This window comes from Anolis carolinensis, chromosome 5 (genome assembly GCF_035594765.1).
Source record: "Anolis carolinensis isolate JA03-04 chromosome 5, rAnoCar3.1.pri, whole genome shotgun sequence".
NCBI classification, from domain to species: Eukaryota; Metazoa; Chordata; class Lepidosauria; order Squamata; family Dactyloidae; genus Anolis; species Anolis carolinensis.
This window is the reverse complement of record NC_085845.1, coordinates 69,312,063-69,384,151: the sequence shown is the minus strand read 5'-3', so window position 1 is coordinate 69,384,151 and position 72,089 is coordinate 69,312,063. Positions and strand designations below refer to the sequence as shown.

The following is a 72,089-nucleotide window of genomic DNA, read 5'->3' as shown; positions in this document are numbered from 1 at the left end:
TCAGAGGTACAGCTTTTCGGATAATGGCACATTGGTCATAACTATTCAAATATTAAAAACTCAGTTGTGAAGTTAAATGATTGGAAAGATCAGATAGTTGTCAGACACACAACTCTACAAAGAAAAAAAAACTATAGACATATGTTGTTCCATAGTATAGGTAAAAGGATTTCCCCATAAAAAGGATTGTGTTGGATCAAAGCAAAGGCCCATTTACTGCAGCATTAGAAATGTGAGCAATTGTCTCAACATATTCACAAGAAATGACCAGTGAATGGAGAGACAGCAAAGGTATTATTGCTGTTAAGGTAAAGGTTTTCCTCTGACACTAAGTCTAGTCATGCCCAACTCTGGGAGTAGGTGCTCATTTCCATTTCCAAGCTGAAGAGCCAGTGTGTCCCTAGACACCTCCAAGATCATGTGGACAGTATGACTGAATGGAGCACCGTTACCTTCACTCCATATTCCAATAGCAGTACTTATTGATCTACTCACATTTGCATGTTTTTGAACTGCGAGGTTGGCAGAAACTGGTGATAGCAGTGGGAGCTCACCCCGCTCTACGGATTTGAACCGCCAACCTTTCAGTCAACAAGTTCAGCAGCTCGGTGGTTTAACCTGCTGTGCCACCGTGGGCTACTGCTATTGCTGTTATTTAACTGCAATTTTTAATTGGAATGGTAACTTCATGTGATAAAGTCCTGAATGGCCTACAGTTTCGGAAAGGCTATAGCAATGAAAGTTGGGATTTGGAAGATGGGACTGTCACCAGCCTCTGATTCTCAGGCAAGATAGCTCTTCTGGCAGCTCTTCTCTCTCTTAGGGCACATCCAGATAGGACCAAAAACCAGGACCTGTCTAGGTTTTTTACTGGAGGTGTCCAAACAATGCTTCTGGTAAAAACAAATTAATTTGATGCCCCATTAGATCTGGGCCTTTTTGAAAGGCCCAAGTCTAATGGGGCATGGGTCCTGGGTAGTCTTGGGATTTTCTGGATGTGAGTCTCCATTGCCATCCCAAACCTTTTGGGTTCCTGGAGCCCAAAGGTATGGGATGGTACCCACACCCCTGCCTCCCAAGCTCCCAATTTCACCCTAAAACGTAAAGAAAATGTACCAGGCTACCATAACTTTCCTCCTCGTGTCATGACATGAGGAGACAAGGGGAGGGGGGGGGGGTAAGAAAGGATTTTTCTCCTTGCCCCTCCCATCTCCTCAGGGATCATTTCCTAATGCCAAGAGGACATAAGGAAGAAAGTTATGGCAGTAAAGTACCTTTTATTTAACTTTTAGGATGAAATTGGGGGCCTTCGGGGGGAGGAAATAACAAATGAGGAGACGGGATGATGGGAGATTTTCATCCTCATCCCTCCCATCTTCTCTAGCATAATTTCCTCGCACCAGGAGCATGCAAAGAGCAAAGTTATGGTGGCCAGGTATCTTTTATTTAACTTTTAGGACAAAATTGGGGGCTTTGGGATGGCTTCATGCCATTCCGATTTTAATCAGGATGGTATGTAGCCACACACCCCCAAGAAAGCCTGGGTTTTTTAGTGGGGGGGGGTGTGTGTGGACAGAAATCTATGCCAAAGCGGATTATTTTAACCCTCTTTGAAGCAGATTTTGGTGCTGTCTGGAAGCGCCCTCTGATGCCAGAGCTCAATGTCTTTACAAAGACAGAGTATGAAAACAGGCAAACTGAATTAGTTGCAAGTACAGAATGGCTGGAAGGAAAATCAGCAGCACAGCAACATAGAAAGACCCAAGGAGTTGCACTTTTGATTATTTAAATGAGCTGTTGGTGGAACCCATATATAGATGAGAAAAGAACAACTCATCAGGACTAATTCCAATGGCTCATATCATGACTGTCACAGATTGTATTTTTGTCTCTGAAGATGCTTAGAAAAACAAAGCACTTATTTGGGTTCTCAGTCTGAAATTCCATTGCCATTTTTGATGGCATGATAAAAGAGTAACTCCATTAGACGTGGCACATTTCATTGCCACTCCACTGTCAATACCACAGCTAAGCTTTCTCCCCTCTTTCAACTCTTGATAATTACAGCTTTGTATGTATTCACAGATATCAAAACAGAGTTTTTAGACAATATGTGCCTGTGACTGTTCTTCTCTGGGAATAGTGGGCACATAATCAAAATGGACAGATACCACATGAAAAATACAGTAAATGTTAAACAACACCTTTTGGAGTCTTTCAAAGACCAGCAATGCATTTTTCACCTCAACTCACTCAATTAGCAAATTACCTCAGAGAAGCTCTGTTCATGCCAAGAATTAAACACAGGAAAAGAGATATAAAGATAGGTCTGGTTCACAGAAATTGCTATTTTGCTATTTGATAGTACTGTGACATTCTGCAAAGCTATAATTGCATGCAGAATAAAATGTGTCTCCTTGTACATTGACCATGGAATAATATTTGAAAATATATGAGAAATAATCAAAATCACAATTCTCAAATGTTAGGAAATCTTGATGAAGAAAACTCTGGGCTGATGGAAATCTTTGCACATGAGAACGTATTCTGTTAAAAATGTATATCATTTTTTAAATGTGAAAAGCAGATTTTTGTGTGTACAAAACAGCATTTTCTGCACAGAAAAAATAGTTTTCTGCCCAAAAATCCTGTGTGATTTTTTTTACAAAACAAATCCTGAATTGGGAATAGACCTTGAAAACTGGGAATCATTAAAATTATTCATTGCTTCCTTTGATAATGAAATTAGTGAAAATGATTATGTCATTATCATTTGGCTCTATCTTCTGACTATAAGAAATAGTGTGTGGAGATGGCCATTTTAAAAGCAGATTTCTATGCATCTTGATTTGAACATTATTCTTTAAGAAAGATTGCAGTCATTTGTCCATGGCTGGGATGCTTGCCTTTCAAGAGACCAAGCTTTGAAAGCACTTCAGACGTTTGAGAGTATTTATTACTATTATTATTATTATTATTATTATTATTATTATTATTATTATTATTATTATTCCACCTTTCCCCGGGAATGGGACTCATGAACCACTTCCACCTTTCCTTTCTTCTGTTTTAAAGTCTATCATGTAACAGGGGAACATGTTGATAGGGACAACAAGGAAGCAAACTTGTTAGTAGTACACTATGCTTAGCAAAATTCTTCAGCACAATAGCTTTGTGTGTCTCTTTCCACACAAAGAGCCAGCAGTAATCATAGGAAGAAGGAAGCTACACACTATAAAATGACTATTTCCAAGGATGTGTGCATGTGTCCAGAAATGTGCCAAAGCATTCTAAAGAAATTATGGATAGAAGTCTCTCACAATTAGTTGAGGGGTACTTTTTAACTGATGCATAATTCATATTGTAACAGAAAATGGAAGAAAATAAAAGCCACGATAAACTGTGAAGGAATCAACTTTGGATTTAATGGTAGAGAGCCTCTTTATTAAACTGGAAAGGAAGAGGAATGGAGCATGTGACAGAATGGACCAAAAAGAAATGAAAGTTGATAACTCATTTACCCTATGTCTATCACAGAGAGTAGAAACCTCTTCTTCTTCTTCTTTTTTTTAAAAAAGGATATTTTCAGGAGTTTATCTGCAGTTAGTGAATATGCAGGCAATGTGGCTTTTTAATGCCTCTCTACACATATTTGAACTAGACACGTAGCTCTGCCAAAGTCTGCCATAAACACCTGTGGCAAAGTGAAGTCATGCAAAACACATTCAAAGGGTATTGTATTAATGAAAAGTAAAATGAAGCAGTGGATTTCCTCCTGCTGGTAAGGCAATCAATTGAAAGTGAAAGAAATATTGATTTTCAGTTTAAAACCATTAAACCATTGGGTTATATATGCAGAATGACAGCATTTATCTGTTCAGTTCATTGCAAGCAAAAATGACTTGTGCATTTCCACTTATTTAAGCAATGCTGGTTTCCACTGTCAGGCTTGGCACTGACAGCGTGGCTCTATCATAACTTAAATCCTGTGCCAAATCCTCTACATTTATTGTCTAGTAGTCACTGTGTAACAATTATATTCTGCTTTATTTTGGGCTGTGGCAATGATTCTGGAGAGTAAAAAAAAATTCTCTCAGAAAATGATTTTTATTAATCTTTGCAAGCAGTGATAGTTCATAGAGAAATATTTAAGCACTATTGAATCATTTGTACAATATGTTTTAAAATGTTTTAATCCATTTTTTTCAATGTTAACTGAAAAACAAACTGTTAACAATGATCTAGAGGCAACAATTGAATGTCTATTTGATTCATCGTCTTCAAAATATTTTTTTCAAAAGTTAATGTGACTTGTTGACAGACCGAGTATCCTGGAGTCTTTATTTGTTAGTATGATAAATAGAAGTCAGATTTATGAGAAAATGCATCCTTTAATGTTCTTTTTACCTTCTCTCAGCTTATGATGTGTCAGTTTCTTTTTCAGTAGCCTTAATGACCAAGTTCTGTTCTACCAAACTGTCTCAATTAGGCTTTCTGGATTTTTTCAACGATCTCATCAGAGGGGGGTGAATTCAGTGACATGCGCCACTTCTCCTTCCCTTTGAACACAGAGCCTGCCAGTTCACATTCCATGATGCACAGCTAGTCCTGGTAGGATTCTGTGCTGAAAAGGAAGGTGAAGTGGAGCATATCACCATGGCGGCAACATGGGAGGCTTTCCTTGGGTGAGCCAGGTGATGTGGGGTGTGGGGTGACGGCTTCCTTATAGCCCCCGACAGACACCACCAGAATTGCTATGATGTGTGGCAATTCCGGTGGCCTTCGTGATGAGTGACGGCTTATCTTCAGATGTGCTGGTACAAGCACTCAGTCAATTAGTTCTTGATTCTTTAGTGTTTGTCTTTATGTAGCTGTACAGACACTGATTTGAAAAAGAAGAGACAAAAGTTAACTCCACTAGGAACCTGAAAAGGATGTGTTAAGTTCCATTTCCTGTGCTGATCACAAGCTGTTGTTTACTATATGCACGTGATTTCCTTGCTTGAATCTATCCATCTGTCATACAACTTTCTCTTTTCCTACTTTCTTTTACTTTTTACTGAGCATTATTGCCTTTTTTTAGTGAATCATGTCTTCTCATGATGTATTCAAAGTACAGTAGTATCAGCTTGGCTTCTACAGAGCATCCAGGTATAATTGGCTCAATATTGCATTTATCTGAGTTTTTTTTTTAGCAGTCCATGACATCTGTAGAACTTTTCTCCAGCACCACATTTCAAGATCACTTTCAGTTTTCAGAACCATACATAAAAACTGTGTGCACTTTGAGAATCCTAACTTTAGGGTTTTGCAATATTTCTTGAAATGTCTAGTTGCTTTCTAACTGCCCTTCCAAATCATAGTCTTCTTCCTATGTCTACAGACTCCATTCTGATCAATGACTGAGCCAAGATTTGGACAATCTTGTACTATTTCAGTGTCTTCATCGTCTACTTCAAAGTTGTGTAAATCATCTGTACTCAATATGTTTTGCTTTCCTAATTGTCCAACTTTAAACCTGGCTTTGCAATTTCGTCTGAACAATCAGTTTCAGTCAAGAGAGCCTGGATACACTGAATACACAAGGGAACATGCTTAGTTTTGTATAGTAAATGCAGAATAATATTGTAAAAGAAAAGTGGTCTAGCCCAGCAGCCACTTGTCCTCTAGTACAGTGGATCTCAATCTGGGGTCCCCAGGTGTTTTGGCCTACAACTTCCAGAAATCCCAACCAGTTTACCAGCTGTTAGGATTTCTAGGGGTTGAAGGCCAAAACATCTGGGGACCCACAGGTTGAGACCACTGCTCTAGTAGGAATTCCAGGAGCATTAAAATGTTAAACTGACCATTTTTAGAAATCCATAATAGATAAAACATTTGAATAGTTTTGCACTTCTCACTCTAAAACTTACATTAAAAGAGTAGAAACTGGCTGTTAGTTATCTTGCATAGTATGATCCACTGAAAAAATCATAAATTTGCTTTTAGACTCTTTGAAATAAGAATTTACAACCTTCAACACTTATATGTGTTTTGACCCAAGCAGGGTGAAGAAGGAATCTTTAGCTTTTCATCAGCTCTTTTTCATATATGACCTCTGAACACGTATTAATCTACTGATTTATTACCCCGTACTAATCTTAATGTCCATCACAGAATGAATTAATCAGAAAGATGAATTAAATAATTTAATAGCATATGTCTAGTACTAGTAATATAATTTTGTCTTTTAATTATAATATTTAATTTTGTTCCTGGTTAATGAATAGTCTATTGTTCTAAACATTTGTAGTATTGCTTTTAAATTTTAATGTTATGTATCTTTTATCTGTAACCTCCTTATCTTAAAGTTATCTTTTATCTTTCGGGAAGAAAAAAGCTGACAACACTATTTTTTAACTAAGAACTTTTCCATAATTTTGGCCTTGAAAGAAAAATGTAGAAATCATCAAATTGTTCAAGTTTTTTCCTTCTAAAAGATACCAGTAAAATTACATGACTCACACTTGTAGATAGTTTGGTTCTGATTTCTGATGTGTGATCATGCGGATGTTTGTATGCATTTCTTTATTTTTATATGTAATTTTAAAGTTTAAGGTAACTAGTAGGCATGTGTGATCCATAAAAATGGTTCTAAACTGTGTTAAAAGTAGGGGGCACTGGTGCTTTATTTCTAAAGTTCTCTCCAAATGTTGGGGGTAAATGTTTCAGAACTCTAATACTTTTACTGCTTTAAGGGACTTTTAAAAAGTTTTCAGAGAAATGAACTCTTTAGGAAGAAGATGGATAATTTTCTCTCTCTTCTCCTGATTCACATTCCAAGGCATACTAGTAAATGTAGTTTATGGCAGGATCTTTTGCTATAGCACTACTGCATATTGAACTACTTTTTCTGTCAAATTTATTGTTAAACATGCTGTTTTGGTGCTTAATTTGTAAAATCATAACCTAATTTGATGTTTAATAGGCTTTTCCTTAATCCCTCCTCATTATCCAACATATTTGCTTATCCAATGTTCTGCCGGCCCGTTTACGTTGGATAAGTGAGACTCTACTGTATTTTGTACTACAGCTATTGCTATCAGGTATATAGTTAGTTTGTAGGAGCCACGGATGGTGCAGCGGGTTAAACCAATGAGCTGCTGAACTTGCTGACCAAAAGTTCACGGTTTTTAAACAGGGGCAAAAAATCCCAGGACTTCAGAAGAGGTTCACATACAGACCTGTTAGTCCTGGGATTTCTGCCTCCGTTGTTCAGACTTGCTGCTTTGTTCTGAGATTTAGAGGCTCCCAAGATGGTCACTGCAGGACTTCCTTCAGAAACCTCAGCGGGGTTTTTAAAAAATAAATATAGCCCTGGGATGTAGATATGCGGATCTACGGATCTACGGATCTCTGCAAAAGTTCTGTTCTTTGTCTTGGTCAGAAAAACTGTGCCTTCCAGACGTTTCATGAAGTATCTGCCACACAAACAAAACTCATGGGGTAGGACCACTCCTGACCAAGTCAGCACTGCACAATGAAACAGAAACACTTCCAAACCAGGAACAGAACTTTGTCATTATTGACACTTTTTGGAGCCTGGCTGCCTGGCCATCTGTCCAGACAGATTTGGTTGTGTACCTGTGGCATAGAACAATGGTGTGCTGTTCCTGGGTTATACATGGCTGTTCCTATTGGCCACCTGCATGTCCTTGGCTCTCTGTAATTACATTCCTCTCCAGCACATCCATGTTCCAACAGCCAGTAATAAGTTTTTGCCATTTACTAAACGGCACCCATGTTGTCAGCATACACCCAATGAGGAACTGACATGTATAACACAGCAACGTCATCCTTTTGTTCCCTGGCACAAGTACTTCACGAAACCTGTCTGCACAGATGGCCATACAACAAGGTCTGCCTAACTACAGTAATGGTGACATTCTGTTCCTGGTTTGAAAGTGTCGGTTCCTGTTTCATTGTGTACTACTTAGTGTGAAAGTACTTGTTGCATCCCAGAAACTTCATTTTTCTGCCACAAACTTCATTAAACAAGTGAAGGACAAAGTTCCTCTTCCCAGGACAAAGTTTCTGCCTTCTATTCAAGTGTCACCTTCCTTTTAGGAACCGACCAGTCAGGACAAACATCTAAACCCTGGAACAAACCCAGATGAAAAAATCCCATGATTTCTGACTGCAGCCTTCCTTATGGTCCAGCTTTCGTATCCATAGGTTACTAAGGGAAATACCATTGCTTTAACTATGCGGGCCTTCGTTGCCAGTGTGATGTCTTTGCTCTTCACTATTTTATCAAGGTTGGCCATTGCTCTCCTCCCAGGAAGCAAACGTCTTCCAATTTCCTGGCTGCAGTCTGCGTCTGAAGTAATCTTTGCGCCTAGAAATACAAAGTCTGACACTGCCTCTATTTGCCAGTTATCAATCAGTCTGATTGGCAACACCTTGGTTTTCTTTATGTTTAACTGCAACCCAGCTTTTGCACTTTCTTCTTTCACCTTGTTTATAAAACTCCTCAGCTTCTCGCTTTCAGCCATCAAAAAGATATCATCTGCATCTATGAGGTTGTTAATGTTTCTTCCAGCCATTTTAACTCCAACCTTGGATTCATCAAGCCCCGCACGTTGCGTGATGTGTTCTGCATACAAGTTGAATAGGTCGGGTGAGAGTGTACAGCCCTGCCATACTCCTTTCCCAATTATAAACAAGTCTGTTGTACTGTGGTCTGTTCTTACAGTAGCTACTTGGTCATTATACAGATTCCTCAGGACACAGACAAGGTGACTTGGTATCCCCATACTACCAAGAACTTTCCACAATTTATTATGATCCACAAAGTCAAATGCTTTAGAATAGTCAAAAAAACAGAAATAGATACTTTTCCGCAACTCCCAACCTTCCTCCATTAGGGATACTGGAATATTATTAATAAAATATCAAGAGTAAAATTTATTCCCATACTAGATGTTATATAGGAAATTGGGAAACGTATTTGAATTCCTGTGAAATGGTGCAGAATATATACTTTGATTACACAAATTAGGGATAGAGTTAGAGCTCCTTGGAAAATAAATGTCTTCTGAAGGATTCATTACCAAAATGTTTAGGAACTGCTGACTTAAGGGACTATCCCAACTACAGAATTTTAGCAGGTTGACGTCACTTTAACTGCCATGGAACCTTAGGATTTGCAGTTTATTGTGGCATGAAAGTTTTTTGAGCAGAGAAGAGTAAATATATGACAAAATGACATATCCCGGAATTCTATAGCATTGAGTAGTGGCAGTTCATGTTGTCAGAGGGCTTAAACTAATGGTTCTCAACCTGTGGGCTGCAAACAAAAATATTGTCCATGAACCTCCTTCCTATTTATTTATCTTATTTTATTTATTTTGTTTCTACTCCTTTCTGCAGAGCTGACCATTGCATTACATAGACCACATCAGGTCTAGATTATTAAATATGGCTTTCTGCGGGCGAGCAGGTGAAGACTACTGTATGGCATATGCTCTGCATCAGAAAGTAGAGCTAATGTGGTCTATCCCATGCAATTTTCTGAATCAGCACCGCAAATAGCCAAACCAAATCTAAAGTTGACCAAAAACTGATTTGTAACCCTTTTGCTACTAATGTTGTTGAGTGGGCCCTGGTCAAGTAGGCGTTGGTCAAAGTGTTCCCTGGTCATAGAGGGCCCTGGTCAATGTGGATCCTGGTTAAAGTGGTCCCTGGTTAAAAAAAAAAAGCTTGGGAATCACTGGTTTAAACTCTGCAACGTGAACATAGCCATAGACCTTTTAGTCTGGACTAGTGTTTCCCAAACTTTGTTCTGCCAGCTTTTTTGGACTTCCAACTTCCAGAAGTTCTCTTGCCAGCTCAGAGAGCTGAAGTCCAAATGAAATAGAAGACCAAGGCTGGGGAAAAACAGGTCCAGATGATCCCTGGTCTATATTTGGGTGCTACTTCTTCAACCACCCACGTGGACATTTTGGAAATGTGTAGTATTTTGTATGTGCTGTATAAAGGATGTTCAGCTTGTATTATGTGAGCCAGGATACACAAGGTGCATATTTGTATGCACTGAGCACTATGGCCAGGGACTATTTTTTGTCCCTTTGTGATGCGCAATGGCTGGCGGAAGGATCCGGCCCCTGCAAGTAAGTGAGGCTGTCCCTTTGTATACAAACTTTTTTTTCCTACTCCCTATGACCAGAGCTGTAGGCAGGATGAGGGAGAGAGATTGGGGAACAGGCAGGTGAAGGAACCTTAAATATATCACCCCAAAAGTGAAGAGAGGAACCATTGGGTAATCTGGTGAAACCACAGTGAGTCATAGCTCAGATTTTTCAAAGGAAATTTGTTGAAATCTTCACTTATAAAAACAAGTCCCACATTAGAGAAAAGTTAACGACATGTGGGAAGGAGAGACAGTTAATAAGGAAAGACATGGGACGGCTCCATTCAAGGGGAGGGAGAGAGGAGAAATAGCAGTCAAGAGGCTTGTGGTCATGCATTTCGTGGGTGGGTGGTCGGCCTCTTCCCTCTAGACATCCCCATTCCCTTGCCACTATAAGAGGGTTTTGCGAGACCGGTCACTCTCGTTGCAATGGAGTAGTAATGGTGAGACCTTATCTTAGTTCTTGGCAACCACTGGTGGTCGATGGAGCACAGTTTGGGAACCATTGCTTTAACAACACAGGTAAGGATGGTAAGAGATGACATGATTTTGATCCAATGACAACTGGATTTTTAATATCAAAGGGTATTTTACTTTGGCGTAATATTGACCATAGATTATAATGCACAAATGTAGGTATGCAGTGGAAGCGTCCTTCTTGTGGATGTTTCTGCAAAACTGGTAAGCTGTCCTGAGCCAACTCTCCTTTGGTCTTTGAAGATCTGCGCAGTGAGTTATTTTGAGACATGGCACAGCAATTTATTATTCTTATTGTTCCATTTATTATTATATTCTATTATTATTATTATTGTTATTGTTAGTATTATTATATTTTACTCTATTCATTATTATTACAATTATTATTTTACTTTATTATTTTTATTACATTTATTATTTTACTTTAGATATTATTTTTATTACATTTATTATTTACTCTATTATTATTACATTTATTATTTTATTTCATTTATTATTTTTATTCCATCTATTATTTTACTCTATTTATTATTAATATATAGTCTATGCATTCTGAAGCTGGAGCTCTAACCTGAATTGCTTTTAAAAAGCTTTTTTAATTCATTTTTTAAAATTGTCTTTGAACTGCTTTACTGTAATATTTATACATGTTAAATTCAATTTCAACAATGATCTTTTATACGTTTCTAATGTTATTGCTTTTTAACTGTCAGTTGTTTCTGATGTGGAGCATAATAATAATATGTTTTCCATTGTGTCCATGCTTTGGAGAGGTAGTCTGCTAAATCTCTCTCAGGTCACAAGAAATGACTTGGTCCAAAAGGTTTTCTTTTCCGGAGACAACACTTCTTGGTAACCACTGGTGGTCCATGGAGCAAATGTTAGGAACCACTACTATAATGACATAGGTAAGCATGGTAAGATATGACATGATTTTGATCAAATGACAACTGGATTTTTAAATTGAAAGGTTGTTTTACTTTGGCGTAATATTGACTATAGATTATAATTCTCAAATGTAGGTACACAGCGGAAGCATCCTTCTTGTGGATGTCTCTGCAAAACTGGTAAGCTGTCCTGAGCCAACTCTCCTTTGGTCTTTGAAGAACTGCGCAGTGAGTTATTTTGACACATGGCACAGCAATTTATTATTATTATTATTATTATTATTATTATTATTATTATTATTATTATTATTCATTTATTATTATACTCTTTATTATTTTATTATTACCTTTATTATTTTACTTTAGATATTATTTTTATTACATTTATTATTGTACTCTAGTTATTATTATTGTACTTATTATTTTACTTTATTTATTTTATTGAATTTATTATTTTACTCTATTTATTATTATAAATCCATTTATTAGTTTACTCTATTATTTTTATTATTACATTGATTATTTTACTTTATTTATTATTTGTATTCCATTTATTATTTTACTGTTTGTTATTATTATTATTATTATTATATAGTCTTTGCATTCTGAATCTGCAGCTCTAACCTGAATTGCTTTTAAAAAGCATTTTTATTCATTTGTTTTAATTGTCTTTGAACTGTTTTACTGTAATATTTATACATTTTAAATTCCATTTCAATATTGATCTTTTGAATATTTTTAATGCTATTGCTTTTTAACTGTCAGTTGTTTCTGATGTGGAGTATAAGAATAATAATACGTTCTGCATTGTGTCCATGCTTGGAGAGGTAGTCTGCTAAACCTCTCCCAGGTCACAAGAAGTGACTTGGTCCAAAAGGTTTTCTTTTCCTGAGAGAACACGCTTGTGTTCTCTCAGGTTTTGCTTTTCCCCTTGTCGCATTGCCAGAAAAAAGCAAAAGACGCTGGCGGTTGGCGCTCCTGGCTTCCAGGACGGGGTTCAAGTCCCTGCGGCGTCCTCGCTGACCTCTCAATGCGACTAAGACTTCTTTTTCCAGGGGACCCGATATCCAGGTGGTGGAGAATCCACTCCAGCATTTAGTCTAAACTTGGAATGAGCTCTCTTAGGGGATGGAGCTCGTTTTAGGACAGGCTTCAGCATCTTGGGTCTCAAATGGTGTTTGCCGGACTATGAAGGAGATTGCAGTTTATTTTCCATTCTCATCCTGGATTCTATTAGATTCTCTCTGTACATATCCAAACTTTTGTAGATTCAAAGCAGCAGTGGGAGAAGTAAGACACCTCACCAAAGACATACGACACTGGGTGAGAGACGTCCTTAAATGAATACAATAGAATACATTTTATTGATGAGCCCTTAGGCCGTATCACAGTACCAAAACCAAAGGCTTGATAGGACTTGATTACACTCTATGTAGTAAGTTACGATATATGTAAGAAATCAGTTAATGTGTGTGTGTGTGTCAAATGTAAAATAAGATGATTGTTTGAGCCATGTCTGGAGAGTTGTTAAGCCTTGGAGTTTCTGATACTGTTGCAATTTTGTTCAGGCTTGAGCTAAGCAGGTGCAGAGACGGTTGGAAGAGAGAAGCAGAGATAGAGATGCAGAGTTTGAAGTGTGCTCTTGCTTCATGGACTGCAGAAGGAATTTATCCACATGGACAAAGCAACGAGTAGTTCAAATCTCTCATGAAAGGACATTATATGAGTTGGTGCAACTGAGCACATCGTACATATGTTGTTCTGGATTTAAGAAGAATAAACCACTTGTTCCTTATTGTTCACCTGTGTGGCACATCTATTCTTTCTCTGGCAAAGCAGTGTGTGGACTATACATTTTGATTTTTCATTACGTCACAGTTCTGATGTGAAATTCCTAGTACATTGTCCATTTGATATATGGACCATGTGCTGGCACAGCTGTACCAGAAACTTCAGCTTTATTTTCTTTCTGCAAAAGTTTGCAATCATAGGACAGGCCGCCTGTCAATCACCATTAAGTTTGGTTCCGCCCCTTGTTCAGGGCTCTGGGAGGGAAGGAGCCATTTTTAGGTTAGTCTCACTTAGGAAGCTCATCTATAGGACGTAGACCAGCTCGTCCATTTATTATAGGGGATGTTATTAAATCTCCTGTATCTGACCATTGTCTCAAGATGATCAAATCTAGCTTGAGTGACTATCTCCCTAAACTGTTTTGGCATTTGCATTTTAGATAGTTGGCAATTTGGAAGGTACTTTGATATTGACTCAGCCATTTTATGCAACGTTACTGAGACCAGCTATATCTTTTTGTGTTCCATGTCCAAAATTTTTTGTATAGCTCTCTTTTTTACTTGGTCACTTAAGGCGCAGGAGACAGGAAGACCACAACTTTTTATATCATTTGTCAGTTGCATAATCCAAATTGGGATTTCATCTGTTCTAATAGGCACAATTTTGGGAGTCCTTAAATGAGGGATCCAAGTGTGAATCAAATCTGAACTCTCCCTAGAAGACAACATGACTCAGCGGAGACATGTGAAAAGACAGGAGACATTAGAAAAGGCAAGGAAAGGGAGAGGCAGCAAGAAAAAAGGGGAGTGTATTACATGTGAATTGGTTCAATCATGGATGCCACGGCTGATGTCCTAAGTCTGTAAGACTCTCGCAATAATACTAGGGATAAGGGGCTTGGAAGTCTCTCATTTCCAGAATGGACATATAGGTCTAAGTCCATTCGATCACCATTAAGAACAACCAAATCTTTGTACCTGTTCCTATGTGTCTTTAAATCAGTGGTTGCCAAACTTTTTTTTCACCAGGGACCACTTGACCAGAAACCACTTTGGCCAGGGACCACTTTTACCAGGAACTACTTGACCAGGGACCACTTTTACCAGGGACTACTTGACCAGGGACCATTTTGACCAGGGACCACTCTCCAACATTAGTACCAAAAAGGTTGCAAATCCGTTTTTGGTCAAATATTAATTTGGTTTGGTTATTTGGGGAGCTGATTCAGAAAATTACATTGCAGAAAATTGCCACTATGTGAGAGCCTTCTCTGCTCAGGCCTGGGAACCCTCTCAAGACCAAGAAAGTGCTGGTGCGGTGTACGAGCTAGCATGTCCTTCTTTCCTCCCTTCTCTCCCTCTTCTTGTCTTGCTCTCCTCCAGTTGCAGCACGCATTCCTGGTGCCAATTTTCCCTGCATGTCTCACGGCCCTTATTTTAGGTCTCATGGCTCACCAGTGGGCCGCAGCCCACAGGTTCAGAACCATTGCTTTAAGTTATTTCTGATCTATGATGACACTATATTGTTTCTGATGTATGACAACACTATGGCCACACTTCTGATCTATGACGACACTTCTGATCTATGACGACATTATCACAGGGTTTTCTGGGATTGAGACTGCGTTACTTGCTCAAGGTCACCAAGAGAGTTTCCATGCCAAACAAGAATTCAAACTCTAGTCTCCAGAGTTTTGATCAATTGCTTAAACCACTACATGAATAGAGATCAAAGATTTAAGGCAACAGCAGTTGAATGTATGTTCAAATAAAACCACATAAGGCCAACTATTTGATTGATAGCTACAGCAGAGTCTCACTTATCCAATATTCGCTTATCCAATGTTCTGGATTATCCAATACAGTCTGCCTTTTAGTAGTCAATGTTTTTGTAGTCAATGTTTTCAATACATTGTGATGTTTTGGTACTAAATTCGTAAATACAGTAATTACTACGTAGCATTACTGCATATTGAACTACTTTTTCTGTCAAATTTGTTGTTAAACATTATGTTTTGGTGCTTAATTTGTAAAATCATAACCTATTTTGATGTTTAATAGGCTTTTTCTTAATCTCTCCTTATTATCCAACATATTCACTTATCCAACGTTCTGCCGGCTCATTTATGTTGGATAAGTGAGACTCTACTGTATTTTGGAGAAAAATCTTTTGGTGCCCACATGCTGGTAGTCAAGGAAATAAAGAAAGGTGAGGCTAGACAAAACAGATACAGAACCACATGCTTTTCTTCCCTTCTGCCATGCTTTTTTCTCTGTTTCTACTTTTTGCATACTGTTTGCAACATCTTTTCTTTAATCTATATTCCCAGTGGTCTGATTGCTCCCTTTTGGACAGGCCTGTAGCTGGGTGTTTCAGATTGTTTTAAAAACCTGGTTTACTCATGAATTTAACTAGTTAACCAATCTGTGAGTAAACTAGTTTTTTAAAACCTAAAACATTAGGGGATTGAACCCTTAAAACACACCCCTCTGGCTACAGGCCTGCTTACAGATATTCTTATACTAAGCCCTGTGTCAGACTAAGAATTTAATGTGCTCTTAGGTCTTCAGAATGCATACTCCTGAGAAAAATCATATAGCCTAAAGTTGACTGGAGATTCAAATGCCTCCTTTGTGAACTATCCTGATTGCAATATATGTCTACTTAGACTGGAAAAGCGGGAACAACCCATCCAGCTATGCTGAGTGAAATGTACAATTTTATCTCTACCAGCTGACTGCTTCTGAATGATGAAAATTAAGCACTTAGAAAAATGGACATGCAAAGAATATGGTGATATCTGAACCATGGGGAAGTCACTGATTTAACACCTTGGAAAGTACACCAAATCTACATTTTGTTCCCTGCTATGCTTCTGTGACCTCATTAACTTCAATGGATTTTCAGACTTGTAGTGGCAAATAGGGATTTTTCTCTTGTAAATTGCAATATAAATGCTAATTAGTATTCTAGACCTGTTATATAGAGAAGGCATATGGAAATAGCTAAAGAAAAGAGAACAACTCCAGAAATTTGTGGACTTATTTTAGCCTCTTGGAAGTTAATGAAAGACATTCTTAAGAAGCATGTGAAACAGTAAAATAGAAGATTGTGTTATCATCACTTGCTGCTTTCTGTTAATATCAAAGAAGACCAAATAGATGATAGGAAGGTAGGTAGGTACGTAGATAATAGATAACCTGAGATTTCTTTTAGCTTGTTCCAACTCACAATACATTTTGTACACCAAGATATGATGTTCACAATGTGTATTCTATAAGAGGGAGTGTTTTGACACTATACATCACTTCATGGAGAAGGGAAAGGGGCTTTAGCTTTCACCGGTTAATAGCTTTTTTGTGCGTGTGCGAAATAGTATTGCTTCACCTTTTTATAACAGACTATGAGCAAAAGGATTTATGTCAATCATATAGAGACCAGGATCCTTTGAGCCCCTTGTATACTGAAAGATTGCGTGAATGCCTTGGAGTTTCCCCATATCTTGCACTGCATTGGGTATGCTCTTATGTGGGTCAGCAGCAACTGTTTGAAAAAGGAGGGCAAAAGCTGTATGGCAATACATAAATGGTTCTTTCCTCTTTTTTTGGCAATCCAGAATACAGCTGGTATAGGCATATGTATGAATGAATGTAATCATAGGCCAGAATTCTGTTGGTGTTTGTGATTTATGCTAATGTAGCCCCAAGAATGCAAGTGTAGCTATTAGGGCTGTGTGACTGATAAAAAAAAATTTCAAAACTCATTACAAAATTAGGGGGCATTGGCGTTTCATTTCTAAAATGTTTCTAAAGTATTGTTAGTGAAAATTTCATTACTATAACAAGAGTAACAAAATTTTGTTACTATTTGTGTTATAAAAATTGTGCAAGTGAGGAAATTTCAGGAGCTTTAGGTGTGGCTATAGGAGTGAAATTTGCAAAAATGGTAGAACACAGTTACCACAGTTAGCCCATCAAGTTTCAGAATGTTTCACTTATCCATGGATTTTTGAGGGGGAATTTCCAAAATTTTTATGGACAACATTTATTAAAATTTTTTTACAAGAGCTATCTCTTTGAATTTTTTATACACTGACCCAAGATACTTTCAGAAATATTCATACATCTACTGAGTTTAGGGAATTTTTTTAAGTTTTGAAAAAAATGTTTTTGTAAAGCCATAGCAGCTTTCTCATTGAATGTCTCTCATATCAACTAATAGAACTTCCATTTAAGGATTTCTTCCCAGCCCAGCACAGAGATTTACTTATTAGAAGTATCAGTCAGCCCTCTTAGAAGATTCTTCAATTTATTGGAATTTATTAGAGGGACAAATATCTCTCCCTATCCCTTTCTGATGCTGAACAAAATTCAGGGAAATGTAGTTTAGGACAGGGCCTTTTGAATTCTCTGGCATAGGGTTTCTCACCTTCACAAACTACCTTTTCCAGAGTTCTGTGCTTTTTCAGCCTCTTTCCAAGCAAATTCTGCTTTCTTCTTGCTGCTTCCCTCTCCTAATGGTGAAGGGCCATTAATTTAAAGAGGCGTGACAGCCTTTTTGCCTTTGCCTTATTTGCTTGTGCTTAAAATAAAACTTACTTTCGGAAGTTTCCGAGAGTTACAAAATTCAAACGAAAAAGTATTGGCTAAGTTTTGATTCTTAAGTTTTTGGTGCAGTCCATGCCCACATGTCAGATATCACATTGTAAATATGAATTTAAATAATATGATACAACTTACAGTGTGTAATGAAAGAATTGAACACCCCTAGTAGCTACATTTTAGGGCATTGCTCAAGAAAGTATCTAATACCATTTTTAACAATCCTTTCCCCAAGTGTGAATGTTAATGTATTTGCTCAGGTATGAAAGTCAGACAACTTCTAAATTTAGCTTTGTCTACTAAATATTGATTGGATGTCAGGACCTCATTTCACAAATTGGGGAGGGGGAGTTCACAATCACCTTCTTTGAGTCACTTTCCATGGTAACGTCTATTCCATCTGTAAAGGAACCTGCTAATTTATTCATCCCCATCATACTAAATCACCTCCTCCCATTTCAAAAAAGGAATAGAAGGCAGAGAAATACAGCCCTTTAATCCCACATTACATTATCAGCTTTTCACCATTTCTATGTGCAAGAAAACATTGGAGTCGATTCCTGACCATTTTTAAATCCTCCCATTTCTATACACTTCAAAATGGGAACTACACAGGGAACTCATGGAATGATCTTCCATCATCTAATGGGCTCGTGGGACTTAATTTTTAAGTCTATGAAAATGGAGGGTATACAGTGTTTGATGAAATCCTAAGAGGTCACACAACTGTCCTCTGACTGTTGGTCAGTTTTTACTATATGAAAGTTCTTCCTGATGTTTAATTGAAAGCTCCTTGTATTTTGAACCCAGTAGTTTGAGAACTCTCTTCTGTAACAGCAGCAAATAAATGTGTCCTGCTTTCTGCTTTAGTTGCATAGAGATGGCAATCACATCACCTTTTAATAGCATCATCTCTAGACTAAACATGCCCTGGCTAGTCCTTTTCATCTGCCAACTTGATGTCAACACCAGGATTGGTTGTAACGCACACACACACCAATATTCAAGCAGGCAACCATAATAAAGTATTTCATGTACATACCATGTTTGTATGCCAGACCTTTCCAAAGAAAGAGAAATTATTTAGTTTAGGATTATTATTTGTGAATTATATATGTTTGATTAATAGTCAAGCAAACCACATGAAGAAAACTCTGTGTATGTTTGTGGGGCTTGGTGTAGGGCTGGGGACATTGTAGGGAGGATGGTCCCCCAAGTCTTTTAAGGGGGCAACAGAGTATTTCAACTCCTTGCGGTTCTTCATACCTAATATAGATGAAAATGAAATCAAGACATATTCTCAGGACTTTGGGATATATACACACATATACATATGCCATAGTATGTCTGTCTGTACCACTGAGGTCTAGCCCCCTGGGACTTCCTACATTCAAACTAATTTGACCTGCAGCAGGGAGTTCCGCAGATCCAAAAAGCCCCGTTGGGCCAGACACTCATGAAATGTGTGCCCCACCAGCAGCCTCAATGAGCCGGGACCATCCTTTTCTCTACTTCTTTCCCCAACCCTAACATTGTAACAAATCCCAAATAAAAGTATCATTGCATTTTAACTTTTTCCCCTTCATAGTGATACTGTGTGTCTCTTCACTGACTTTTTTCCCTCTCATAGCAATACTGTTTCTCTTCACTGATACTAGCCCTCTAACACATGAACCTTCCCTTCCCGAGTTGCGGGAAGCCGCCAGCAAGCCAAAGCTGCATCTCTTTGAACCGTGGATACTGAGAACCATTGGGCCCCGGTATCCATGTATCAACGGATCGGCACCATTTTGGCATCATACTTTCCTAGACTAATTCTAAGACTAACTGCTATCTCACTTCTTGCACTTTGGACTCCTATGCTCCAGGAAATAACCTTTATTCCAAGGAATCAAATTTAAAAGGAAGGAACAGCTGATTGTCATCTGCGGCTCTCCGCCACTGTGCTGCCCTTGCCATCCGCTCACTGCCACATAAGGAATTTGGACTCCTTAAAGACCTCAATGGAGTCATCCAGATGCTTCCCCTATGCCCCAAGCCATGGTCCGAACTCTCCTTGACCTCCATCAGGACTCTGGTCAACCTGGCCAAGTTATCTAGAAACTTGCTGGGACCTTTTTGCCACCCCCGGGTCTTATGTTTTCCTATGTGATGTATGAATTTATCCTGGACTTTCTGGTGGGTGGGATGGGTTGGTATGATTTCCCCTTTCATGAATGTATCCCTAATATGTCTCCCTTTCCCCATGTCCCCTATATGAATTACAAAATATGAAATGCCACCCTTGTCTGACCCCAGCACTCCAGCCCTCAGAGAAACCTTCTCATTTCTGAGGGTGTATAATCTCTAAACAAAAGGACTCAACCAAAAGACTTCTTCCATGGACAAGAACAATGGACATCCTCTCCAGGCTTCGGAGCAAGGCCACCTGGAAAAGGATGCCCCCTGGTAATCCTGTCATATTCCAATGAGGGACAATCCACCTTCGGAAAGCTGAGATTGTCCCCAACCGCCTCTTCCTTTGGTTCTGCACCCTGGCCAAAACTGCTGTCAAAATCTCACCCATTTGTTTTTGTATTCAGTCCCCAGAAAATCCGGATCCTGGTGGCCATGTCAGACTCAGATGTATATTCACACTACTGGAAATAATACCTAGCTGGCTGGAGGACCCCTGGGGGTTATCGCCAGCTGCCGGACACCCACTAAGCCATTTTAATCCACTCAAAATTCATCCATGGTCCTTTGTTTCCTGCTCAAACTGCCTCCTCACTCATGATTGGCCGAGAGGCCGAAGCAGCACTGGCTCTCTGATTGGCTGAGGCATCCATGCCTCCTCTCCAGCTGATGACAACAACCAATCTGCGCGGAGCTGGCAGAGGGGGGTGAGAGTGGGAAATTCAATGTTGACCACCATGTTCTGTTGCTATAAAATGCACTGTAGTGTTTTGTGTGGTATGTCTGCTTGATGAATTATCGCGGTATGACATCCTTTCCAGCTGGATCGCAATAAACAACTCGGTGGCATTTTCTTCAGCTCTGGTGAGATTTATTTGGGAAATTCAAGGGGAATCCTTCATCTAGAGGCTCTCTTTTTCTCGCCAGGGTATCAGACCCTTATTTGGTGGGTCTGCGAGCTCTCTCTCATTGGGCGAGACCCTCCAAATTCTAGCTTGACTTCACCACAAAGACTGTTGCTAGGTGACAATCCAGTGGCTTTTTGTGATGTCACTGGATTGGCTGTTGCTAAGTAAAGGATTGGCTAAGTCTAGGCATGATGTCTGACATATATATGAGGAGAAGTAAGGAAGTAGGAAAAGAGCCACAAAGCCAGCTTGCCATGGAGACATTGTGAGGCTCTCTTGGAGCTGGAGAAGGGGAAAGGGGAGAGAGAGGAAAGGAAGGAAAGTCAGAGAAAAAAGAAGGGAAAGAAGAAGGAAAGGGGGAAAGGAAAAAGGAGGGAAGGAAGGAAGAAAAAGGAAAAGAGAAAAGGTATGAAGGGAGGGAAAGAGAAAAGGATGAAAGTAGGGGGGGGCAGTGGCCCTTTTGACACCTGGGTAGATATGCTCAAGTTTTGTTTCAATAAGCTTAAGGAAATATGGAGTGGTAGTCAATAGAAATATAAAGTCTAAGATCATGTTTACACCATAAGCTTAATCCAGGGCCACTCTGGAACATAATGCTACTGATCAATAGTGACAGTGGTGAGATGCAACAAGCTGAACCCTCTATGGTTCTATGTTGGTGTAGGCTGAAATTCTATTAGCTCCATTGAGGCATCTCCATGCTGCCACCACTGCTCACACAAAGCTCGCTATAAGCATCATGCCGTTCCCTGTCACATCTGCAGAGGTCATAATGGGGTGTTTGTGTGATTAGCAAGAATATGGGAGTAGAGAAGACATGGCTGTGATGGTCAAGTGCTCACCAGATACTTACTGAAAGCTCTTGTGTGTTATGAAGACAGGATACGTATATCTTTTTATTAGTGTGAACAAGTCCTAAGTGAAGGGAAATCATGATGGTTGGAAAAGTCTTCAAAACAAGAAACAATTTCTATGGGGGAAAAAAGAAATCAGAGTGCATGAACAAGGAATTTTCAGAGGAACTGAGATTTCAAGGGGTCAATCAAAGAAGGAATGAATGAGCAAGGAAGAACAAAAACGAGCAATTGATATTTGCAGGGAAACAATAGGAAGGTCTTAAACTCATTAAAATTGTAAAAAAAAAAGTTTGTGGAAGGCTATGTTGGCGACAAGAGGAAGAACAAGAGTGCAGTAGGCGAAGTGCATTAAAAAGGATAGCAAAACTATAATTGATCAACATCTACTTTGGCTGCATTTATGCCCAAAAGAAAATTTTATATTTTTATTTTATTTCGTGTCAAAAGCATTGCACGACAAATACATTTCAAAATGATGGGGGGGGGGGGGAGGAAATCACAAGCAACTAAATAGTTTTGGACCAAAAGCGGGCAATAGCAACCGCATTGTCCGTAGCTTTAAACAACTCCTCCTCCGTACATGAGGCAGTGCATTGTGGGCAAGCATACATATGCGGAGTTGTTTGTTCTGCTCCACAGTCACACAAGGTGGAGGATTCCTCCAGGTAGTGCCATCTTGCCAGATTGTCTTTTGATCTGCCCACTCCACTTCTCAGTCTGTTTAGGGAAAATGATGGACCAAAAGAAAATGATGGACAGGATATAATGATAATTGATAAATCTTTCTAAAAGAGTCAGAGAAGTGGCTCTTGTGGACCAGATAATATACATATATTTGGACAGGGTGAAAAGGCCAGACCTTACAGGCATTTGGTTCTATTTTACAAAGAAAAGATAGCATAATACGAGTTTCCAGCAGATCATCTTAGGAGTACGTTTAATTACTTAAAGAATTATGTTAATGAAGACTTGGGAGCTGATTATAAATCTTTTGACTGCAGCAGAAATATGCTGTTGCTATAATTAGGACAAGGAGGGCAGAGGGCAGCCAGCAGATGACATGTAGCCCTGGTTCCACCTTTTGCATGTCTGTAATCTTGCTCGCCTCCCAATGTCCCCAAATCTCCTTAATTCCACCATTTTAAATAAAACTGCACAGTTTTCAGGAAATTTCTTGCCTGAAATCATGCAATAAGTCTGTGCATGAAAACATGCTGAACTACCCACTCCTAACCTTATGACTTTCCCCAAACCCCACTTATTTCCATAACTTCCATTTTTCTCTGTATTCTTTCTCTGTATTCTATTCTGTAATAGGAAGTGAATTGATTCTGCTTCCAAATCTTGAGAGAGACTGCAGAGGAAAATTTGGGCTTGCTGCCAGGGGTATGTGGCCCAGGTAGGGTGCAGAGCTGATTGATCCCTGCCTTCTTGCAGTTGCCCACCCTGACTTAGTATATTGCATCTCTTTTATAATTTCTAATATTTCAGATCTGAAATATTAGCATAATGATTGAATTGGTATCTTACACAAGGGCTGGAGATCTTCAAGGTTTTTATGTTTGAGAAACATGTGTTTTGGGAACTTTTTAAAATGATCAATTTTACAACGTTGTCTACCTGATTCCTGATTTTTCACAGAATCATAGAATAGTAGAGTTGGAAGAGATCTCATGGGCCATCCAATCCATCCCCTGCCAATAAGCAGGAATGATTTCCATGATTTGAAATGTTACTAAGGAGAAAATCTGTGTTATGGTTCATCTGGTTGGTGGTTTTGGTAGGGACTTGTACTCCAAAAAAAAAAATAAAAATGGGGTGATGCACACACAGATAGATTCAAACATTCCAAGCCATGAACAAATGTTCATTTTAGTGTAACCATACACATATGTGTTGGCTACCTGAACAACTCCCTTTTCTTTCTCTGTCAGAGATGCTTCTGTTAAGCTATCACTGCAGATGCTAAAAGGGTTTGCTTGAGTGATTTTCTTTCTATTTCCCCCACAAGTCATTAGGTTTTGCTCAGTGGGAGAAGCACTGGTCCTGTTGATAATTTAAAGTGAGAGAGCTATCAGCACAGATACCTGTTTGGTGATAACACCATAATGTAAGTTTCAATAACAGAAACGAAAGCATTGGTAACGTACAGTGAAGGCTTTTTTAACCTTTTGTAATAATATATATTTTTCTTACACTGCAACATACTGCAAGCCCTAGTGCTGTGCAGTGATGACATAAAAAGGACATAGTCTGCCCATAGGCTTAAATCTAAAGAAAGACAAGATTGATAGTGAAAGGGAACGGGATAAACAAAGGGAGGGGGGAGGGAGATAAGCAAGAAACCGAGGCAGCATAAGGCAAACAAATAAACAAGAAAAAGCCAAAGTTGGGAAGAAATAAAAACAACATCAGAAACACTCATTTGACCAAATAATGGAACAGTCTCTTGGAAAAATGTGTGCAAATTCATATATTCAATAGCAGTAGAGAGGTAAATGCCAGGCAGCAGAATTAAGAGTAAAAGTGGAAAGATTAAACTTGGAGGAAGATGATTTCAGCAGAAGTGAACACTAATCATTTTTGTGAAAACCAATGAATGTGTTTTGTATTTCAGATTTTAGATATTTTGTATATACATAAGAAGATATTTTCTAAACTTTCATTTTATTTATGCCTCATCTATACCTTATACACAATAGCCTGAAGGTAAACATGAATAATTTTGGATATTGGAGGATTTCAGATTTCAGAATTCTGGATAAGGAATGCTCAATCTGTATTTTAAAAAATAGAGTGTGCAACTATTTTAAAAAAGCAAACACCAAAAAATTCAATTACCTTAATTTGGGCAAAGAAACATGAGAAACTAATATTGGGTCAGATAATTTGCTCCAAAGAACCAGTTGTTGCTTTTGTTGTTTATTGTTTTACATCCCACCTTTTCTCAAATAGTGGAACTTAAGATACACAAAAGATAATAAAATACACACAGATTAAAATACAAACAAAAACATCAGTCAAAAGATATTTTAAAAGTTGTAAATGATATTGAGTGATCTATAGGACAGTCTTTTGAAGTTTCAAGCCAAGGTTTTAATAGTTTAATTTCCACTCTATATCTAACTTTTTTGTTTATTTTAATATGTATTAATGGAAATATGTTTTAATATGTGGATTCTGTGGAGTGTTTTAAATGTTTGTGTGTTTTGATTATGTGTTTTAGCAATGTTGTAACCACCTCAAGACGTGAGGAGAAGCAGGTAAGAAATAAAATTATTATTATTAGTCCTGTCTGGAGATTACTTCATAGTATTTAATCCAGGTGCTAACCAAGATGACCCTGCTTCACTTTTGAAATTAGATGAATTAGATGGGTTAACTTCCACCAAAGGCAAAGAGGTCCTGAGATCCTCTTCACCCTAGCTCTGAGCTGCTGTCAAAAGATCTATAACTATCTAAGCTCAAAGCTAGTTTTTGAGGCGAAATTGGTAGGGCTTCCTCCAGTGGCAAAGAAATCCGAAGATGTTCTCTGCCCCAGTGCCAAAGCTATAAGAAAGAACAGGTCTTTCCCCTATCTATGCTTGGCACTGGTTTTAAAGGCAGGTCATTTGTTTGTACTTACGATGGCCTTTTCAGAGTTGGCCTGGCTTGGCCACACAAGCACATCTATGTTGTTTCTCCTTCAGTCTAGAAGGCAGAATAGGCTTCTCAAAATGGAGCCTTCTATCCCTAGGAAAAGGGGCTGTCTTCAGAACAAACTGATACATTTGCAGGCTGCAAGCAGCAAAGACTTGCAAAAAGGCTAAACTATCAGACTGCTGCAGAATCTGCAGCAACCCTGGAGCAAATGCAAACAGATGCTATTCCTACAACTATAAAAAATGCAAACTAAACCTCTGGGGGATGGAACACCCTCCCTATGGTGTTTAGCCACTGTGGGAAAATCCTGGATTAGATAGGCATTGGGACTGATTCAGCATTATTATTCTGATGTTCTTATTCTAACCCTATTATGTACCTGGATACATCCTGATGCTGAAAGAAAAGGTATGACTATATCAATAGTATTCAAAAAATGTATTTTATATTCCTTTACTGAAGAGATGTCCTACTTCTTCCTGTAACAATGTATCTGATTGTAGATGATGATGTTCCTTCTTTTCTAGTGGCTTTTCAACCATATCAAAAATTTCATGCTAATGTAGTTTCCAATTTAGCATTTCACCCTGAAATGTATGACTGTCATTTCTTGTGAACCCCACAGACAGAAGTCATTGCATTACATCAGCCAATATACCCACATAAAATGTGAACACATTCTTCTTTGGATATGTATGAGTAGTTCTTTCTTGTGTTAATAGAAATTCAGAAACAGCACCGAGAGTTTAAGTTACCTGGAGTTTTTGGCTTGTGTAGCAATTAAACTGAAACCTGCGATCTTATAGCACAATCCTCACTTTCAACCACAGAAAGAGATTCCATATAACTGCAAAACTGAACCTGTGACATGCTGTGTTTTTGCACTAGCAGAGCTGTGATGTCTCCAAGTGTCATTCATAAAAGATATTGAAAGTGCAGTACATTTTATACAATTTCTGAAGCTGATACAAAAGTAGTATGGTATGCAATTAAAGAGCTAGTATAGCCAATAGTGAGGGAATTATAGGAATTTCAGTCAAATAAACTGGTTGCCTAAATGTTACCATCACAGATGATAACCAATGTCCTGATTCCTATAATAAATATTACATATATCTCTTATTCAAGAACATTAGGTTTGTTAGTTACTCCACTATCATCTCCAGCATGTTTGAAGACTTAAGATCAAGAATCAGTTCATGGAGAATAGGGTGGCTTTTAGACATGATGGTCTTATATTCATACCAGTATAAAAGGCCAGTTGCTGGAAAACCCAAGGCAGGGGAGACAGATAGTCATACAGATATCATGCTATTGGACTTCCCTTAGTTTATTGGTGGGCACTAGTTTAATCTAATCTAATGTGAGATCAGAAAGTTTTTTGTTCTGATCCAGCATCCCTCTTATTTTCTTAAAATCTTGCTGAAGCCTTAGGCTAGTAATTTTGACCTCCCCTTCCCATTGGGAGAAAGAAAACACCAGCATGCAATATTATGTGTTGCAAACTCATAATGATCTCATTTAAGGCACCATGGTCTGGATCAAAGCCTGCTTTATTAGAGCCAGCAGTGCAGGAAGGGCAGTTATCTTCAACTCTCTGTTCAGGCTGTGGCTTACTTTGCAGAGCAGTAAGGGTGACAGCCTTATGCAGCTCACTTACCTCTATTCCAAGTGGCAGCTGGGAACAGCATGGGTTTCTTACATCCTGTCACTCTGTTCTTGGCTTCTATGTAGCCAGTCATAGGTAACATTACCTGCTCAGGTAACCTGCTCAGGCTTTGGTGTGGCTGGGAAACATTGCACAGCATTCACTCACCATCAGCTTCAATGGAGGCTGTAGCATAAGCCCATAATCAGTGCATTTTGGTTTGCTGCATTCTAATTAGCTGACTACAACTCAAGCAGTCGCCTCCAAGCCTAATAGGCATTCTAGGTAGCATGGCTTATCTATGCATCCTATTAGATACCTCTGCTTTCACTGGCTGATGGGGTAGTCATCTCTAGATTCATTTCTACCTGACCACATTTCTAACAGGCCTTCGACATCCTAGCATATGGGAGCAATGAGTCCACAGTCTCTTCAAGGCATCTTAGGCTTCAGCCATAGAGGAATATTTCCTAATGCTGGCAATACTGTTTGTCAGTATATTGAATACTGTCAGTGATGTAAACTTGGGAAAGTAGGTTTTGCTTCTTATCTGGGTACAGGCTGTGGCCTAAATGCAGCAGAAAACAATCTTGCCCCATTTTCAGTATGACATTCTTTCAAATATTTAAACATGCCACCTCTTAACCTTCTCTCCTTTGGGCTAAACATATTCAGTTTCCTAAGCCATTCCTCAGAGGACTTGCCTTCTAGACCTTTTAGTATTTTGATTGCCATCCTCTGGACATATTCCAGTTTGTCAATATCCTTCTTGAATTGTGGCACCCAGAACTGGACACAGTATTCCAGGTGAGGTCTGATCAAAGCAGTATAGACAGAATACATTACTCTTGATTTTTGAATAAGCATCAATGAAATGTGGGAAAGGATACACTTTCATTCCCAGAATAAATGTGATTTATCATTGGTGACAGATTTTCCTCCCCCCTGGCATGCCTCACTCAATGTTTGTATTATTTAGTACTATTATAATTAGATTCACAATTATTCACAATATCAGTCTTTCATAACATCTATATACAAATGACTATTCAGCTGTTCTTGCAGCATAGTTTCAGTCATGCTAGGCTAGCCTGACTTCTTGTGTTGAGTGAGTCACTGCAAGTGAGTATCAATTCCCAAATTGAATATACTCCTAAGGACGGGATTAATTATTTACAGGAACCAAGCAGTCTCCCACTTTCAAAATAAGAACCAGTTCTGTATAAAAACATGCAAGGTACCAACGTAACATACAGACCTAGAGCTTTAACTCTCTCAAAAAGCAAGTGACCTTGTTGTCCTTCTAAAATGACTCCTTTAACACTTTCCAAAGAAACCATCACCCAACAGTAAATCAAATAAAATGCATATTTTAACTCCTACAGTCTTTTTAAATATATCCAAGCAATTGTTGTTTTATGATATTTTTAATGTTATGTATATTAATTTACAAATATTTTAGGCATTGTATGTAGTGTATGGGGAGGTGTTGGGGAAGTAAGAAGTAATAATAAAAATATGGGCATGAACACTCCATCTGCATGCAGGAAAGAACATTGGTTTAGCTGTTGTCCACACCTGCCACAAGGAACACCATAAACAGGATATTATGTTGTAAATACTATAATGTCATTGGCTCCTTACCTTCCTCACCAAAGACAGTGTACCTAACAATACACAGTAGGCTTGCTCAAATAATTCGATTTCCCCGTTACCCGTTATTAATTCGTTACTTTCGTTACTTTTGAAGCAATATACTACCTTGATTGTCCACACGTCTGGATATCGCGGTTTCGAACCGCGACAGGCCGTTTTTTCTTATGTCGTCGTTTTTTTCGTTAGGAAAAAAAGCTTTTGCAAATCACCCAAACTCCCACCATTCCTAACAGCCTCAGGCCCTTTCCTTTTGCCCCTCAGCAAAAGAGGCGTCACGGGCTCAGCCAATGGGAGGGGGCGAGGGGGAAGGAGGCCGAGGAGGAGGAGGAAGACGGAGGGGGAAAATGGCCGCCGCCGCCGCCTCGCCTCAGCTCAGGCCTGGTGTCTCTCTGTGAGGCGGGAAGGCGGCGGATGGAGCCAGGAATGGAGAGACCGAGAGAGACAGAGGTCTGTATATAGAGACACGCAGAGATGGAGGCTGGCGCGGGGCCCGGCGGTGAGGAGGAAGAGGCCCGGGATGTGAGGGGGTGTGGGCCAGGCCCGTCCTCGGCTGCTCCCGGGGAGGGAGGACTACGACTCCCAGGGGCCCAGATTCGCACCCTCCCTCCCCCCAATACAGGTCTCCATACAACGCTACATGAACTTGAATGGATACTGTGGTTGTGTTGTCGAAAGCTTTCATGGCCGGGATCACACTGTTGTGGTATGTATTCCGGGCTCTATGGCCATGTGCCAGAAGCATTCTCTCCTGACGTTTCACCCACATCTGTGGCAGACATACTCAGAGGTTTTGACGTCTGTGCGAAGCTAGGCAAGTGGGGTTAATATATCTGTGGAAGGTCCAGGGTGGGAGAAAGAACTCTTGTCTGTGGGAGGCAAGTGTGAATGTTGCAATTGGTCACCTTGATTAGCATTGAATAGCCTTGCAGCTTCAAAGCCTGGCTGCTTCCTACCTGGGGGAATCCTTTGTTGGGAGGTATTAGCTGGCCCTGATTGTTTCCTGTCTGGAATTCCCATTTTCTGGGTGTTGTTCTTTTACTGTCCTGATTTTAGCTTTTCTGTAGCTAAAAATGCATATAAAATTGATTCTATAGGGAGGATAAATGATTGGATTTCAACTCCTACAGCTTAGCTTTCTCTGCCAATAATGGTACCATACCAAACTAAAGCTCCCAAGATTCTGTAGCAGTGAGCCATCTTGGATATTGTAAGGGATTTTATTATTATTATTATTATTATTATTATTATTATTATTATTATTATTATTAGACCTTGCTCCCAGGAAGGTGCCTTCGCTGTGGCTCCCAACTTATCTATCTACCTTTCCACATATTCTCCACATTGTGTGTATGTGTATGTATATTATATATACATGAGCCCCGATGGCGAAGTGTGTTAAAGCACTGAGCTGCTGAACTTGCAGACCGAAAGGTCCCAGGTTCAAATCCCGGGAGCAGAGTGAGTGCCCGCTGTTAGCTCCAGCTTCTGCCAACCTAGCAGCTTGAAAACATGCCAATGTGAGTAGATCAATAGGTACCACTCTGGCGGGAAGGTAATGGCACTCCATGTAGTCATGCTGGCCACATGACCTTGGAGGTGTCTATGGACAACACTGGCTCTTGGGCTTAGAAATGGAGATGAGCACCAACCCCCAGAGTCAGACATGACTGAACTTAACGTCAAGGGATACCTTTACCTTTACCTATATATACACACACACACACATGCAGGGACTATATATATATATATATATATATATATATATATATATATATACACACAGTATATATCACACACACACCAATTTAACAAAGTTTCAGCCACAAAAACAAAGTTTCTGAAGTAGAACAATGACTTTCACAGTAAAGACAACCCAATTTAACAGGAAATAAGACTTTCAAACCAGGAACAGATTTCTGCAATTATTAAAAAATGGTTTATTATAAAAGCTATGAAAATTCGCCAAAAATCAGAGGATAAGGAAACGTTCCAAATTTTGGTGAGCTATCAGTGTTAAATGTGTTCTACCACTGTACCAAGTTTGAAGAAGATCACTCAAAAAATGAGGGCGGGAGAGTCCTGTAAAATCTCCCCTCGTGCTGTTTTTTTTTTGGCCACTGCGCATGCGCGTCCGCCATTAATGAATTAATTTTGAAACTAACGAATTTTCGTTAATTTCAAATTTTTTGGGGGGCAAAATTCGGAATTGACCACAGAAATGAAACGCTGGCGCCCCCTACTTTTGAAACGAGTTTAGAATCAATTTTTTCATGGATCGCTCAAGCCTAATACACAGCTCTCATGGTCTGGTGTCCTGTCTATGAATGACATTAGTTAATTTCTATATTCACTTGGTACTTTTTTAGGCACCACTCCTACTGGGGAAACCCTCGAAACTGCAGGCAGCAATGGAAAGGCACCAATACTTTCCCTTCAGCTATCTCATTCACGGATAATCTATGCAATTACAGTTACCCAGTTGGCATGTGTGTGCACAGCTAATCAAAATTCAAAGCACAGCAGCTTCTGCTGCCCTTAGGAACCCTAAGAATTCACAGTGGTTTCTAACTGCCCTTTCCATGATCTGTACCCAAAGCCAGGAGTATATGAGATCCCAGCTTAGGTGGGGATATTTGCTGCCTTCATTGTACAGAATTTCATCATACAAGAGCCAAGCAGGCTGTGAGAAATCAACATAACCCTTATAAATAATGTTCATTTACTAAATCAACGAATAAACCTTATGGGGCTATTCCTTGGCAAAGAATCCTGCATAAAATAAAAGCACAAACAGCTCACTGGTTTAATTCATATCAGCCTTACGTGTCTTGATTTTCTCTATCTCCTACCACCCAAACCTTCCTTTTCCTTCTTTTCCAGTTCACAATATAACAGGAGAAAACATCCTTGTCGTCTCTTCACAATGTCTTTTCAGTGGTGGATTACAACTGGCGTTTGACTAATGAAACAGTATGCTCCCCAATCAGCTATGAAACTCCCTCACTTGACTAACCTAGATGTTGAAGTTAAGCAGACAACTGTACCAAGGGAACAGGAAGAGGATCAAGGTCAATCCTGATGAGGTACATTTCTCTTCCAGCACTGGTGCTGGAAAAACACTGATAAGGGGAGCAGGCTGACTAACTGGCTCCATACACCCAGGGCCAACTAAACCTTAACCAGAATACAAAGCCTCCCCTGAACTGGTCTAAGAAGGATCTGATGATGTTAAAGAGGTTCATCAAGTGAGAATTTCATTAGCAGCACTGGCCTTGATCATGCCTATTGAACCACTGGAAATATTTGTGACTCTGCTTATCTTTTTCAAGAGCTTGCAACCTGGCCAAGATAGAAGTAGTGATATCCTGACTCCACCTATTCTCAGATGAAATAAACATTTGGGATGGAGAATACTTGTTTGGGAAAGGGGGGCTTCTTTGCTGGCCCATTGCTCTTAGACCCTCCAGAGTCCTTCTTGGGGACCATTCACCCTCTTTTCCACCAAATAAGACAGTCTTACATTAATTTTTGTTCCAAAAGATGTGTTAGGGCTTGTTTTCAGAGGCAATCTTATTTTTCCAATTTGATTTTTAAATGAACTGTATCTAGGGTTTATTTTTGAAATAGGGCTTATATTTCGAGTATCCTCAGAAATGCTGAAAAATCATGATAGGTATTATTTCCAGGGTAGGTCTTTGTTGAAAATAGGGCAGCAACTATCTGAGTCAAACATTTTGCAATTTGTATATGCGTGCTGGCCAGCGACACAAAATAAATGAAGAACTCAAAATTTATTCTTGCATATCAAAGTTCCAAAAATACTAACACAGCAACTTCAACATGAATAGTCAGTTTTCCTGTAGACCAGTGGTTCTCAACTTGGGGTCCCCAGATATTTTTGGTCTATAACTCCCAGAAATCCCAGTCAGTTTACCAGCTGTTAGGATTTCTGGGAGTTGAAGGCCAAAAATATCTGGGGACTCCAGGTTGAGAAACACTGCTGTAAAAATTCATGCATAGTCCTTTGTATTCCTTCATGCAATGCTGTCCATCACAAATGTTTATCTTCTTCCTTGCTTCATTCCTTCTTCATGTGGACAAGCAGAGAAGACAACACTGGGAATATCAAAAGGGCTGCAAGTGAAGAGTTTCCATCCAGAAGCAAACATTCAGTCAGCCCAGTGTTACATTTCAAACTTTCTGCAGTTATACCCCTTAGGGAGTGGCCCAAACTAGTCGACCTTAATTAGTTCAATTATACAACCTGATGATTGTGATCAACCAAAGTGAGTTTTTTTTTTCCATCACATACATGGTAATGATCCCATAGGAATTTAGTCCATGTACCTTAATAAACACTCAGGCACTTAAAACCCAGACTCAATCATGACACTACTGATGAGCATTTATGAAAATCCTTGTTAACGTGAACATAATGAACATTAACATTTATAGTTTTTTTCACACACAAAAATGAATAAATAAAAAATGTGCCATTCTTTAAGAAATAAAAGCAGGGAAAAACAAAACAAATCAAATTTAGAACATCCAGCTGTTGATATAGACAGCTTTTATGCTTACCCCTCCTCCAAAAGTTAAGATATTCAGATTCTCCACCTCTTTATGTATACTTCTTTGTCATCATGATCTTCACCTGAAGTAGTATATATTAATTTTTCTTCAATAACAAAGATAAATGAGGATCACAATCTTTTCATACTGCATTTGTGCAGAAAATAAGCAGAGTGAGCATCTGTGATGAGCAGGTAGCTTCTAATAATATCAGACAGTTACTTGCTGTTGGAGAATTTACTAATTTATTAATCAGCCATCCATGTGATAGCAGCAGCTGCCAATTAGAGATGTCATGCCTTGGCAAGCTTCTCCATGTGCTGAGGTTTTGCATGAAGAGGGAAAGGCTTGTGATACAACATCTTGCAGATGCAGTGAAGCAAGATGCAAGAACTGGTATTTCTCCCTTGAGGATGGGGTTCTTACAGCTTGACTCATGGATGAAATGAGAAGGAAGAAAACAGTGAATAGGTGAACTGAGGGATTTTGAGGAGGATCACAGTTCAGTGAAAAGTTCTTGATTGGTAACCTAAGTCAACAAGATATGGAGCAGGACAAGCTGTTCCAGTCACATGCAGGGGCTGTGGGATGTTCATCTTCTTAACAGAACATCTAGTGAGCTACTTCTCTTCTTTTTCTTCATTCGTGCAGTTGTTTCTGACTCTTCATGACTTCATGGACCAGTCCACGCCAGAGCTCCCTGTCAGCCGTTGCCGCCCCCAGTTCCCTCAAGGTCAAGCCAGTCACTTCAAGGATACCATCCATCCATCCATCTCACCCTTGGTCAGCCTCTCTTCCTTTTTCCTTCCATTTTCCCCAGCATCGTAATCTTTTCCAAGCTTTCCTGTCTTCTCATGATGTGGTCAAAATACTTCATTTTTGCCTCTAACATTCTTCCCTCCAGTGAGCAGCCAGGCATTATTTCCTGGAGGATGGACTGGTTGGATCTTCTTGTGGTCCAAGGCACTTTCAGGATTTTTCTCCAGGTCCAAAGTTCAAAAGCATCTATCTTCCTTCGCTCAGCCTTCCTTATAATCCAGCTCTCGCAACCATAGGTTACTAAGGGGAATACCATTGCTTTAACTATGTGGGCCTTCGTTGTCTGCAGCAAATGCAATCAGATTACTTTCATAGAATAATAGAATCATAAAATCATAGAGTTGGAAGAGATCCTATGGGCTATCAAGTCCCAACCTCCTTGATCATATTAGTCTCCCTCCTCTGGCCACATTCCAGCTTGTCAACATCTCCCTTCAATTGAATTGCCCAAAATTGCACACAGTATTCCAGGTGTGTTCTGATCAAGGCAGAATAGAGGGGTAGCATGACTTCCCTGGATCTAGACACTCTACTTCTATTTATGCAGGCCAAAATCCAATTGGCTTTTTTAGCTGCCACATCACATTGTTGGCTCATGTTTAACTTGTTGTCTTCAAGAACTCCAAGATCTTCATTGAAACCAAGTTGAACATGAGCCAACAGTGTGATGCAGCAGCTAAAAAAGCCAATGGGATTTTGGGCTGCATCAAAAAAGTAAAGTATCTAGATTGAGGGAAGTATAGTGCCTTTTTATTCTGTTTTGATTAGACCTCACCTGATTTAACCAATTCTGGGCACCACAGTTCAAAAGAGATATTGAGATGCTGGAAGGTGTCCAGGGATGACAGCTAAAATGACCAAAGGTCTGGAGACCATGCTCTATGAGGAGCATCTTAAAGAGTTGGGTATGTTTAGTCTGTAGAAGAGAAGATTGAGAGGATACATGATAGTTATGTATAAATATGTGAAAGGGTGTCATAAGAAGAAGGGAGCAAATTTGTTTTCTACCAACCTGAAAACTAGGGCTTGGAGCAATGGATTCAAATTACAGGAGAGGAGATTCCACCTGAACATTAGGAAGAACCTCCTGACTGTAAGAGGTTCAGCAATGGGACTCTCTACCTCGGAGTATGGTGGAAGTTCCTTCCTTTGAAGCTTTTAAACAGAGGTTATATTGCCATCTGTCAGGGGTACTTTGTGCTTTTTCTACATGGCAGGGGGTTGGACTAGATGGCCCATGTGGTCTCTTCCAACTCTAGTATTCTATGAGAGAATTGCTAGGTTTTTCTGACATGATCCATAATTCTGCAGTTAGATCATATTGCTAAGTCATCAGGGAATTTTAATATCTTGAATTTCAGATGCTCTAATGTAAGCAGTGAAAGAAATCTACTGAATACAGTTTACCATATGCAATAGATGTATTTTTGAAAACATATTAAGCATCTGGAGGCTGGAGTAACAATCATTCAAATGTTCTTTGGATAGAACATTATACAGTTTTATCAAATTAAATGGGCTAGATTTGAGTTGGGTAACTTCAGAGATTTTTCAAATTAGCACACATTGCAGCCTGCATGAGACGCTAATGTGCAAAATACATTCAAAGTGCTGGTTATGACCTTTAAAGCGCTATGTGGCTCAGGTCTGGGTATTTGGCTGACAACAATTCCTTGTATTAGCTTGCACAGGCCCTTCATGAGAGGCCCTTCTCTCGGTCTCACCTCCATCTCAAACTCAGTTGATGGGAATAAGAGAGTGGGCCATCTTTCTCAGTGGCTGCCCCTCGATTATGGAACTCCCTTCCTAGGGAAGCCAGAATGGCCCCTTCCCTTTGTCCTGCCATCAGCAGGCTTAAACCTTTTTATTCAGCAGGTTATTTGGCTCTGTTGTTTTAGCTCTGAATTTGTTTTTAATAATTTTTGTATGAATTTTAACTCAATTTTTAAAAATACCATTGATAATTCTAATTTCATGTATATGTGTAGATTTTAAATTGTATTGAAATGCTTTTAATGTGAGCCACTTTGGACCTCATCACATGCATGGCAGCGCTGTTCTTAATGGAGGAGGCAGTTGTTTCACCTTACTTCCTTTCACAGCATTTCACTGGTTAGCCTGGTGATCAAATGGAGGGAAGCGAGGTGCACACACAGTGCATGTGGTTTCCCTCTGCCACACAGGCCTGGAGCTGGCAGCATGAGAAGCCTCCCATGTTGCCAGCTTTATGTGATCTCTGGCCTGCTGGCGATGCGGGATGGGGTTATGTGATGGCCTCCATGCCTTGCCATTAAGGACAGCATCACTGCTTTCTGCTGGCCATCTGATGAGGACTTTTTAATCTCCTTTGGGGAGAGAAAAAGTGAGGTATAAACAAACATTATTATTATTATTATTTTATTATTATTGATGCACAACAATATTCATACACAGAAAGTAAGATCACTATGCTGACTTTTTATTGAATCACACAACAGACACTTCCCAAGGGTGGTGGTAGTGGTGGTGGTGGTTGTGGTTGTTGTTGATGATAATCTTGAATTTTGTAGGTATTATTTTTCACAGATTTGATTAAAAATATACTCTCTGGGATTCTCTAGGTCCTCCAGCATGACTCTATGGTCAACTGGAGGCAAGAAGGGGTGTCAATTGCCAAGGAGGAGGAGGAAGAGGAGGAGATTAGGAGAGAGCAGAGGAAGAAGGGGAGCTTGGGGGAAGGGAGGGGAGGGGGCTTAATGGGGTGGGGATCTCATTGCCTGAGGTCCTAGCCCAGAAGTCCCCACTTACCTCACCGGGTGTCCCTTATTATAGGGCAGATACCTGGGAATCCTGTGTCAGATCTTAATATAGAAAATTATGAGAAACTCCCAGAGTGTGTTGCTATTATGGTAACTCTATTGTTGTAGAGACAAAATAAAATAAGCCACACTTAAAGAAATAAGACAAATCCTTATGTTGGGAAAAGGAGAAAAATTTGAAAAGAGTAGAGGAAAAATAGAAGAAGAGGGAGAAAGTCAAGGGCAACAAGACTGAAGCTGCAATGTTGGCTCTTAGATAACAGATAGGTTCTAGGTTCTGAAGTGTTTTCTCTTCAAGTTACATCATTACTGGAACAGCCATGAGGAAAGAGTGAAAATACCAAGATAACAGATCTTTTCTTCCTCCACGCCTAGAAGGAGAACCTGCTGGTGCATAAGACCCAGTTGAAGTTTTCTTAAACTGCTGTTTATAAGATCCATTTTAACAAAAAAAAATATCCTGTTGAATCTACAAATTCCGGAGATGCTTTCTGATTATTTGAGGGGGGATGACGATAGAATGGAAGTTGTTGAACATATAGCCACACTCTTTGAAAAAGTTATACTACAAGTTGGAGCTGAAGCTACATGGTTAGAAAAAAAATCCAATAACTATAATCATACATAATCAAGCTTCACAATTGGAAATCTTCATCTGTCTCCTATCTTGCAAGCATCCACTTTATTTTCATATGCTGCTTTTTTGGAAGAATAGACTGGGTGACTCCACAATAGACAGAACCTTCCACATGATCAGAAAAAGGAGGCTCAAATTCCCAACCTTCCTGGTTGTGCAGGGGCCTCTTTTAAGGTCAGAATGGGGCACCCATGATGGCTAGAAGCTCACATGGAGCTCTATGTCTAGTTTGGAGTAATGGAGGCAGCAACACAGGAACAATCCATCCCCCTTTCCCTGAAACTGGACAGTGGACCAGTCCAAACCAGATCTGATCCAGCTGTCCATATTGCCTTGAAGCCTTTGGACAATTTGGACAATCCTAACAAACTATTAAGTATTCTCCAATTTTGCCCGAATCAGAGATAGGTCAGTTTAACCATCTTACTCATCAGAAGTAGTCAAACATCATGAGGACAGGCAGCAGTTAATTTGAGGTGGGTTTGTGTTTTCTTGCCAGTGTAGACTTGCTGTAATTGCTCTTTGTTGGTCTTCTCAGATGTGAATCTTGGATTTTATGATTATTTTACATTTTAGATTTTCTTTCTATGTCTTATTATTTTAATATTTCAAGAATTTTCTTATTTGCTTGTTTTTATTGTAAATGGTGGGTTTTATTAATTGATATTGTTTTTATATTTGAAAACCACAGTGAAGCCATTTCCAGTTGCAAACATTTCAAACATATAAAGAAGGCATATTAGTTACAGTCATTTGAGTAGTCCTTAGACTTGTGCACAGATTTGTTTTCATCTGTTTCTTTCTGTACCTTCAGGAGCAAACAATGGGAAGAGCCATCCCGGTATGAAAACCCGCCTGCAACGAAAGAAAGTAGGAATTGATCTTAGCTCCTCTTCCCCTATTTGGCATTGCAGTTTAATCTTTTTTTATTAATCCCAGCAAACAAAAAGAAAACCCTCATTCTCTGAAAACTACTACCATCTAGTTACCTCTCGACTACTAGAAAGTAGAAACAGCACCAAGGAAGCAATAAAACCAAAGCAGAAAAGAGATTGAAGCATGCCAATAAAAAGAGGGGTGTTTAAGGTAATCCAGGAAGGATAGCTCCAGGAGGTCATTGTTCTTCCTTACCTAGAAGTGGGAAGCCTCCTTAAAATGCCTTGGAAAGTGTGTGTGGCACCAAGGAGAGAAAGTACCTGAGCCTGCCTGCAGTGCCTCTCCTCCTCTAGAGTAGGAAACAGCTTTAAGAACTTGCCTCCTTTAAATGCCTTTGAAAGAGTGTGTGGCATGCAAGCCTGAGAGATAAAGCGTGCGTGCCTGCCTTCAGTACCTCTCCTCCTCTATTGTAGGAAACATTTTAAATGCCTAAAATGATGGGTAGGGGAGCCTGCAAAGTCCCCCCCCCCCCAATAATGGGTCGGATAGAAAACAAATCTTTCAACTCCCCAGAGCAAAAACAAATTTCTGCCCTTGCAAATTCAGAAGTGTGATGTCTCAGGGACCTTTGGCCCATGACCCCCCAGCCATCATAGATCAAACTGAAGAGGATTTGCACTTTTTCCCACCTCAGCAAGTTTCTGTTCCATTCCAGATGTCCCCTGTTGACATTTTCGTGCCAGAGCCAATTAGAGACGCCCTTGAAACAGAGCCTGGTTCCCCGGAAAGTGTTGTGTTTGATATGAAGGCCTTTCTCAAAACACATCGCTCCCATAAGCAGTTTCTAAGACGAAGCGTGAGATTAGCGGAGAGAGACGATTGTAATTAATCCATTTCCCTTGGGAAGTTTTGGGGAGGCAGACATGTTGAAACAGCTTCATTCTCTAGGAAGATTTGGGGAGTTAAACACCTGTTGGGGGAAGCTCTTGAACTTTCATAAAAGTTCTGCACTGAGCTTTCCCTATCTCGGTGTCAACGTGACTATTCAGAGAAGAACATCGATTCTTGTTTCCGAGCTTCTAAGCGGCCCTCCGGTGCGCTTACTCACGAGTAAACCGGGAGTTGCGTTTCCACTCCTGATCAAGTTTGGACTGCGTTTCAGATCCACCACGAATTATCTTGCCTAGCCTCGAATCCTTGTCTGGACTTTACTTCAAGAATCTCCTTGTGAATCCTTGCTCTTTCCCCACTCAAACTTCCAAAGAGTTTGAGTGTGTTTCGGTTATTGGATTGTAGACTTTGGACTCTAATACTGGACATATAACTTCATTTATTTGGACTATTTTTGATCTTTCCTAAAAGGACAATTGCTTGACTATATACTCTGTATACTTTTGTTTTATTCTTTTATTGCATTAATAAAGATATTAGATTGTTTATTGGCCTTTGTGTTGGTTTCCAGTGTTCACACAGCCTAGGGGTGTTACAAGAAGGCTCCCAAAAAAACCAGATTGGGGCCCCACCGGACACCAAAACGGATCGTGGTTTACCCGGATTGCACAAGTCTAGTAGTCATGGTGGTAGGCAAGCGTCAGTTTTGGTGGCTACTACATGAATGTTGGGGTCCTGAAAGGCACACAAAAGGTTGGGTGATAGTGCCAGACCTGGGAATTGTAATTTTCCTCTTAATTGTCCCTAGAAAATTAGTTTCCTATATTTTATCCCTGCTTTTTGTTTCTGGGGAGTTTTTTGGAACATGTTTCCAAATATTTTTCTGTGTTGCACATATGTTGGAATAAATCAGCCTTCCACTCTCAGTCTACACATTTGTTTAATGTTAAATCTTTTTATCTCTTTCCACCCAGTCACACATACACACTCACAAACCTGTGCATGAATTAGACATACAGAATTGTGTCCTTCCCCTCCTCTACCTTTTTTCTCTCCCCCCTTTATGCCAATGAATCAACATGTAGTTTCATTCATTTTTCTTCATAAAAACATACAATTCCAATATACTGTTCTTTTCGACCCTTCATCCCAATTTGAGTAGTTAAATATAAGATACCATGCATCAAGGGGGGACATTTATTTTTATCTATGATTATTTGGAAATCTAAACTCCAAACCATGTAATTCATTTGTCTTCTCAGCAGCAAACTTCATTTGCTTTTAGCTGTGAGAATGCTTCTATATACATGACAAAGTTAATGCATTTCCCTTTCCTTTTTGGCATCATCTTTTCCCAACAATTTGACAAACTCTTTGCTCCTAAATTGTCCAAACATTGAGAGGGTAACCAAAATTAGCAAGTAAAATGAGATAGTTTCATGTGCACATGTGTTTACCAAAAAACAAGCTAGTAATGAATGAGTGTTTGAACAATCTGACAGCAGACTTGTTAATGGATAAGCCATAAGACAACTGCAAAGCAATCATCCATGGGCTTGGATGGCTCTGCCAGCAATGTGAACATATGGCTTTACCCAAAGGAAAAAAATGTTTATGTTGTTCCAGATTGACTAAAAGAAGGTGTGGAGCCAGTAAAGCTTTGGCAAGTCACTTGATTTCTCAGAGCGTAGGGTGACATCTGGAACTGATAGTGCTTGTGTTTATTTTTTTTTTCAACCATGCTAATACCAGCCCATTTTATAAATCTTTCAACAGTCATGAGAGCTATCCAACTTAGAATAAAAAAGAATTGTTCAGTCATTGCTGCAATATAAACAAAAGTTGAGCAAATCTCAATTAACAAGAAGGGACGTGTTCCCCCACTTTATTTTTCCTTCTCTTTGGGACATCTCATCCAACAGCCTCCTCTGCAAAATTAATTTGCAATTCACCTTGACTTTGAACTATGAATATTATCAAATGAATATATTTTTCAGTAACCAAATACATCTTCACAAGATTCTTTCCTAACAGACAATGCCAGAAGTTAAACATAATTTAAAAAGTATTTTCCCAGAGACTCCAAGCAGATTATTGTTTTTACATTTATCAGAAAAGCTCCCAAGAAGGTCTGTGTGGTTTGTGTGTGTAACTCTGCATCTCCTCTCTCACACATACAAGCTTAGCTCCTGTACTGAGGAGAGTGATATTACTAAATTGATACAAATTTTGCATGCCCATGAATCATGAAAATATTCCAAACAGGCATCCTCTCTATGTCATAGTTGTTTTCTGTCTCAGATTGTAGTTAAAGGAGACAAATTTTATTGAGTCTCAGCCACCCATTTTCCCACGAAAGTTAAAAACAGCAACATCAGGGAAAGATTGTGGCCAGTTTCTATATCTCTCCTTCCACACACCCACACAAGTACTGAGAATGCTACTGGATTCCCAACACGGTAGCATGTCAGTTGTTAAGGACCATAAAAAATGAAATCTTTCCAAGATATTTTTGCCTCGGAAATTGTCATAGAAGTACTGCAAGCATTACAGAAGAGGAAGAGAAGGAAGTTTGGCAAACACTTCCTTCATGCCATTACAAATACCATACCAACCGCAATAGCAGTAAAAAAAAAATCAAACTGGATTAACAACCTTGGGAAATTATGGGTTTAGTGGAACAGAGTAAAACTATGTGTAAAACTATGATCACACATTTTAATCGAATCTACAACCATGCTACAGTTTATTCTGAGATTGACACTTACTTTCTGAAGGGCAAAGAAGGGTGCCTTGTTCTTTTCTCTTACTCAAAATAACCAATATTTGTATCTTAGCCCATGGCCCCTTGGTCCCATTCTCCGCTGTACATCTGTCCAAGTCTTGGGCTGTTGAAGAGATGTGAAATGGGGCTCATCGAGATTGGAGAAAGGACCAAGCCCCAGATGTGACCACAGTGAGATCTTACATAAGGAGCGTGACATGTTGTGTAAAGAGTTTTCATTTCATTTGAAAACTATTATTTTGAGACTATCTCTGGATTATTGGTAGTTCTGAAGCAATTGACCTACCGTGATAGGTCCAATCTGTGTCTTCTCTATGAGAAAGACAAAACAAGACTCAGGAAGCATTGATAGATATTTATGAAGGAGTTTTCCTGGTGGAAGGCAGATGGAATCCCCATTCTTAGATGTTTGGCTTGTATTAACTGTATGGTTCCAGAGAAGTTATTTTTCCATTGAGAAAAGTAAAAAGTTTTAGCAACCCTCCACTCATATTCACAGCAAGATACATAACAAATGAGTTGCCAGTTAATCATGACAGTTCTGCAGAGCAGAAATAGGTACTTGAAAGCCAAAGCTGGCAGAACCTTATTTCACACTCCAATCACCAAGCAACTGCATTGCTCTCCAATACAGAAATCTTAACTTGCACTGCTCCAATTCAAGAAAACATATGTCCCTAGCCAGAGAGGAAAAGATATACTTCCATCAACATAACCACCAGAGAGAAGAGCTATATATGAGATGACTTGACATGTATATATTATAGTAAAAGGTAATGGTGCACATGCATACATCACATAAATGTCATCTTTTCTTCATGAGACAGGCCCAGTGATTAAAACAGAATCTTTTCCTCTGCCCACAACATTTTCATTCAGACTTTATAGCTGTTATGAAAGGCTCTCTTCCCAATACCAGCATAGAAGCTTATTTTCTCTTCTGCATTCAGTAAATCACCGAAGCAAAATAAATGGAAACTTGTCCCCAGACACACACCGCACCGTCTTCCTTATACTCAATGCACATAATTTTTGATTTGAGGTTGCCACAACAAAAAAGGGGGAAAGAGATTTTATGACTCTGTCTCTTTAATCTGCTCTTTGAAAAACAACAAGAACAAAAATCATGTCTTTAGGCTGAAGAAATGGCAGTTGAGGCAATTAGGTGTTTCTCCACCAATAAAGTCATGGTCAGGCATTACTCACCTAAGTATCTTCAACACACCACCAAGGAGTTCCTGGCTCTCCCTCCTCCATTATCACTTTCCTCACATGGGAAGTGAGATGTCTGAAGAGTAAAAGTTCCTAATAAGCAAGAGCCCTGGAAAATCAAAAGGTTTTGCTCACTTGGAAAATCCGTACAAAAACAGAATGCACCTGGGTGCATCATTTTCCACATGAGGAAGGTGATGATGGAAGGCAATGGCACGAAGGAGGACAGGAAAATAACACCAAATCAGGGTTCCTGAACAACAGGGGTGAATGCTGTATTTTTAATGCATTTATTATTTTTGTATCATTCCTTCCAAGAATGGAAAGGCTATTTTGACAGAAGACTTTATGGCTGACAAGGAATTGGACATCCACCTTCTATTCTCAACCTGTACCAAATTAGATGGATTTATGGATGTTATGGCAGTCTGTACTAAAAGGGCACATTCAGGCATTGGGTATGACAGACTGATTCTGCTCTTTTAGCCATCCCTTGTTAGGTAAGCTATGCATAATACTGTATATTGCTGTGTGAACTAAATGACAAATTTCTTCCCAATATAGGGCCCTTGTAGGTATGTTCTAAGTAGGAACATAATGAGGCAAATACGCAGACTTCTTCATTTAAAACATCTGTGTATGAAGAGAAGACCTCAGCTTTCAGACTAATAAAAGTATGTATTATTTATTTATTTATTTACCCCATTTATACCCCGCCTTTCTCTATCCCAAAGGGGACTCAAGGCGGCTTACATATGGCAATTATTCAATGCTTTAAAAACACATAGAGAACATAAGCTAAAACAAATTGAATTAAAATGAATACATATTAAACATTAAAATTGCAATCAGTATTAACATCATGTCATCCAGAAATCATAGTCTAAGGCCGTTCTGTAGTCATTACAGATATTCCAGATCTATTATTGCACTGTGCTATTCATTGAAGGTCTGATCCCAGAGCCAAGTTTTTACTTTCCTTCTGAAGGTTAAGGGGGAGGGGGTTGATCTAATAAAAGACACAGCCAACTATTCTTTTTCACATTGATGTAGAGACATGCCAAAATAGTGTTGCTGGGCATCCAGTATGTAGTACTTAAGATATGAAGAATTATTGTGGACAGCTCAGAGAAAGTGCCCTCCACAGCCAAAGAGTGGCATTTGCAATTGGCAGCATCAGGCAGCTGACATTCAAAAGAGGTGGTGTATCTGCACTATAGAATTAATGCAGTTTGACACTACTTTCACTGCTGTGACTCAACACTATGGAATTGTGGGATTTGTAATAGCTTTAGTGAGGTACCACCACACTTTGGCAGGGAAGGATAAAGACCTTGTAAAACAGTATCTCCCAAGATTCCATACCTTGAACCATAAAAGTTAAAGTGGTGTCAAAATGTATTAATTCTACAGTGTAGATCAGACATGGGCAAACTTCGGCCCTCCCAGGAATTTCAGCCAGCTTACCAGCTGTTAGGAGTTGTGGGAATTGAAGTCAAACACACCTGAAGTGCTGAAGTTTGTGCATGTTTGGTGTGGATGTACCCAGGAAGAAATTGTTGTTCATGGAGATAATTGATGGTTCCTTGAGAAACAACAGTTATTAATGTGTCAAGAGCATTCCAGACTCAGTATGTTTTACAGATTCCCTTTTAGTTAAAGAAGGATGTGGTACATATGCAAAATTTGATTTTGCCATTTTCTAAAATGGACATGATTTTACTATGCTTTTGGGACTTGGGTATCTCTAGAATTTGGTATCCACAAGGGCTCCTGGAACCATAAAAGGTAAAGGTAAAGGTTTCCCCTGACGTTAAGTCCAGTCATGTCTGACTCTGGGGGTTGGTGCTCATCTCCATTTCTAAGCCGAAGAGCCGGAGTTGTCCGTCATGTGGCTGGCATGACTGCATGGAGTGCCGTTACCTTCACGCCGGAGTGGTACCTATTGATCTACTCACATTTGCATGTTTTCAAACTGCTAGGTTGGCAGAAGCTGGAGCTAACAGTGGGCACTCACTCCGCTCCCGGGATTTGAACCTGCAACCTTTCGGTCTGCAAGTTCAGCAGCTCAGTGCTTTAACACACTTCGCCACCGGGGTTCCTCCTGGAACCCAGAGGATATCAAAGGCCCACTTTATGTTTGATGTGCTTTCAAGCCATTTCTAAATTATGAAAACCATAAAATGAGAGCATCACATGGTCTTCTTGGCAAGATTTGTTCAAGGGGGTTGTCAATGCCTTCCTCTGAGCCTGAAAAAGACTGATTTACCCAAAGTCACCCAGTGGATATCCATAGTTGAGTGAGGATTCAAATCTTGTTAAGGCCTCACTATTGATTTCTTTGTGATGGTAACCATGTTGCACCCCTGGGATATCTCATCACATGGGGAAGTAGGGTGCACATTCAACAATTGAACTGAACAATTCAATCAATGTTGAATTGTAGAACCAATTCCCAGAACGAAATGAGAATTGGGTAGGGACACTTACTTCTATTACCACAGATCTGCAAGTTTACGTTCCCTAAAGTTTATGTGCCAAAAAGCAGCAGCAAGTATAAATATTAGTGTAGAAATTATGCTTGTGAGAGCTACCATATTTATCAAGAGTTGTTTTGCAGAGATTATTAACCTACTGTGCTCATGCCTCATCCTTTATTCCTTTCTTCCATATCTAAAAGGACACATCAGTGAAGTTTGACTATCTGGACACATTGGGCACAATCCTATAAACTGCTTTAACTATGTTGCCGTAAGTGGCAGTGGGTGATATAGGTAGTAGTAGTAGTATAGTAGAAGGAACAAAATGGCCAGAAATGCTATAAAAATCAGAGGCAGAACAGCAAAACAAACAAACAAACAAATAACAACTGTACCATCTGGAAAGAAAGCTGCTTAGTTAACTCACAAGCCAGTAAGAAACCATACGGGCAAATTGTTTTGGGAGCAGAAAGGGCTTTTTTTTGCTATGAATCTCTTCAAAGTTATGGTCAAGATTCCCTGGTTCATCCCTCCTTCTCTGTGGCTAGAGACATCCCCCCTTTCTGGCTAGCTCAAGGTAGAATACTGAGCATCTCCAAGCCCCTGTAAATTATGAAGTAATTCATAATGTACAGCATGCTTACAGTGAACTACCTTTTATTCTGCTCTGAAATTTCTCTCCTTAAATCTCTTCATCTTATCTTGTTGTCCTTCAGTTTGAAGAAGCTGTTAGGAAGTCTGAACATTTGGGAAGAAAATGTTTTATAGGCACAGTAAAACTTAAACTGGTGATATCATATTAATATTTTAGCCAATCTTGATTCAACCATACAATTTACTGCCCATGACTGCCAGTCTGGAACTTGTTTAGAGCTTTTAGATCACAAGAATTTTGGCAACTCTAAGAAAATATTTTCCACACTTTCCCCTCTCAAAGCCTACACTTCACAAGCACTTAGGGCTACATTTATCATTAGGCCAAGAGCAGAGAGTCACTTAGTGGAGATTATTTACAAAATCAGTACTAGATTATTTGGATATATGATGCACTGATTAGTTTTGTCATTCCTTTTCACTTCAAAAGATAACTTGAAGGAAAATGGGGATGGGAGAAAAAGAAAGAAACCTGGAAAGTCTTATGTAAACTCTCTTGGCTTCCTTCAAAATTTCTCAGATATTTGCCTTGATAGGCATCTATTTCACACCAGATTTTAGAGGTCCGCAGTGACACTGTTGTGATTCCATTAACACCACATTGCATGTATTGTGAGATTGCCATAACAGGACACACATTCTTCCCCTGGGCAAACTCACCTCACTGTTATAGGGTAGTCCACACTTCCATTAATTTAAAACACATTTGAAGACCTATATCTTCCGACAGGCCTACTCAGCCAGCTTTAATCATGAATTTTAAAATTGTGTCTTATGTTTAATCTTTGTTCTGTGTATTTTACTATGTATTTTGTAGAAATATCTTTTGATATGTGTATTTTGCAGAATGGTTTTAGATTATTGTATATTTTAGCGATCTTGTAACCTACCTCGAGCCATGGGAAGAGACAGATAAGAAATAAAATTATTATTATTATTATTATTATTATTATTATTATTATTATTTCCATTATTTTTGGCTTCATGGCTGTGGCTGCTTCAATTATTGTTTGTGTTTTTCCATCATGCATGCAAATATACATATTTTTGTTAACTAGGGATGATATACAATTATCTGCACACATGCAATTCTTTTTAAAAAATAACTGAAAATTCAGTTGAAGAAAAAGCTCTTCTTGGCGGGAATGCTCACTTTCCAATAATTTGTTCCCTTCACCATTGAGTTATCCCCACAACTCCACAGTGATATAATGTCAGCCATATACTAAAAATACTAGACATTCTAGGAAATTGTGGGGTGAAAGGCAAGATTTTTGAACCAGATTGAAGCCCAAAGAACTGCATTGCAGTTGAATTGCCAAGAATGCCATGTATCTTAACCACAGCAACTATAAGGTGAGTATGATTTTTTTCATTAGTGAAGACAAGTTGAAGAAAAATTCCAAAAAATGAGAATGTAGCATGGTTACTTAGAAATTAAATTCTGATTTAATTCTCTGCTTTAATGTTCACTGCTGTGATGAAATCACTAAGCAGGCTTAGGTTAGGCATCATTGATCAACCTTTGGTTTATTCCATCCCCAATGCAATGACATTTATATCCCATATAGAGCTGGTGTAGAACCAGGTGAGCAAGATGCAACTTCTACACTTCTCCAATGTCTGAAGTCAGCATTGTGCTACTGAATTTAAACAGCACATCTTTGTAGCACTATACTTCCCACCCTCACCCCCTAAAGCTTTTCCATGCTAAAACTAGGCACTCCAAAACCCTTTCCATAGTGTAACAGAAGAACCAAATTTACCAGAGGCTTCAGAAAAATGTGATTTGTCTCTAAAACAAAAATCGCACAGAATGCTTTCCTTGTGGAAACATGCTGTCAGTAGATTGAAAGTAATTTTCCTCTTTTCTGGTTGGAAGCACACTACTGAATTCCAGCAGGGAGTATGGCCCACAATGAGTTCCTGGGTCACAAAATGGCACCCTAGAGCCACCAGTTTCCTACCATGATATACAAGATTACATAATCATGTCTTGGATCTTTCAAGCATTATTCGAATACTAAATTTTACTAATATCTCACTTTTGTATGAAAATACAATGGCAGCCCTAAAAGCAGGTCTAAAAATACCAGAAAAACATGTTCTATCTTGAGGCAGTCTGTTTGTCAAAAGGTGCTCTATTTTACCTACTACTTCCATTTTAAGGACTTGGTTTCTTTGAGGCTATATCCTATTATTTCCCCCACCTGGTGCCATGTGCTTTTGTGAACTAATCTCATACCTTGAGCTCTTTCACAAAGTACAAACGTGTGACCCAAAAATGAACACAAAACATCTCTTACTGCACCCCAGATTTTGAACTACAGTTGCTTGATGATAAGGTGCTGTTCGCTTCTACTAAACTCTGACATTGAAACAATATCAGAGTCTCAGGACAAAATCCTGTTTCAAATCAATTCCTGATTGTGTGGTCTTAGCTTTGTATTTTGGTAATGACAGACATTTTGTTCTTTCATGGAGTAAGCCTAAAAGGTCATTGACTTGGTCTAAACAAGCTTCCAAAGAACATGGCATCCATGAAAGAGAAAAGGGAATTGAGCCAAAATGCTGTTTGTTTTATAACAGTGGCACCTCCCTTCCTGTATTCCCCGTAGTAACTTATGGATGCGAGAACTAGACCGTAAGGAAGGCTGAGCAAAGGAAGATAGATGCTTTTGAACTGTGGTGTTGGAGGAAAATTCTGAGAGTGCCTTGAATCACAAGAAGATCCAATCAGTCCATACTCCAGGAAATAATGCCCGACTGCTCATTGGAGAGAAGGATATTAGAGCCAAAGTACTTTGGCCACATAATGAGAAGACAGAAAAGATTGGAGAAGATAATGATGTTAGGGGAAATGGAAGGAAAAAGAAAGAGGGGCTGACCAAGGGCAAGATGGATGGATGGTATTCTTGAAGTGACTGGCTTGACCTTGAAGGAGCTGGGGGTGGTGAAGGCCAACAGGGAGCTCTGGGGTGGGCTGGTCCATGAGGACACGAAGAGTCAGAAGCAACTAAATGAATAAAAAACAACAAACCTTCCCTCAATCAGGGATATCTTCAAGTACATGTGAATACTGACTCTTTACAGATCAAAATATTTCCAGCGAGTCCCCCTAGTTGTAAGATTTCACCTGAGAAATATAAACTGGATTCCTCATCCACAACCCCTTGGGTTGTGATGCTATGAATTCAGTAAAGTATCCACATCAGGAATGCTATGTTATGAGTGCCTTGGGACATCCTGAAAACTGTCCTGAATGTTTTCCCACCCTGCTTAGGCTGATCAATATTTTCAAGTGGTGCAGAGGGCTATAGATCAAGAAGGAGCAAAACCACTCATCCTTTTGCATTAGTATTTGGATCCAAGATATATACAGAATAGGATTTTACTTAAGAAAGGTGATCCTAAACTTAGGATGCTTTGTTCATATCAACTATTTTTTCATTTCACATCTTTTGCAAAATCCATTTCTTCCTATTGAACTATCGGAATCTGCTCATTCATTGCACTGGCAAAATTGTTCAATATTTTAGCTCTGCATGAATTCAGCTGTAAAAATAACTTTATCTTCTCCACCCTCATACCTGCAAAAATTGATTGCCCCATATCCCTCTTCTCCAAAATGGTGCTTTAGCTTTTTAGTCTTCATTTTCTGTACTTCAATCTTTAAATGAGCTCATCTTATCCTATACCTCTTTTATGACTCAATATGCTTGGAGTTGATTCAATATATTTTGTACAACTAAATCCACACAGATCAATTAAGACAGTGTGTGTAAGCTTAAGCCAGCAAAAATCGATGTGCCCATATCAGCTTAAACTGGATATATTTTTGCAGATCTGGTATTTGGATTTCAGTGACAGGTATATTTTTGACAACGGATGTAATAGAATTGTCAATAAAATCTAATCATCTTCAAAAGCCAGACAGTTGGCTGCTATAATTAATTCTTCAAGTAAAATGTCAATATTTATGAATCAAAAATAATATTGTTTGATAATACACTGCTATACCTTTTCCTTATATGTTATCATTTGTTCAGATTTATAATTATTTTCAATAAATGCTGCTTAGAATAATAATTGAGACTATCAACTTGTGTGATTATAAAGGTAGAAACAAGACATTTGGTTAGCAAGAAAATCATGTGCCAATGTGACATACACATATCAAAGACCAGTATTCAAACTGCAAGGAAAAACCTGAATCCTGAATAACTAGCAAGACACAAGATTTGGGAGAATTATTACTGAGAACAGGCAGGACTGTTGATGAGATTATTCAACCTGTATTTGGGCATTTTTATTTACTACTGGTTACTACTAATGGCCAATAGCTCATGTATTATCTTTTTGACAGATAGTCCAGGAGTTTGAAACACCAGTAGCAATTCACAAACCAAGTTTGGAGAGGGTAGAACTCATCCCCTAATGGCGGTGGGGTTTTATATTATATAGACATATTCATTTACCTCCCATCTTCCAGGACTAGCTGCTCAACATTGTCTTTTTTCCACTGAGGGCCATTTCGGCTTAACAGATTAGAGAGTTGGGCCAAAAACTAACAAAATGCACTGGGTTGTTGTGGGTTTTCTGGGCTATATGGCCATGTTCCAGAAGCATTCTCACCTGATGTTTCACCCACATCTATGACAGGCATCCTCAGAGGTTGTGAGGTCTGTTGGAAACTATGCAAGTGGGGTTTATATATCTGTGGAATATTCAGGGTGAGAAAAAGAACTCTTGTCAAACAGACAAGTGTGAACAGGGCCGGCCCAACACGGAGGCCATGTGAGGCTGCCGCCTCGGGCGCAGGCCCGGGGGGGCGCCGTCAGGCACCCTGGCCCTGCCTCCCACGCTGCGTGAGAGGCGGGATCAGGGTGAGCTGCACGGGAGGCTCCCGCGCAGCTCAGCCTTGCCGGCCTGGCCTTTTCCAGGGGGCCAGACTGCAGCAAAGGTCCTTGCAGGCCGCGATCGCGGCCTGAAAGGACCTTTGCTGCAGTCTGGCCCCCTGGAAAAGGCCAGAGCACGCTGGAAGGGAGGCAAGGCCCCGTCTGGGCGGAGCCTCGCCTCCCGGCCTGCGCGCCCTGGCCCCGCCTCTCACGTTGCGTGAGAGGCGGGGCCAGGATGAGCTGCGAGGGAGGCGCGGCCAGGGTTGGCCCCACCTTCCTTGCAGCTCAGCCTCGCCGGCCTGGCCTTTTCCAGGGGGCCAGACTGCAGCAAAGACCCTTGCAGGCCGCAATCGCCCCCTGGAAAAGGCCAGACTGGCAAGCTGAGCTGTGCGGGAGGCGGGGCCAACCCTGGCCCCGCCTCCCACGCAGCTCACCCTGGCCCCGCCTCTCACGCTGCGTGAGAGGCGGGGCCACGGCGCGGGAGGCGGGGCCCGCCGGCGGGGCGCAGGAGGCGGGTGGGCGCAATTTCCCCTCCCCGCTTTATATAAAAAAATATGTCCGGCCGGCCCTGAGTGTGAATGTTGCAATTGGCCATGAAAGCCTTCAACAACACATTGACAAAATGCATTTCATGGGGGAAGTTATTAAAAAGACACTAAAAATGAAAAGCACAGATATAGGATCACTCACCCTTGACAACAATACACATAAAAGGGATTCAGGAGTCAAGCTGAACATAATCCAACACTGTGTTGCGGAAGATTAGAAACAATGAGATCCTAGAATCCATCAATTTGAGTATTGTGTGGAGAGAAGTAATGATACTGCTCAATTCTGCTTTGATCAGACCTCACCTAGACTATTGCGTTTTGTTCTGGGCACTATAACTCAACAAAGATATTGGTAAACTGGAAGTATCTAGAAAAGAGTGACCAAGATGGTAAAAGGTTTTGAAACCAAAACCAGTTAGAATGAGGTTAGGGAGCTGGGTCTATTTAGCCTGTATAAGGTTAAGAATGACACAAAAAGCATATTTAAACCATATTTGAAAGAATGTCATTTTGAGGGGAAGGCAAGCATGTTTTCTGCTCCTCCAAACAAGGGCATGGAGCAATGGATTCAAACTACAAAAAAAGAAATTTCACTTAAATATTAGGAAAAGACTTCCTCACAGTAATAGCTGTTTGTCAGTGAAGTATGTTCTCTTGGAGTATGGTGGACTGTTCTTTTCAGGGGTTTTTGAAACAGAGATTGGATGGCTATCTGTAGGGGTGTTCTGCTTTGTGTATTCCTACATGGTAGGGGGTTGGAAGTTCCAACTCTATGATTCTATGATGCCATCACAATGAACATTATAAGTATTTCTACCATTTGATGCAGAAGTCATGATATCTAATGAATTTTTTTTCAAAGAACATGAACAGCTCTTATTATGAAGAAGAAGCTCTTCCTGTGCTATTCTTTTTTAATTATTATTATCTTCCTCTAATGTTTTCTAAACCCTTGGAATTAACAACTACATGCATGCACAAATATAGAAAAGAAAGAAGCTGCAAGAATCTTGGTTACATAAACCATCACTTAGAGATTGTCGTCTTTCTGGAACAAACCAGCTAAGTGGGGCAAAACCAGGAAGTATTTATCCAGTCTTTAGTGGAGTATGATTTAATAAGCTAATTAGGCTTTGGGAGAAAACAATAATGCACCTTTATTCTATTTGCACTGTGAAATGTTGCAGAAAGTAATCTCCAACTGTAGATAATCCAGACAAATGTTCTAGAAAAGAAATGTGCTTTTGGCTGTTTTCCGGAAGAGGGGTTGTGTGGCTTAGATGCATTCCATGTTTAAGCAGAAATGTGCCATTCAAATTACTTCCTCGGGCAATCAAAAGATCCCACATCCTGGAGGAAAAAACCCTAACTTGTCTGACCAAAATGCCACATCCAGAGGATTTATTGATGCTTGTAATATGCCCAAGAAAATAAAGTAAAAGCTTGCTTTAAATCCGGGAAAGTGTTCAGTCATGAAAATGATTCAGCATCACTTTAATACTACAAAATCTATCTAGAGAATTAATGCCAACAAAGCATCACTGACTGACATTCATTTCCTGTCTTTAACAAGTTTTACAACATTATCTGTCCTGTGAGCAGCAAGTGAAAATATGGGGTTTTTCCCCAACCCTTACTTTGTGAGATGCTTTATCTGCTGCATCTAGGAGGAAAATATCCCTTTTTGCAACATTGACACCACAGCTTAGCAAGGTCCTTCCGAGGCTGACAACAATTTGATTTCCCTTGTCATACAACTGACAATTTGCTTTGTAAATAATCTGCAATTTTCTGAATGGTTCAAGTTTTAGATTCAGGGGACTGCTTGGAAAGACAGATTGGACAATTTTCCAATCTTCCAAGGGCAACAACTGATGACGGAGCACATGGTAAAACACAATTTCGGAAATGTCTTTTTCTCTTTCAAATGCCCTTTTTATACTCACCTCTGTTATGATGTCAACTGAAGCAGATAACGGTTCAGCAACCAGTATGCTCCACGGCACAGCTCATTAGCTTCCTCATTATTCTTTCAGTTTCACTTTGCCTTTCCCTTGCTCTTCATTGTACCCCTATTTCAGCTATGCCATCTAGGGGAAAGCAGTCACCTTTTTCCTCAAAAGTAGAGGTCCACAATAACTTTCAAAATAACATTTATTATTGGCTGAACTGGAATTATATGTAGAACATCTGTCTGTTTAGACTCAATGCATTGAGTGTTTATATTTACGAAGTCTCAAGTGGAATCATTGTGCATTCAACTGAATTTTTGTTGACTGGGTGGCTTTTTGGTGGAATGGGGATTGCCATGCCTCACACATTCATGATCTGCAATCACATTTGTTTGAATAACATATTTCCTATGCTTTGAATTTTCTGAGCATTTCTGTAACAACAGAAAACCCACATCTCTAACACATCTGTGTCTTTGTGATATCTGTGTTGTTAACACTGTAGGAAGAAGATCAGTGAAAAATAATCCACCATGCTAAGTCAGGTGTGATGATTTTAAAAATAGAGGCCATGAAATCAAAGATAAATGTGACTTTCCCAGTGGGGTATACTTTCTTTAAAATAATTTCAGAATGTTTAGATAAAGTTCACATGGCTTAGAGATATGGTTATTATTGCCATCGTTTTCTAAGGCCAATTTCACAAAAGAATCAAATAGAATGAAGGCAATTTAAATCAATAACAAACAACAACAACAACAACAATGGTATTGTAAAATGTTTTATGGAGCAATACAGGTAACACATTACATCAGGTGATTTAGCTGACACAGAACTGCTGGAACTGTTCTACTAAGACTGCAGGGATATAGTACTTTATATACCTGTGTATAAGTCGATCTCATGTATATGTTGACAGGTTTTAGGGCCAAAATTATGAATTTGTATATTTCCTATTGATAAGATAAAGATCATTCTCTGGAAAGGGGAGTACACCAGCAGTGCTTCGGGAGCACATTGCCCCTGGTTGCTGCCAAGGCATTAAAAAAGGCCTTTTGTGACTCTATTCAGAGAAGGGAATGTAAGGTACAGTCCTTAAATTGATGGTACCCAGGGTTTGTTTGTTTATTTGTTGTTGTTTTTGGGGGGGGGGGGGTTGACTAAAATGTTTAGACTTATAAACAAGTGTATGCAGTAGCTAAAGTTTTGGACTTTAGACACCCAGATTAAAGTTATATGCGCTGAATGTTTACTTAAAATATGAACAAATGTGTGCATTATCTTTTTATGCATGTGAGTGGGTGAATTTGTAGTTTGTGCTTCTCATCAGTGATGGCCTCCTCACAGAGCCATATTTTTCCAAGACTATGTCCTATTAAGTTAAACAGGACATAATCCAAGCCTTATGTCATAGAACTGCAATCATTCAGTGTAATCTTATATGTATCATTCTTTTGGGGTCTCACTGAGTTCAATGTGACTTATTACTATAGTCTTAATTTTGTATCTGAACACTTCACTGAGACTAGTGGAAGCTTCTCTCACAGGAGTAATAGTTTGGGAGATTTTTGCAGAGGTATTACTTCAAAGAAAAAGGTCAAAACTTATGTAAAGTAACAATATTTATCTGCCAGCCAGCATTACCTTCTCCAAACCCATAGAGTTCATGTAAAGAATTTTAAAATGCATGTTAACTATTTACACACAATAAATAATCCCACTCCCCAAGTGAAGACCTCTCATCCTTGTTCCTGAATATTGATACTACCATATGTGCTGTAGCACCATTGTAATTTCTAAAAGTTTATTTAGAATCCAAAAAGTACTTAATCTAATTTCACCCAAAACAATTAGTAGGATTTGGCTATAAGAAAACATTGGATTCATCATGTCTGAATATGTAAACTGTCAAAGACAGAACGCCACAAGATAAAATATAACAAAGTTTATTGGAGTTACAGAACCAAAAATGCCCGTAAAAGACAAGGGCTAGGCAAACACTGGCCTTAAAAGTAAAAAGAGACAAGAAAAACGTTCAAAAGATAAACCGGAGTTTAATCCGGGTTAAATCAAAACAGCTTGCTTCAGCCTGGGAATAAACAAACAGAAGCTGGTGAACAAAGAGTTCAAAGGAATGCAATTAATTGGCAGCAGATGCTTCTCTGCTGCCAAGAGCTATATTTGAGTAACTTAGAGGTTACTCCTCCACACAGCAGGCAATTTCCAGATACAAACACAGCAGACGAGGGCAGATGCAGTCAGCAAAGTCCCAATCCGTTCCGAAGGTCGTAAGGCAGATACAGATGTTTGTAGTTCACCAGTTCCAACGATAGACACAGGTAGGAGAATCCGAGGCCGTAGTCAGTCAGTCCGTAAGTCCAGAGTAAGCAGATGGCGTCCGTCAAGAAGACGACGGAAGGTCAAAGCTATTAAGATTAAGCAGAGGTTGCACAACAAAAGCCCACACAATTCCTCCTGCCGTCTGAGCCCAATGTCCAGGATAACTTACGTAGTCAGCAAACGAATCACACCCGTCTTCAGGAAAACTTCCCACACAGATCCCAAGCGTTCGTCCAGATTACCTTGCCCAACGCAATTTGCTATTGCTCCCAAACCCCATTTTATGCCAGTTACAAGTCGTCATCACTATCAGCTGTTCTCCTTAGTCCGGGCGTTTCCTCATCACTTTCCTCATCAGAACTGAAACACCTTTGACTACGCCCCACATCATCCCCAGCTGTGGATCCCGTCCCATCCCTCCAGCTTGTCCACGGGTCTAATCCTGAAGGTCCCCAATCGCCTTCCATACTATCATTGCCAGTGGCACCCAAATCCTCCCTCACACGAGTCCATTCCATGTCATCCTCTTCCGAGCTAACCATCTCTTCCTCCATTCTCTCAGTAAACCCCTCAAAAGAATCCTCGTCAGATGGTTCTGCAAAGATATCTCGCAGCCGCTTCCTTTCTCGCTCCTCGAGAGTATCTGACTCTCGAGGAGTCTTACGCCCACGTCTCCCAGTAGTAGAGCCATGAGGCAAGCCTCCCACAATAATGATAAAAAAAACATCAAAACATCCGGGCGTCCTCTGGGCAACGTCCTTGCAGACAGCCAATTCTCTCACACCAGAAGCGACTTGCAGTTTCTCAAGTCGCTCCTGACACGGGAAAAAAAACTGAATTGTGGCATTGACTAGGATTTTTCTTGTGGTTTTCAATGCATTTAATGTGCAAGATTATGGTCTCCTTTAGATAAAAATTGACTGGAATTAGGAAAGTATAGATATGTATAAGCAGCAACAATGATAATGGGGCACACTGCTGGACCCAAACTTCTCATTTGAACTTAATAATGTGAATAGAGATGAAAATTCAGTTGTTGAAAATTTCTTTAGATTAAAATTGCATTTCAATAAGACTCTAAAAATGTAATCGACTTGAGACATTTTAACTGCATCCAAAGACCACAAGGATTTTCAACTGATTTGTCTTTCAAACGTAATTATACAGTGGTAAAACATAATGCTTTAAAATAATTTGTGTCACATTGGTAGAAATATGCAACATGATTACTGAAAATATGGAGAGTAAAATAACATTTTAAAAACAAAATACTTTATTCTTTGCCAATCAAATCCCATTACAAACTTTACTAATGTTTGATAACAATTTTATACTGATGTTTTTAAATCAATGAATTATTTAGAGTTGATTTTTGACTCAGCTTCCAATATAATAATACCATGTTATATAACTATATTTTCTAGCTGGAATGTATTTGAACAAATTCCTCTTATTATTTCAAGAGTGCAATTAAAATTAATGAGCAGTAATTGCTGAAATAGTATAGAGAACAGAAGAAGGAGAACAGGCATTTCCCAATGCATTGTGTCTGTGTTATTCTGTGTTAACTGGAGTGTATGATATGGCATATATCACAAATTTATTCTTATAAATGGAACATAGTTCATGCTCATGGGACAAGATTCATAATTGCCTCTTCCTTCTGTACACACCTGGAAATCTGTAGATGGTGATCATAAAAGGGGGGGGGGGTGTGCCAGAAATTGCCCATTCCTCACATGAAAAGAGATACAAACAATATTCCATCCCTCTTGTATATTATTATTTATATCATTTTGACCCAAGGCCATTGGTACAATTTACAATAAATTGCTATAATACATCAAAGAGTATCAGTGCTACAAATAAAAAGAAAGAACGAAAATGTGATTTATCACTTAAAACAGAGGACCATTTTCCAGATAAGAAAAAAAATAGGTGAATCAAACAAAAAATATGTGAACCTATTTATTAAAAATCTCAGTGAACAGTCCTAGGGCACATCTATGCTGACATGAAGGACTGGCAAATTTGCTCTGTGGTGGTTAAATGATGCCTGGAGAAGAACCACATTCATAAAAAGGTATGGATTGCTACAAATTCTCCCCGAGTACCCAGAACAAACCACAACTTTTGGCCAATGCAAATAGTTTAGTTGGTTTTGAGACAGAACTGGCCTAACTGTTCAAATGGCAGCCCGGGGACATGGGATGGCACTCACTGTCACTTCTTCTCCTAATCACAGTGGCCAGTGGGTGCAACATGGTTGTGCTAGTTGCTCATTGCCTAAAGTGAAGATAGCTGGAATAATGATATGATTAGAGAAGGGATCGTAGGGAGCAATTCTTTCTCTCCCCCCCCCCCCCTTGTCACTTTGGCTACCCGACCAGCATCATGCCAGATGATGAGCAATCAACATGACCCATGTAATGCCACTCTCTCATCACTGCTGGCCACCATGATCAAGATATTGGCAGGGGTTAATGAGGGCCATCCCATAACTGAGGAGACAGTACAGATGGCCATCCAATGGCATTAAATCAACTTTATCATCAATGGACAATCAGGACCTCTTCCCACCTCCACAGTTGCTGGGGTTGGCAGCCAAAACCATCCCAGGGCCAATCCAGTGTTTGCCATCCCAAATTGACCCCCCAGAGGTGTACAACTGCCCCTAATGAATCATTTCACTAGTGTATAATGCAAATACATTTTATTGATTAGCCTATCGGCCATATCAAAACATTTGACAAACACATTTAACACATACAACATACAACATAGTGTAGATGAAATGGAAGGAAGGTGTTTAATGCTCACTTCAGAGTAGGAATAGAAAATCTTTAATAATATCCCCCCCCAAAAAAAAGTTAAAAAAATTGTTCTTAAGTGTTGAGAAACCCTAATGAGAAGAATCCTTGGGAACATTCACTTTACAGAATTATAGATAAATGTTCTACTTTAACTGGTTTGACAACATTCTATGAAATCCCGTGGTTTGTAGTTTGGTGAGATCCTATTTTATTTTAATTTTAAATACCTCACCCTAAACTCCAAGTCTTAGGTTTCCATAAAATGAAACCATGGCATTTAAAATGGAATTACATAACTGCAAGGTGTAAATGAGCCATAGGGCTAATGTGAATCTTCACAAGTCAGGAGTTATTCTGTGCAAAATTTACACAGAAAACATTGCATTCAGAGAAAATATATTTTCTACATGGAAAATAATATTTTTGTGTGAGAAAAAACTGGGACTTAATCTGCAAAAGAAAAATCACATAATACTATTTTATACAATTAATATTTCTACAGAAAAGACACAGAACTTTCTGAAAAGAAATGTTATTTTCCATGCAGAATATATTGTTTTCTGCACCAGTATTCTAAGCAGGAATTTTGAACAAAATTCACAATATACTTTATAAACTCCACATTTTTAAACACCTTCTTGCAGCACAAAGAAAAATTGCTAAAATTACATCCCTTTTCTTGAACGAAATTATTCACTATGATCAAGTTTCTGTAAAATGAATACTGGTAATATTGAATGAATAGATGGTAATATAACATTTTCAACCAATAGCTTCATGTTGTTGAGGATCTCTTACATTATGTGTTAGGCAGTTTTCCTAATGTATTTATTGGCATAAATCCAGAGTCATTAAATCCGTGGCATTTTAAAAACTGTTTTATTATTATTATTATTCAGCTATTGAATCAATGATTTCCTCTACCTGGGACCCTAATTACATTTTGGTATTTATTTGTTTGTTTATTAAACCTCTACCCTAACTTTCAATTAGAAAAAAAACAAACAAACAACCAAATAGTGTTCAAGGCAATGAGCAACATAATTTTATAAAAATAAATAAATAAAACAGATTAAAAACAGATTAAAACCAAATTAGAGATAGATAAGGCAATGAAATGTAAATATAAATATGGTGCAAAGGGAACAATGAGTTTTCAAAAAGTTATGGAAAGTGTTAAAATATTTTTTAAAAACGGGTTTTTTCTTGCAATTATGAATGTGGCATTTTCCAAAACTGTAGCCTCTCTGATGCTTCTTTTGGCCGAAAGCCTGCATAGACATCAGCCTTAAATCTGTTGGTAAATCCCACTTGGCAAGGAATTCTCAAAAGTGGTTTGCCACTTCCTTCCGCTGAAATATTACTTATAGCAGCTGGAATTTGGTGGCAGTCTCTCATCCTAGCTTCCAAGATCAGACATGATCTGGCGTTTTTTGGATATTTAGGCCCCCCTAGTCCCATCCAAAGCAGATCATTGAACTAATTGTTAAGTGGTGAATCAACATGTAGGTAAGAACATTTCCACATGCTTAGCACTATCCCATGATATTTCCACACTGTGAGATGGTATGGGAATATGGCTGTGCAAAGCTACCCATCATCGTAGTGGTGAGTAGCTTCCCACAACCATTAGAGTTGCATAATTGTGACGTCATGAGGGTGTACATCTGCAATTTGGGGTGGGTGACATGATGTAATTACTGTGCCAGTTTTCCAACTCTGTGTTATAAAGTCTCATATCTCATTGATTCAGTGGGTTTTCTTTAGTCACAGTTCCTTGTTTAATTGCAGAGCCATGGGCCTTTGGTACTCTACAATCTACAAATATGGCCAAAAGCAACCTCTTTTCTGAAATAGATGACAGATTAAAACATAAGGCTTTAGAAAATAGGAGGAGTTCTTTTGAAACTTTTAAAGTTTACTGATAGAATTCCTAAAGGCGAACCTTCCCTGAGTGCACAAAATATTTTTCGGTGGTGAAAGGATGACACATTTATGTTCTGACCTCGGCTGATTCAACCAGTTCTAGATTTGATGGACCAACATATATTTGCTATCATGTAGGGGGAAAGTATATATTGAGCAGCCAGACTGGAGAATTCCAGAAAGAAATTTATAACAAACACATTTACACATCAGTGGTTTAAACTAGGCCATGGTTAGCCAGGGAATATCTTGCTTAACAACTAAAAATAATTGGACCAGATGCCACCAACTTTGTTGTAATTGTTTGGCATGCAACATGCATATAAATAGATAAAAGTGTGAACCTAGACTGCATCCTTAAATGAACCTTCACCTTAAGTCTTTTCACACTATACAATTATACGAGTCTGATTCCACTATAACTGCCCTAGTTCTGTTGTATGAAATCATGAGATTTGTTCCTTAGGGAGGAATATTTATGAGTGTCAGTTAGAGAATTCTAATATGTCAATGAACAATCAATCCAATTATTCCAATGTATGTTGCCATGGCATTTAACGTAGAATCAGAATGCCATGATTAATATATAATCCCACCTATGAAGGATGAAGGGAAGAATTCAGTATTAGGATGCTGGTTTTGTTGGCAAATGCAATGAATATTCTTAATCAGCTTGAGAAATTTACGTTTTTAATCACATCTCCCAAAAATAATTTAACTAGCATAATCAGTGACTAGGTTGGTCGAAAAATACTGGGGTAACTTTTTCAGGCACTTATCCTAATACTGAGTTGATATACAGAAGGAAAGCTTCACACTGACAGTATGAGCAAATGAATCATGTCAATTTCTGCAGACTCACATGTACAGTGTGGATTTTTATTTCTACAAATATCTTTTGAGAACACTCTGGTCACATTTTTCCTATGGGAACATTAATGTGTACATCTCCCAATAGACTAAATAGTGTTCTCACACATTTTGCCAAAATTTGCAGTGTTTATTTGGTAAAATATGTGCATAATGAAGGAATACTGATTTTATTGGAATGAATACTAATTCTTATTTATTTTATTTTGCATTTATACAATGCTTCTTCCCTCAGCAAAACAGAGAATCTTTGCATTATTTCCATGTAGGAATTAGGAGATAAATTATATATCTCGATGGACTGAAGTTTTGTGATTGTGATACATTCTAAATTGCCAGCCACAGTTTCTACATTTCATGAGACAAAAATATAATAAAAGCAGGGGAAGAAAGAAACTAGCTTTTTGGAGAATTCTCGCCTCTTATAGCCCTTCTCAAGCTGTCGGTAAACGCAACCTGGCGAATGACAAATGGCTGTAGTCAAAATGTCCTTTAAAGATGCATTAGTATTCTATGCATGTTTAGGTCTTGCATAAAAATCAAATTTATTTCTGTCAGTTGCATTTGAGTCACTCTACCTCACGTGAATGGATATATGTAACCCACTCTTTGCCATTCCAAATAAATGGCTCAATAGAAAGAGTTTACAGTTCACATTTTCTCACCCCAGAAAAACACAAGTTGTCAAGTTGAGGAAATATTAACATTACCCCAAGAAAATATATGGGTATTTTTACTGATATGTATTTTCTTTTTAAAAAAATACCCCCACAGCAAGGAGAATCCTACTTCATAAAAAATTTCAAACTGGAAAAGGTTAAAACAAATGTCAACTGGATTCAGCACACTTAGGGTGAAAGGTTTGGGGAAAAGGACAGCCTTGGTTTCAATAGATTTTTCCTGAAAAACATTGCGTATTACAACAAAAGCTGAGAAGTGTAATAACTTACACTGCCATTCTAAGAATCCACTAGCCCACCTGTTCAGAATTCAGAGGCCAGACTGGTAGGGCATTCTGGGGGCCATGGTCCTTTATCAGCAGCAGAGATCTGAGGCAGCAGCCTTGGGCAATGTTTTTTCTGTCCATTCAGCATCCACATGAATTTATGTTGTATCTACACATTGTAGATTAAATGAGGGGAGATTGGAAGCAAGATACATGACATTATAAAAGGTGAACCAGAGGTCTGAGGGGTGAGAGTGACTACCTTGAAGTAAGTAGAAGGTTATGTTATACGTTGTGTTGTTGTATGTTAGAATTCCACTAATATGTTATGAGAGTTTCATTTGATGGTTACTTATGAAAAGATATCATTCATTATAATACTGATAAATCCAGCTATCAGTGGAAGTGGCAGCTGTATACAGGGTAGTGGTGGGAACACAACCTGATACTTTACTTATCATAGTGTAAGGTTATCCTGGACTGGTGAACTACTCAATCCTACCAACCCACACATCTAAGTTCTTTGGGGAATGTTTACTTCAGTCAGCCAGAGTACTTTTCTTCTTGCGGAATGACCTGCTAGAAGAGATTTGACCATTGGATATGCTGTCTGAGTTGAAAAGAGCACTGGAAAACCTATTGATCTTATTTTTAAATTATAGTTCTTAAAACCCCACTCCCCGGATTTGAACCGCTGACCTTTCAGTTAGCAAGTCCAGCAGCTCAGCGGTTTGATTAGCTGTGCTACCAACGCCTCATGTTTCATCACTACTTATAGTCCTGTCCTCCTGAACATTTTAGTACTTCACTTTCAAAACCATCTAAACTAGCCATCTAGCCATCTAACTAGACATCTAAAATGGAACCCTGTATTAGGTTAATTTCTTCTGGCACTGTCTAGAACAGTGGTTCTCAATCTGTGGGTCCCCAGGTCTTCGGGCCTAAACTCCAAGAAATCCCAGCCAGTTTACCAGCTGTTAGGATTTCTGGGAGTTGAAAGCCAAAACATCTGGGGACCCACAGGTTGGGAACCACTGGTCTAGAAGGATGTTAAGAAATACAATGCATTCATTAAAGATCTTGTGAAGGTTTACTTCCTCTCTGATCTGTCTCTCCCAGTACCTCTGCCAATCACCTTTATTAGATGATCCTGAGTTCTTGCATTTTAAAAATTGAGAACGAACAGCATCTTCGCAATTTCTCCATGCCATACTTAATCATACAGATGTCAATCAGGTCCTTGCTTAGCTTTTTAAATATATGTGCATATATACAAATTAAAATAACAAAAATCTATAGGAAAACAAATGAAGGATACTGAATGACTAGGTTTAAATTAAAAGGTTGTATATAGATTTCATAAAGATAAAATCTTTTCATTCTGTTTAAAAGAATATGTATATACACAGATATGCATCCTGTTCTAGTGGATGTTTCCACAACGTCTCACATTGAGGTGAAAAGATTGATTTTTCCTCATAGGAAAGGGTTTAGAATCTCCTGATCATTTTGAATGGCCTATTCTATCCTGATTTGTGACTCTGCTCACTTTACTGCCATGCTCATCTGTCAGTTTAAGTGTGAATGAATTTAGCTTGCAGTACTTCAAATGTGTTGGGTCCTTTTTTAGATTTCATCTGTCACCCGCTTTTTCAACAAGAAAATTTTCTTTAAGACATATTAACATTGCATCCATTGTGTGATTTGATTGAAAATCCCTAGGACTACACACTGGTGCATACTTATTCCCAGGGAATGTGAAATACATAGTCACCTGTTGAAATCTAATTTTTTTTTTAAAAAAAAATGATTGTCTCTTTTTTTAAAACCCATAATTTAACTTTAGAGTCTTCACAATCTGGCACAGAATTTGTATTTTTAAGCCTCTTGAAATCAGTGAGCCTTAATGTGCTTGTGGGAATTATGATCTAAATGTTTGGGGTATATGTTTTAGCATTATTAAGATATTTCTATATGGTATATTAAAATGTAATAAATAGTTTCAACTTTGTCTTTGCCAGGCAGTTTAGCGTTGCATTAACAAAAAAGAATATAAAGTGTGGAAATGATATGGCACATATCCTAACAAATTTAAAAAATATCAGCTGTATATATGTCACTTTTGAAAGGAAGATCAAGTAAGAAATATTAAAGGAAGAAATAATTTACTGAATATTGAATTTGGGAGATTAGATTAACTTCCATCAAAATAAGTAATGATATAATATTAATGGCCAACAATTATAATTCATTGCTTAATTTTTGTATCTAGTATGAAGCAACTTATATATTTTTATTTATATTTCTTTGTATTCATTAAAAAGGCATCTAATTATTTTAATTAAAATAGAACAGGCTTATAAAAAGTGAAAAATTATGTAAGGTAAAGTAAAGGTTTCCCCTGACATTAAATCCAGCCATGTCTGACTCTGGGGATTGGTGCTCATCTCCATTTCTAAGCCGACATATACATTAAAAGTACAACAAATATTATTACTAATTCATGTATTACTCAATCTCATGAATAAGTTGAGGATAGGTTTTCATACCTAAATTATAGATTTTGATATAGTATGAGGATAAGTCGAGGGTTACTTCACAGAGAGGGGACAATGCCAGCCCTCCCTCACGGTCGTGCTGCTCCTGGCCATGATCCACACAATTTTCTTGCTCAGGCATTCACAAAGTCTGGAGCAGTGATTCTCAATCAGGTGTTCCCAGATGTTTTTGGCCTACAACTCCCTGAAATCCCAGCCAGTTTACCAGCTGTTAGGATTTCTGGGAGTTGAAGGCCAAAAACATCTGGGTACCCCAGGTTGAGAACCACTGGTCTAGAGTGTTGCAAATTGAAGAGATTTGGGTAGGAGTTGGTTCTTTTAGATTCTCCCAGGATGAACTAAGGTCTTGCCTTTTGTTACTCTATTTAGAGACAGTAAATTTTGGATAACAGTTAAGGGTTAATAGGTACTTGCCCTATGCTTAAGTTGACCAAATATTTTTGGGTGGGGGATATCGTTTTTTAAATTAAGAATTCTAGATTTATCCATGTGTGTATATAGTATTTGCATGTTCATAATAATATTGTAAAAGTTTTGAAGGGATTTGTGTTGAAGTCCCATTAATGTAAGGTAAGCAAAGGTACCTAAGGAAAAGCTGCTTTGAGTCTCCTTGTGAAGAGAAAAAGCAAGATAAATAAGCATTATTATTATTATTATTATTATTATTATTATTATTATTATTATTATTATTATTATTGAAGGAAAAGCTGATAAGGAGAAGACCTGGCTGTGGCTCACGAATGGGACCCTGAAGAAGGAGACAGAAGGCCTGATCCTTGCAGCCCAGGAGCAAGCCATCAGAACAAATGCAATTAAGGCCAAGATCGAAAAATCAGCAGTTGACCCAAAATGCAGACTGTGCAAGGAAACCGACGAAACCATTGATCATATCCTCAGCTGCTGTAAGAAAATTGCACAGACAGACTACAAACAGAAGCACAACTATGTGGCCCAAATGATTCATTGGAACTTATGCCTCAAGTACCACCTCCCAGCAGCAAAGAACTGGTGGGATCACAAACCTGCAAAAGTCTTGGAAAATGAGCACGCAAAGATACTATGGGACTTCCGAATCCAGACTGACAAAGTTCTGGAACACAACACACCAGACATCACAGTTGTGGAAAAGAAAAAGGTTTGGATCATTGATGTCGCCATCCCAGGTGACAGTCGCATTGACGAAAAACAACAGGAAAAACTCAGCCGCTATCAGGACCTCAAGATTGAACTTCAAAGACTCTGGCAGAAACCAGTACAGGTGGTCCCGGTGGTGATGGGCACATTGGGTGCCGTGCCAAAAGATCTCAGCCAGCATTTGGAAACAATAGACATTGACAAAATTACGATCTGTCAACTGCAAAAGGCCACCCTGCTGGGATCTGCGCGCATCATCCGAAAATACATCACACAGTCCTGGACACTTGGGAAGTGTTCGACTTGTGATTTTTTTTATATGAAATCCAGCATATCTATCTTGTTTTCTGTGTCATAATAAAATAATAATAATAATAATAATGCATGAATGATCATGTTTCAAATGTTGTTTTTTTGCTTGGATATTATATAAAACATTTTTTTCTGAATAAACATGCTTGTTCATCAGAGATGGTAGTAAGTTGATGCCTCAGGCTGAAATGTCTAATCATAAAATCATTTATGTTTCATTCTTGATTCATTCATACATTTGTACAAGTTTTATGTTCCATCTCCTTTTCATGTTCAGGAGTTCTAGTATATAATTTATATGTTTCCCCCACAATTGATGATATTTTTGAGAATTAATTATGAAACATTTTCTTTTGGCTTTGATCATTCTAGTTTTGATAATCATTGACAAAGATAGATAAATGGTGCTATTTTATTGATCCTCCACATGTTTTGGACTGTAGCTCCTAGAATTTTTGGACATGAGCCATACTAGTTTGGATATTTGGAAGATGAAATCAAAAACATCTGGAGGACCAAAGATTAAGAACCACTGTGATAGACTATGTAATCCCTCACAGTCTGAGTAATAGTCTCCTCCTCCACAGATGAATGATAATTGTGTGCTAAGAATGATTTTGACTGGGTGATTCCAGATGTTATAGGTGGAGGAATGGCCTGCCTGCTTCAATTTTTTATGATTATTTGACACCACTTACTTAAATCAAATAGTGGGTGGACTGTATAGCGCTTGCACATTTGTATTTTTAGTGCGGGCAGTGGTTCACCCCCAGAATATTGTTGGACTGAATTCCCTTCAGTCACTGCCAGACTGATCAATAGTTAGAAATGATGCTGATTATAGTACAATATCTGAAATGTTAAGTGTTTTCCACCTCTGCTATGGTACCTCTGAATTTGAGCATTGTATGTGTTCTGTGCAATCTTTAAAAACATAGAACAAATGCTTTCTTGTTTTACTTGATCCAAAATTCCTCAAAGCATCTTCTGCAGTGTTTGTAGTTCAAAGAAATGCTGTGTTTGTGGGCTTCCAAGTGACTATGATCCTCTGTCACAACACCATGCTTGCAAATGTCATTTGGACAGGCACAAATAAAGTATTTCACAATGTCATTATGCACAGGAGAATGAATACTTTACCCATGAATTTCATAGCTAAAACTATATTTTATAACTTGTGTGCTTAGCTTAATTGATACTGTCTATGGAATGAATCATGGAAGCTATATACAAACTTTCCTCTCCTGAGCCATAGGTTATTGTTGAGATTTGTACATGTTGCATCTTAATCATCCACTAATGGTAAAACATATATAGGTGTTACAATTGGAAACAACAATGAATTTGAATAAAGCAGGATTTTATGAGTAAAAAACAATGACATCGTGTCAACTCTACTACCTGTCTATTAAGTATTAAGCATTCTTAAAGTGTACAATATATATAGCAATATCTGCATTCAAGAGTATTAAGAGAGACAGTGGTGGAGTAAGTCCTGGGGCTGCAAATAATCTGGGATAGTATGTTGTAGAGCTGCCCTAAATGCCACAGGGAATGCATATGTACTGGCAAAGAGGTTCCCTGAAGCTGTTTGCTAGTTCACATGAGTATTTCTAATTTATGGTGTATTTGGGTTTCAACAGGAGGATTGCCTCTAGGTAGGTTGCCTCCTTGTCCCTTTCCTTTCAGCTTCTGGGGAGTTGCAATTGTCAGTGTGCACCACACCACCCAGAGCAGGTACTGTGGTGCTATTTGGTTCACTTTGGCCATCCCACACCTTCCATATATGCCTGCACTTTTCATCACATTACTTAAATTCAGATGCACACACACAGCCTTTATTGGCATATAACAACAAAATCACAACACAGGTGTGTACAAGAAGAGGAAGCTATGGTGTATGCTGGATCTGGGCAGCCACCTGTATGCTCAGACCAGCTAGATACATTCATGTGGCCTCCTAGTGGGCTACATTGCCATGCCTTATGCAGGCACCATTGTGTGGCTGGATGAGGAATGGCCATTGTGGGCCACTAGACAATCCCACCCTCCAATTAAGATAATAATAATAATAATAATAATAATAATAATAATAATAATAATAATTTTATTCTTATATCCCGCCCCATCTACCTGGAGGGACTCGGGGCGGCTTACATGGGGCCATGCCCAGACACGACAGCACAAATCAGATAAAACATTAAACTGAGCAGTAAAACTTCAACATGATTAAAAACAGTCATAAAAGATCATGCTTTAGCCTCCTACTGGGTCATTGCCAGACTCTATGCAGGTGTCATCAGTGACCTGGCCAGATTCAGGATAGCACTTTCAACCCAATATGCAGATATTGCTTCCCAATGACATGTAGACACACATACCCCCACACTGTTTCATAACTCCCTTCCCTTAATTTCCACTGCATCTTGACTGGGATTGGAATGCTATAGCTGAAAGGGTTTTGCTTTTTCCTCCTGACAGGACTTGCTCTTGGGCTAATATCAGATGAGAGTTAAAGACCCTTTGACAGGATGTCCCAATGTGTTAAGGCACCCAGTATCCTTGAGAAATAATGATTTAGTGAGATTTCTTTACATCCTTCTATGTGTTTCAAGGTGGATAGCCAGATGTGACTTTCACAAGTCTCTGTGGAAATAGAGTAAAGTATTGAAGTCTTCTCCCATTTCTTAAAAATATTTACTTGAATTTAATAATGTCATTGGTTTTCTCTCACACACTCATCAGAGCTATGCAATAATATTTTGCAAATACAGTGTTCCCTCACTATTTCGCGGTTCGCTTTTTGCGGATTCGAGGTTTTTCAATAAACTCTAAAAGAATATTATAAATCATAAAAAAATTACAATTTACAGCCTAAGGAAGGGAGGAAGGAGAAGCCAAAGGAAGAGAAAAGGAGCCCAAGCATCAATGGGAGGAGAAGGAAGTGATTTATCAACACACAGTTGTTGATGATAACCAAAATAACGTATAAATATATAGCGTCCCTACTTTGCGGATTTTCACTTATTGCAGGTGGTCATAGAATTTAACCCCCATGATAAGTAAGGGAACACTGCACCCCTTTTCCACAGAATGAAGGAAGAGGACAAAATTACACCTGCATAGACAGCTGTATGAAGGAAGGGAGGGATCTTTCTGATTAATAGCAATGTGCAACCACTAAAGATATAGCTAGAAAGTATGATGACATTTGGGAATGTGGCTTGGGAAAATGGTCCCACTCTCCCTCTAGTGCACAGATCTTCGGTAAACACATGTGGTGAACACCAATAGGCTCAAAGAGGTGGATTGGGAGGGCAAGAAATTATATGGGTCTGTCTAGTTAAATGTTGGGAGAAAATAGACAGCATGACACAAGCCTAGCAGTTTTGCTTGCAGTACCTTGCTAAGCACCATGTTTAGTTCCACTCTAGTAAGTGTTACATTTTTTAAAAGAAATACATAAAAAGACCCGAATTCAAAAATGTTTCTTTTCCTGTTTCCAAAAGCATTTTCAAATGTTTGCTGCCAGTGTCTGCTTTCCTTTGTCTATGTTCTGTCTTTTTTTGTATTCTGTTCTTTCTCTGACCTCTCTTACATCTTCTACTTCAAGGGAGCCAATGAAACAACCTAAAACCAACCCACTCACTGCTGATATGTTATCACAAACAGCAGCCACCATCACACTTAGCCTTCATGTTTTGCTTTCTGTAAAGAGAAAAGGAAATATTACAGTGGTGGGGAAAGGACTGCTTTCTCACCCTTTTTAGCTTTTCTGTTCTTGGATATAAACCCTTTGAGTTTTCCTTCCATCCTTTAAAACAAGGCTTCAGATGAGAGTGTGCCCAGGGCAAAGGTAATGGTATAAACCAGTCTTTCGTTACAAATTCAGATAAGAGGATGCCGAGGATAAAGATCATGATATGAACTAGCCTTTGGATACCAATTGATTCAAGGTCATCAAAAACAGCAATTAATGTTCAATGCTTTGTTCTTCTTCCATGTGCCTACATTTCCTACGTATTGGAGGCCAAAAAAGATGTCTACACAGCACGTTTTTTCTTTCCTGATTATAGGAATATCTGGAAACATGGTTAATGATCTTTCAAGGGAACACAATTGCTAATGAAACACCTTGCTCATTAGCAGATAGGTTTTTGCAGTTTCACACAGTGAATCATCCTAGAGGAGATTTCTATTCCAGGATGAAATTATTCTCTAATACTCTTGTGGAAGGAAGCAACAAGTCTTCATTTTGACATAAAGTCTTTTAAAACTCTGTAATTTTAAAGACTATTCACGGTTTAGAACTTATTCAGTGCAAAATTTGCACACGATTGTTTTGGGCAAAAATGCATTTTTGTTTAGAAAATAGCTTTTCTCCTGCTCAGAAAATAGGATTTTAGGTCCTCCAGAGTAACTCCATGATACAGTAAAAATAATTCATGTCATAGGATTCACTATTGCTTACAATCTATTTCTACAGTAAGTTCAGAATTTGGCTGGTACAATATTTCTGTACAGAAATGCTCTTTTCTTCAAAAAACAAGCATGTGTGAATTTTGCATATAATGAATCCTGAACTGCAAAGATTTTGTCAGTCCAAGATTTTCCTCATCAAAGTTTCTTAGCACCCAAGAAACACATTTTAAAAACTAACTTTAATATTTTGAAATATTTTAAATTCCTACCACAGATACCAAGAACTGCCAAAATGAGTATCAGCAAATCAAGAGTGAATTATCTCTAGAAGGCAAAATAACAAAACTATTGTACTTTGAACATATCATGAGATGACATGACTTGCAGCAATGATTGGTAAACTGGAAGACAGCAGGAAGAAAAGAAGACCACATTACTAAATTGTTTCAATCAATGAAACTATAACCTGGTCTTCTACACAGACCATATGTTCTCCTCCATTCACAAAGGGAATGTGAGTGGAAAAGAATATAGCCAGAGCAGGAGAAAGGCATGTTTTTTCAGTCAGTTGTTACAATGATGGTGAGGGAGTAGATGCAAGCAAGAGGTCCATCAGTTTCAACAACACTACAGCTTTTAAATTTCATGTTAATGACTTTTCATCCTCCAAGAATCAAACATAGGGTGCATCTATATACTTTATAACTAGTGCAGTTTGATATCACTTTAACTGCCACAGCCTAATGCTACAGAATTTTTGAGTTTGTAGTTCAATGAGGCACCAGACTCTTTGACAGAGGAGACTAAAGATCTTGTAAAACTACAACTCC

The 72,089-nt window shown here is 38.9% G+C and overlaps 3 long non-coding RNA genes across 3 annotated transcripts; 1 reads left to right on the top strand and 2 right to left on the bottom strand.

Annotated features, from left to right (window-relative positions):
- Positions 1-21,104: 21,104 nt before the first annotated feature.
- Positions 21,105-39,952, top strand: LOC134299253 (uncharacterized). Its single transcript, XR_010006435.1, has 4 exons — positions 21,105-21,416; positions 25,094-25,130; positions 31,694-31,896; positions 38,454-39,952. It is a non-coding gene; the product is annotated as an uncharacterized LOC134299253 (long non-coding RNA).
- LOC134299252 (uncharacterized) lies at positions 38,277-52,800 on the bottom strand. The gene is made up of 2 exons (XR_010006434.1): positions 52,608-52,800; positions 38,277-38,494 (listed from the first exon to the last, which is right to left on the bottom strand). It is a non-coding gene; the product is annotated as an uncharacterized LOC134299252 (long non-coding RNA).
- Positions 52,801-55,087: 2,287 nt separating this feature from the next.
- Positions 55,088-57,418, bottom strand: LOC134299770 (uncharacterized). The gene is made up of 2 exons (XR_010007022.1): positions 56,448-57,418; positions 55,088-56,364 (listed from the first exon to the last, which is right to left on the bottom strand). It is a non-coding gene; the product is annotated as an uncharacterized LOC134299770 (long non-coding RNA).
- Between the last annotated feature and the right edge of the window lie 14,671 nt (positions 57,419-72,089).